The 71,771-nt window shown below is 48.0% G+C and overlaps 1 protein-coding gene, 1 non-coding gene and 3 pseudogenes across 2 annotated transcripts; 1 reads left to right on the top strand and 4 right to left on the bottom strand.

The window, feature by feature from the left end:
- The first annotated feature begins 45 nt into the window (after window positions 1-45).
- Window positions 46-268, top strand: LOC119319871. Its single transcript, XR_005154691.1, has one exon. It is a non-coding gene; the product is annotated as a small nucleolar RNA U3 (small nucleolar RNA).
- Window positions 269-1,696: 1,428 nt separating this feature from the next.
- On the bottom strand, window positions 1,697-3,215 carry LOC119314594 (putative serpin-Z12). Its single transcript, XM_037589323.1, has 2 exons — window positions 2,310-3,215; window positions 1,697-2,226 (listed from the first exon to the last, which is right to left on the bottom strand). The coding sequence occupies exons 1-2, from the start codon at window positions 3,159-3,161 to the stop codon at window positions 1,750-1,752; spliced, it is 1,329 nt and encodes a 442-aa protein (XP_037445220.1). The 5' UTR covers window positions 3,162-3,215; the 3' UTR covers window positions 1,697-1,749.
- Window positions 3,216-37,093: 33,878 nt separating this feature from the next.
- Window positions 37,094-44,214, bottom strand: LOC119314880 (annotated as a pseudogene).
- Window positions 44,215-57,772: 13,558 nt separating this feature from the next.
- LOC119315527 lies at window positions 57,773-58,618 on the bottom strand (annotated as a pseudogene).
- Window positions 58,619-69,316: 10,698 nt separating this feature from the next.
- LOC119318873 lies at window positions 69,317-70,842 on the bottom strand (annotated as a pseudogene).
- Window positions 70,843-71,771: the final 929 nt, after the last annotated feature.

Genomic DNA, 71,771 nt, shown 5'->3' with positions numbered 1-71,771 from the left:
ACGGCGCTGGAGCGGTTTATAAGGCGAGGCGCTGCTGGTTGAAGCATGACCTTACTTGAACAGGATCTGTTCTATAGGCTTGTACCGCTGCATCCTTTACCAATAAGGAGGCAAGCACTTCAGTCTGGTTGATGCATTCTGACCTCTGGGCCAGAGCGTGATTAACGGCCTGGGTGTTCATCTGATGGGTGCATCCGACGGCTGTAGAGGATCGTTCCTGAATTGGCATCTGCCTCTACAGGGTGGCCCAGTGGTTGTCTGACAGACTACAAAAACCTTTTTTTTTCCTTTTTCGCTGTACAGCTAGGATATGGTTGTATAACATCTGGCAATTACATTCAGTTGTTGTTCCACATGTACCTCCAGAATAGATTGAGTTAGCGTTCAAGTACCCAATGCAGCTTCAGGTTCAGGGTGAAATCCATGGATTAAATCATCTGAATTAGCTAACTTTCAGGAATCTATGAAGGCTGGGCTGCACTAATCCTTTGAAGATGCTCCAGTGTGTGATGATGTTCACAAAAGAAGATTAACGGCCTACTTAAGAGTTTGAATTATATTATCCAAAAGATCAAGTCCCAAACTAATGCCAGGGCATTGCAAACTGACAACTGAAACAGAGGTGACAGGTGGAACAAATGCCAGGCAGAGAACCTGATATACCTGTCCAGGTGAGTTCGCCATCAATATGTGCAGAGATAACTGAATTGGCAGTAGGCAGTAGCAAGTGGAACAAATCTCTCCAGCACTGTCTTTGTAGAATAAGTAGTACATGAGGATCCAACAGTACAAAGTACAACAGTCGATCAGTAATCAGCAAAACCCTCTTGGGGATGCAGAGGTGCTCTCACCCCCATGCTTGTTTCAGCGAATGTAGAGTCCAGCACTCATATTTGATGTTGGCTTGGCTGCAAAAGGATGTCGAGGCTTCAATTCATGATCTCTACAATCACCCAATTGGCTACAAAATTCTTCTTACAATTGTTCGCTCTTTTGAATTTGTTTAACCACACAATCTCTCTTCTTAACCACACATCTGAAACTATATACTCCGTATGATGTAGGACTCATCTTCATACAGAAACTATAGGACCTGAATAAATATTTCTCCACACAGAAACTATTTTACACCGCAGACGACATCTGTGTTGCATAAAGCTGGTAACCCAAATGCTCTTTGGAAGACTAAGTTCAGCTACCTTTCAACGCTTTCCTGCATCTGTAAACTAATCCTTTGAAGAAAATCATGTCACAGATTAATGCCAGAGCAAAATTATGAGTACTTGCAAACGGAGGTGATACTTCTACTGAACACGTGAGTAAGTTGAGAAAACAGTAGGTGGTATGCCTACTGAAGTAGTACATGTTCAGGAAGGAAAATGTGTATAGAGACAGAGTCCCAGCTATGTATTGCTACATCATATATAGCGAGTGTTGCACTCCCCAAAAAAGGCTTGTTGATTGCTTGCTTAAGATCAATGTCAGGGCATAATTAGGAGTTTTCTGAACTGCACATGATTTGCTTCTTTGGTTGGGTTTCTGAGTTCCTGGACATGAATCCGGTTCAGAAGGCTCAACCAAACAAACCATTTAACTACAACTCCTTCTGCTCGGTTCAAATTTGAACTAAAACCACGCCACTTTTTCCGAACAAAGGGAGTAAATATTAGTTAGCTGGTTCCACATGTTCAATTAACCATTCCACAACCAAAGGATTACACATGTATTACAGAATCATTATGTATTCAGTTAGCCTGCGAGAGGATTGACCACATGACCAAGGAACAATACGGCGCCGGTCTTCTCCTCAACCACGGCAAATAAGAAGGGCCGATCCGCCACAAAATCCACCAAATGCGGTGGTTCCCTTTCCTCAAGCGCACTACCTTCCATGAGTACTACGACCGTGGCAGCAGCGGCCACGGTGCCTTGCTCGTCCACCTCGATGGTGGCCTTATGGTACACCCGGGAGATGGAGAGGCCATCCTCGCCGCTCACCATGCCTGAGAAGTCGCCGCCTGAGAAAGCCCTGGTGACACCAAGCTTTTGCATGTCGGACGACGCCTCGAACTCGAACGTGAAATTGAACCTGGGCACCATGAACCGCCCGACCGGAACCTCCTCCACCGGCGTGTGCTTCCTGATGAACTCCGGCGTTGACACCGCCTTGTTGTAGAGATCGGCGAGACTGAGAGTGCCGCTGTCCGGGAGAAGGATAAGCATGTACTCCCTCCGTAAACTAATATAAGAGCGTTTAGATCACTACTTTAGTGATCTAAACGCTCTTATATTAGTTTACAGAGGGAGTAGAATGCATCAGCTTGACGCAAGACGTTGTTCTTGTAGGGCAGCTTTAGGGCCCTGAAGCCCGGGTAGAGTGCGATGTACTGTGACCGGCCTGTCGTCATGGACGGCACGCCCACGGTGGTGCCGCCTGGGACGTGGAACGGCGCGGTGAAGACGTCGAACGGGTGAGACCACGCTCCTTTGAAGTAGAGAGCATTGGCGAGCACGACCGCCGTGGACGAGTCGACGGAGCCGGGAGGGAGGATGTCGCGGATAAGCTGCTTGGTCGCGTCCGCCACGAAGCCGTTCACGCGCTGCCTCGCCTGCTCGGCGCCCGACACGAAGTCCACGGATTCCGCCGTGGCGGCGTACCGCGACGCGTCGGTGGCCGCGAACTCTGGCCTGAGCGCGTGCCTCCGGTCGACCCACACGCCGCAGGCGAAGGACGTCTGCGTTAGGCCGTTGAGCCTGCCGACGAGCTCGTTCGCCGGCGCGTGGTGCAGCTCGTCGAGCGACGATGACCCAAGGAACCGCAGGAGCTCCCTGCGCGTGTCGCCCCGCGCGCCGGCGGCCACCATGGCGAGCGCCGCGTGGATGGACAGCGGCGAGAAGACGAAGTTGCTTCCCGTGCCGGCCGCCGCCCGGACGCCGACCTCCCTGGCGAGAGGCAGGCACGACGCGTGGCTGCCTTCCGCATGGTCGGCTCCAGGACCAGGAGGCGCCGCGGTGAACAGGGCCGAGCAGAGGTGCCATGCGGCGAAGAGGGTCAAGCAGAGGAGGACGGCCTTCCCGAAGCGCGACATGGGAATGGCTGCACTTCGCCGTGGGTTCGCGCCATCGCGGCAAGGTTCAGACAGCATCCTACTGGCGTCCATCGATCGATCAGATGTTGAAGACGATGGCGGAGGAGGACAGGAGCCGGCGGCGGCGGCCAGTCCCTCCCTGCAATGGACGGCGGAGTCGGCGGCGGCGGTGCGAGCTGGCGTGTCCGTGCGGGTTAGGGTTAGCGGGACAATGGACTGATGGGCTACTGGACAACCGGGACTGGGAGTTGGGCTGTATTTTAAATTAAATGGCCCGCGGAAATGCATGCAACATTCCAAAAAGTTTCTCAAAAAAATATATCTAAAAAGTGTTTATAAGTAAACAGTGCCTATATTACCCACCTAAATTTCATGACTGAGTTTTGCTGTGCACCTACATAATTGACAATGGGGATGGAGCTAAATTTGTGCAACACCAATCTATGCACTATCTTAAGCTATGCATTAATAGATTTAACTTTTATTCAAGTTTACATGTACTCCGTTTTACTTGATTTATGAAATTCACAAATGGTCTTTGTTTATACCTAAATGTTTAGGGTTGGCTCTAAATGTAAATTGGAACAGACCACTTGAATCCGGTCACTCATTAATCGGTACCTTGCACTAGTACAAAAAAAAGAGCATTGAAGAGGCACCCGGAAGCAGTTGTGACCAAGCAGAATAATGCCCGATTATGTACTAGTTTTAAAATTTTAAGGTTTATGAATCCATTATTTACAAAGGAAACCAAAATACTACTTTACAGCATGTATAGAGAAATGCATAATTTAATTTGAATCATGATCATTGTTTGATTATCTTCATGAGGGTGCTTTTAAGCTTACAAGCCTCCAAGCTCCACCACACCGTTGTACATCGGCGGCAGCCAAAGCACACGGCCACCATTGTCGTGCCGGTCCAGATCTAAACCATGCCGGCGGCAGGGACCATGTCCACGCGGCTGGACGTTGTGGCCGAACTCTGCCTAGCTCAGGGAAGAGCTACGGGAAGGACGCCCAATGTAACGTCCCGAGACCAATGTGCCAGGTGTCGTTCAGTTTTCGCTGTTGTTGCGTTGTCATTGCTTGCGTGTCATGCATTGCATATCATGTCCTCATGCGCATTTCTTTTGCATACGTGTTCGTCTCATGCATCCGAGCATTTTCCCCGTTGTCCGTTTTGCAATCCGGCGTTCCGTTCTCCTCCGGTGGTCATTTCTACCTTTCTTTTGTGTGTGGGGATTAAACATTTCCGGATTGGACCGAGACTTACCAAGCCGCCTTGGTTTACTACCGGTAGACCGCCTGTCAAGTTTCGTACCATTTGGACTTCGTTTGATACTCCAACGGTTAACCGAGGGACCGAAAAGGTCTCGTGTGTGTTGCAGCCCAACACCCCTCCAATTTGGCCCAAAACCCATCTAACTTGCTCCATCATCTAGAGCGTTCGATCACGATCGCGTGGCCGAAAACCGCACCTCATTTAGACTCTCCTAGCTCCCTCTACCTATAAATATGTGTCTCCCTCCGAAATCCTCGCGCAGATCTAACTCTAACTTCCTTCTCCGCGCGCCGCCGGACATTTCTTCCCCGCGCCGGACAATGTACACCGCCACCGCCACCTCACTCCGACGAATCGGAGCTCGCCACATCACCCTGCCGCCGCCGCTATCCAATCCGGAGCCGCCACCTCGCCCTCTCTCTCTCCTCCCGCGCGGCCGGGCCCGAGGAGCCCGTGGCCGGCCCGCCCGAGCCGCCCCGGGCCAGACCCGCACCGCCGCCGCCATGGATCTCGCGCCCCGCGCGCCCGCCTTCCTCCTCCAGCCCGACGCCATTGCCGCCAACCCCGGCTGCCCGGAGCTCGCCGCACCGCCGCGCGCCGAAGCCGGCCACCGCTCGCCGCCCGACCTCGCGCCTCCCACCGAACTCGGCTCCCGCGCGAGCGCCATCGAAGCCGTCGTCCGAGCTCGCCCGAGGTCGCCCTGCTGCTCCGGTCTTCTCTGCCGCCGACGAACGCCTGCACCGGCCACCGCGGACCTCGCCGCACCCTGCCGGAGTCCTCCATCGCCGCCATCGCCATGGATCGGGAGGAGCCCGATCCAGCGGTTTCCTCTCGGCGCCGTTGACCTCCTCCTGGGCCGCCGTCCTCTCGCTGAGGCCCATCTCCGCCGGCCTGCCTTCTCCTCTCTGCTAACGGGCCGAGCCCACTTGGGTGAGCAGCCCCCGAGCGCCCCCTCCTCTTGTTTTTTTTACTCTTGTTGGGCTGCCCAGGTTCGGCTCGTCATGTTTTTTTTCAGCGCCTGAGTTTTTCCCTTTTATCCTGAGACAGCAGTTTTGCAGATTGGACCCCCTAGTTCATGCATTTAATAACTCACTAACCGTGCATCGGATTAAAATGTTTTATATATGAAACTTGCTCAGAATTTTGTGTAGATTAATAATATCCAACTTTCATCTATGTTTGAAATGTTAAAAATGTTGTGTTGCATTAATTTTCTCCTATGCCATGTTAAAATGATTTAATTCATAACTAAATAACCGTAACTCCGAATTTAATAATCTTTATATGTAAATGGGGTAGAATTTTGCCTAGTTTATCATGGTGACTTTGTCTTGCATGCTTAACAACTCTAAAATAATGTTTAGGGCAGAACAGTACCAAAGCTTAAATTATGCATATGAGGATTTTCCGGAATTGTTGTTCGTTGCTTCCGGCCTCATTTAAACTTGCCTAGATAGGTAGTTTTGTTGTGCTTCACCTCTTGCCATGCTAACAACATTTAATATTGTTGGGTACCTAAACGAGATCGAACTAAATAACTTGTTGTGGTGTTTTGGCAATATGCAACTCCGTTGCATATTGTGCTCCACTTAATTTGTAGGATTGCTTGTGCACTTTGCCATGACATGTATCATTAAACCGGACATGCCTCATACTCGATTGTGCATCCTGCCATGATCGTGTGATAGTTGTTTACTATGTTGTTTGCTTCTTTCCGGTGTTGCTTCTTCGGGTTGGTTCCGTTAACATCGAGTTTGTGAGGATCCGTTCGACTACGTCCGTTTGTCTTCTTCATGGACTCGTTCTTCTTCCTTGCGGGATTTCAGGCAAGATGATCATACCCTCGAAATCACTACTATCTTTGCTATGCTAGTTTGCTCGCTCTTGCTATGCCAATGCTACGATGCCTACCTTTTGCTTGTCAGCCTCCCAATTGCCATGTTGAACCTCTAAACCACCACCATTGTCCTAGCAAACCGTTGATTGACTATGTTACCGCTTTGCTCAGCCCCTCTTATAGCGTTGCTAGTTGCAGGTGAAGATTGGAGGCCGTTCCATGTTGGAACATCTTTTATTTACTTGTTGGGATATCATTATATTGCTATGTTACCTTAATGCATCTATATACTTGGTAAAGGGTGGAAGGCTCGGCCTCTCGCCTAGTGTTTTGTTCCACTCTTGCCGCCCTAGTTTTCGTCATATCGGTGTTATGTTCCCAGATTGTTGCGTTCCTTACGCGGTTGGGTTATAATGGGAACCCCTTGATATTTCGCCTTGATTAAAGCTTTTCCAGCAATGCCCAACATTGGTCTTACCATTCGCCACCTAGCCTTTTCTTCCCCTTGGGTTCTGCAGACTCAAGGGTCATCTTATTTTAACCCCCCCGGGCCAGTGCTCCTCTGAGTGTTGGTCCAACCGAGCGATGTCCGGGGCTACCAGGGGCAACTCTGGGCTGGCCTACCCGTCGTCTTGCTCATCTGAGTGTGCCCTGAGAAAGAGATATGTGCAGCTCCTATCGGGATTTGTCGGCACATTCAGGCGGTGTTGCTGGTCTTGTTTTAACCTGTCGAAGTGTCTTGAGTTACCGAGATACCGAGTCTGATCGGAACGTCTTGGGAGGAGGTCTATTCCTTCGTTGACCGTGAGAGCTTGTCATGGGCTAAGTTGGGACTCCCCTGCAGGGATTGAACTTTCGAAAGCCGTGCCCGCGGTTATGGGCAGATGGGAATTTGTTAATGTCCGGTTGTAGATAACTTGAACTGAACTTAATTGAAGTGAATCAACTGTGTGTGTTACCGTGATGGCCCCTTCTCGGCGGAGTCCGGGAAGTGGACACGGTGTTGGAGTTATGCTTGTGCAGGCTGTTCCTCTAGATTATCGCTCGTGCTTTGCCTCCTCTTCTCGCTCTCTTTTGCGTATAAGTTAGCCACCACATATGATAGTCGCTTGCTGCAGCTCCACATATATTTGCCTTACCCTTCCTACAAGCTCAAATAGTTTTGATCGCGAGGGTGCGAGATTGCTAAGTCCCTGTGGCTCACAGATACTTCCAAAACCAGCTTGCAGGTGCCGATGATTCCGTGCAGATGATGCAACCAAGCTCAGGAGGAGCTCGATGAAGATCTTGTTCCTTGTATTGTTTCGTTCTAGTTGATCAGTAGTGGAGCCCAGTTGGGGTCGATCGGGGACCTTTGTCGCATTTGGGGTTCTTCTTTTATTTTGGTTCCGTAGTCGGACCTTGATTGTATCTGTATGATGTAATGCTTTATTCATGTAATTGTGTGAAGTGGCGATTGTAAGCCAAATATGTATCTCTTTCCTTATTATATTACATGGGTTGTGTGAAGATTACCTCGCTTGTGACATATGCCTTCAATGCGATTATGCCTCTAAGTCGCGCCTCGACACATGGGAGATATAGTCGCATCGAGGATGTTACAAGTTGATATCAGAGCCTTCCCCGACCTTAGGAGCCCCATTGCTTGATCGTTTTTAGCGGCCGAGTTGTGTCTAGAAAAATGTTTTGAGTCATTTAGGAATTATATATCGGAGAGCTTAGGAATTCTTTTTACTTCCCAGTCTCCTCATCGCTCTGGTAAGGCATCCTGACGTAGAGTTTTGACTCTTCTCTTCTCAAATTTCACTAAAAAAAATTTAGGATCACGCGGGTATCTTGGAATCGTTCCGATGATTTTATGATGAGAACATTGTCTTGGTGCCTCCTGTCAGGGGTTTAGTGGAAGTGTCCCGGGGAGTTGAGCTCTGAGGTGTTGTCGTCATAATTTTATCGTTGCAATTATGGAATACTTGAGTTTAGTATGCCGACATCGAAAATCTCTTTTATGCAGTTCGTTGGTGAGATAACCTCGACGCCACCCAGTACTGGGGCGGGAGTTCGGGAGTATCGCCATAACTTGTATAACGGATGCTTTTCGAAGGTTGAGGTAGATGATTTCCGAAGGTTCTTGGTTATGTGTTGAAGGATGGATACAACTGGATGTAGGATTTGTTAGTTTGGGTGAGATATTATGCTTCCCCTGTATCCCCAACACCTGATTGCATAACCGGAAAATTTCGGGAGTTTCATAGGTGGGAATTCAAGTAGCTCTTAGGATATCTTTCCGACAAATGTATGATATGAAATTGGGGTTCGACGTCTAGTGGTTCACGGTCGATTTTACAGTGGTCTCGTTGTGTCTTAAAGAGTCATTGGCTATGCCGACTCGGGGACGCTTCGTATGTCATGTGCACTGCCTTGTACATGATGGTGCTGTACGATCCAGCGCGTGTAGGCCCCACCACGAAAACTTCGGACGAATTCTCTATCATATGTTTGTTCCAGCTTATTTTGCAAGCCAATCCTTGTTTTATTTTGATTTGTGGTATTCGAGTTGCTTCGAAGTCAAATGTTGATTCCATACCTTCCCCAAATGGTGTTCTCATATTCCTATGTGAATACAAATCCTTCTTGATCATCAAGATTGTCATGTCAATCATTTTCAACCGGCGTGTTTTTCTTCAAGTGGATCCGATCATTTCAATTTCCGCAAGATCAAGTATCAGTTCTTCTCAACGGTGTTCATTTCTTCCGTCTCCAAGTTGTCTTTGTTTTTCCCACCCACCCACCCTTTTTCGTGAAGGACTCAGATTTCTTAATCGAGTATCCATCTTATTGATGTGAAGCCTCTCTATTCTTTCCTTTCAATGTTCTTATCCGGTGATTCTCATGAAGATACTAACGGAGCCTCAAGGTCATCATCCTTAATTCTTTTCTTCTTCGGTGGTTTCAAGTCAAGCTTTGTTGATCATACCCTTTCCTCATTTCAAGGCTTTCTCATGCCGGTGCAATTCTTAATCGTTCACCTCTCGCTATCCTATTGTCCCAGAGTGCTCAAGATATCTCAGAAGGCTTGTCTTTTCATTCAAGATCAGCTCAACCTATTTCGAGGTTGTTATCCCATTCAAGCCATTTAATTCAACCGGTGCAATCTCTCTCTTTAAATCCTTTCAACGGTGTGTCTTTTGAGTGGGCCCTAACCCACAGGTCTTTTCCCAGGATCTTACCTGACTCTTCTTATTTTCCCGGAGCCATCCAAATTTCTTTTTGAAGTTTGACGTAAGAATGAATTATCATCAGTCAAATGCTTTTCTCCTAGATCTTTCACAATTCTTTTCATCGTTGGCTCAACCTCTTCGTTTGATTCTTCCGGAGTGTCTAAATAATTATTGGTGGTGTTTCTCGTTGGCATTCTCATCATTTGAAGACTGAAGAAGATTTTTACCTCCATATCTTGCTCCATTCTCTTCAAGATTCATGGCTCTAGTTTGTTGCCATCCTCTCATAATTATTTTCGATTGTGAGATTTCTTTTCACCCATCCGGAGTAATTCAGGAGTCTTTTCAGTTTGATTATCCGGAGCCCACCATCTAAGATTTATTCATTCCATCTTTCAACTCTAATACTCTAAATCTTACCCGTGCTTCGTTCAAGTGATCTTTAATCGGCTCGTGATCTCTTTGTTCTCATGTATCTAAATTCTCTCAAGCTTCTTCGTTCATTTAATAAATTCTTCCCGGTGTTTCTTTATCTTTACTTCGTTCATTTCCAATTCTTACAGTGATTCGTTCAAGATTTCTCTTCCTAATCAATTTATTCGTTATTTCAATTCTACCGGTGGTTCGTTCAATATTTTCCAAAGTTGGCGCTATATCTATCTTAATGCTCTCTACGAGAATAAGTAGTATGCCAAATCCATTGATTGTCATCAATTTAATTGGTGAAGGATAAGCATAATGTAATTCTTATTCTTGTTTCATTCAAGTGATTAATTCTTTATTCCGGAGGCTCATCAAAAATTCTTGGTTTCACTTGTTTCATCTTTTCTTTTCCGGAGTTCCAAGTTCTCTCAATTATATCATCACGGAGATCCATCTAAAGCATTGCAAGGTTTCACCTTGTGCTTTCAACTTCTCTTTCTTCTCGTTATCCTTTCGTTACCGGAGTTCTTCTTGGAGATTCTACATGTTGGTTCATCAAGAATTTATATTCCTTCTCGAAATGTTCATCGAGATTCTTTTCTAAGGAGTTCAAGCACTCTTCATCTTGCTATCCAGAGTGCATTTCTGTCTACCTTATCATTCGAGGTGGTATTATGTCATTCTTGATAATTTAAGTTCGGGTTTTCATGATTCACATGCTGTCTAGAATGAGACATTTTTAAATCCATCAATCTCGTCATTGGAGCTATCTTGGGTTATATTTCACCTAAAGCTGTCCCTAAGGATTGTTGCTATTATGGTGCTCATAAATGATCCAAGCTCTTCATTTGTCCTTTCCGGTGCGACATACCTTTCTCGTAAATTTGTTCATACCAATCCAATTCTTTTCCGTAAGTGGCAGGTTGTCACCTCATAATTCGAGATGTATTCCATAAGACCATATCAAACTTATCCTTTTCGTTGTTGCTTTCCCAACAACTCCGTTCGACCTTTCTCCTAAAGATGCCTTTTCAAACTCTTTTGTGGCAGAAATTGGCATTTTCTTCTCAATTCTCTTATTTCAATTATCTATCTTCTATTCTTTTGTTCTGGAGGCTTTCTGATGTTGCTCTCTTCAACCCATCTTCTTGCTTTGTCAGGATCGTGTTTTTTTTCATGTCTATCCATTAAACCGGAGTGCCGTGCCCTTTTGCTCAAGTTCTTTTCATTTTATCAAGTTTTTGCCTTCCGTTTCAACCGGAGTGCTGCCCGAATTTGGTCTTCCTTGATCCCCTTCTTTAACTGGAGTGTTTTTTTTCTATGTATATCTTCCCTTCAACCTCAAGTTTTCGCAATGCTCTTTGTTCCCCTTTTCTAATGGAGTGCTTTCGACTTTGTTCTCCTTCGTTGTATTCTTTTCTCGAATTTGTTCAACCTTTTCAAGGTTCGTGGTTTCACTCATTGGTCAAAGAAGCAACTTAGTTTTACCGCTTCTCTTTCCCTTTCGTTGTCCCTCCGGTGCCATTCTAGATCTCGGGACGAGATCCTCTCGTAGTGGTGGAGTGTTGTAACGCCCCGAGACCGATATGCCAGGTGTCGTTCAGTTTTCGCTGTTGTTGCGTTGTCATTGTTTGCGTGTCATGCATTGCATATCATGTCCTCATGCGCATTTCTTTTGCATACGTGTTCGTCTCATGCATCCGAGCATTTTCCCCGTTGTCCGTTTTGCAATCCGGCGTTCCGTTCTCCTCCGGTGGTCATTTCTACCTTTCTTTTGTGTGTGGGGATTAAACATTTCCGGATTGGACCGAGACTTGCCAAGCGGCCTTGGTTTACTACCGGTAGACCGCCTGTCAAGTTTCGTACCATTTGGACTTCGTTTGATACTCCAACGGTTAACCGAGGGACCGAAAAGGTCTCGTGTGTGTTGCAGCCCAACACCCCTCCAATTTGGCCCAACACCCATCTAACTCTGCTCCATCATCTAGAGCGTTCGATCACGATCACGTGGCCGAAAACCGCACCTCATTTGGACTCTCCTAGCTCCCTCTACCTATAAATATGTGTCTCCCTCCGAAATCCTCGCGCAGATCTAACCCTAACTTCCTTCTCCGCGCGCCGCCGGACATTTCTTCCCCGCGCCGGACAATGTCCACCGCCACCGCCACGTCACTCCGACGAATCGGAGCTCGCCACATCACCCTGCCGCCGCCGCTATCCAATCCGGAGCCGCCACCTCGCCCTCTCTCTCTCCTCCCGCGCGGCCGGGCCCGAGGAGCCCGTGGCCGGCCCGCCCGAGCCGCCCCGGGCCAGATCCGCACCGCCGCCGCCATGGATCTCGCGCCCCGCGCGCCCGCCTTCCTCTTCCAGCCCAACGCCATTGCCGCCAACCCCGGCTGCCCGGAGCTCGCCGCACTGCCGCGCGCCGAAGCCGGCCACCGCTCGCCACCCGACCTCGCGCCTCCCACCGAACTCGGCTCCCGCGCGAGCGCCATCGAAGCCGTCGTCCGAGCTCGCCCGAGGTCGCCCCGCTGCTCCGGTCTTCTCTGCCGCCGACGAACGCCTGCACCGGCCACCGCGGACCTCGCCGCACCCTGCCGGAGTCCTCCATCGCCGCCATCGCCATGGATCGGGAGGAGCTCGATCCAGCGGTTTCCTCTCGGCGCCGTTGACCTCCTCCTGGGCCGCCGTCCTCTCGCTGAGGCCCATCTCCGCCGGCCTGCCTTCTCCTCTCTGCTAACGGGCCGAGCCCACTTGGGTGAGCAGCCCCCGAGCGCCCCCTCCTCTTGTTTTTTTACTCTTGTTGGGCTGCCCAGGTTCGGCTCGTCATGTTTTTTTTCAGCGCCTGAGTTTTTCCCTTTTATCCTGAGACAGCAGTTTTGCAGATTGGACCCCCTAGTTCATGCATTTAATAACTCACTAACCGTGCATCGGATTAAAATGTTTTATATATGAAACTTGCTCAGAATTTTGTGTAGATTAATAATATCCAACTTTCATCTATGTTTGAAATGTTAAAAATGTTGTGTTGCATTAATTTGCTCTTATGCCATGTTAAAATGATTTAATTCATAACTAAATAACCGCAACTCCGAATTTAATAATCTTTATATGTAAATGGGGTAGAATTTTGCCTAGTTTATCATGGTGACTTTGTCTTGCATGCTTAACAACTCTAAAATAATGTTTAGGGCAGAACAGTACCAAACCTTAAATTATGCATATGAGGATTTTCCGGAATTGTTATTCGTTGCTTCCGGGCTCATTTAAACTTGCCTAGATAGGTAGTTTTGTTGTGCTTCACCTCTTGCCACGCTAACAACATTTAATATTGTTGGGTACCTAAATGAGATCGAACTAAATAACTTGTTGTGGTGTTTTGGCAATATGCAACTCCGTTGCATATTGTGCTCCACTTAATTTGTAGGATTGCTTGTGCACTTTGCCATGACATGTATCATTAAACCGGACATGCCTCATACTCGATTGTGCATCCTGCCATGATCATGTGATAGTTGTTTAATATGTTGTTTGCTTCTTTCCGGTGTTGCTTCTTCGGGTTGGTTCCGTTAACGTCGAGTTTGTGAGGATCCGTTCGACTACGTCCGTTTGTCTTCTTCATGGACTCGTTCTTCTTCCTTGCGGGATTTCAGGCAAGATGATCATACCCTCGAAATCACTTCTATCTTTGCTATGCTAGTTTGCTCGCTCTTGCTATGCCAATGCTACGATGCCTACCTTTTGCTTGTCAGCCTCCCAATTGCCATGTTGAACCTCTAAACCACCACCATTGTCCTAGCAAACCGTTGATTGGCTATGTTACCGCTTTGCTCAGCCCCTCTTATAGCGTTGCTAGTTGCAGGTGAAGATTGGAGGCCGTTCCATGATGGAACATCTTTTATTTACTTGTTGGGATATCATTATATTGCTATGTTACCTTAATGCATCTATATACTTGGTAAAGGGTGGAAGGCTCGGCCTCTGCCTAGTGTTTTGTTCCACTCTTGCCGCCCTAGTTTCCGTCATATCGGTGTTATGTTCCCAGATTGTTGCGTTCCTTATGCGGTTGGGTTATAATGGGAACCCCTTGATATTTCGCCTTGATTAAAGCTTTTCCAGCAATGGCCAACATTGGTCTTACCATTCGCCACCTAGCCTTTTCTTCCCCTTGGGTTCTGCAGACTCAAGGGTCATCTTATTTTAACCCCCCCGGGCCAGTGCTCCTCTGAGTGTTGGTCCAACCGAGCGATGTCCGGGGCTACCAGGGGCAACTCTGGGCTGGCCTACCCGTCGTCCTGCTCATCTGAGTGTGCCCTGAGAAAGAGATATGTGCAGCTCCTATCGGGATTTATCGGCACATTCGGGCGGTGTTGCTGGTCTTGTTTTAACCTGTCGAAGTGTCTTGAGTTACCGAGATACCGAGTCTGATCGGAACGTCTTGGGAGGAGGTCTATTCCTTCGTTGACCGTGAGAGCTTGTCATGGGCTAAGTTGGGACTCCCCTGCAGGGATTGAACTTTCGAAAGCCGTGCCCGCGGTTATGGGCAGATGGGAATTTGTTAATGTCCGGTTGTAGATAACTTGAACTGAACTTAATTGAAGTGAATCAACTGTGTGTGTTACCGTGATGGCCCCTTCTCGGCGGAGTCCGGGAAGTGGACACGGTGTTGGAGTTATGCTTGCGCAGGCTGTTCCTCTAGATTATCGCTCGTGCTTTGCCTCCTCTTCTCGCTCTCTTTTGCGTATAAGTTAGCCACCACATATGCTAGTCGCTTGCTGCAGCTCCACATATATTTGCCTTACCCTTCCTACAAGCTCAAATAGTTTTGATCGCGAGGGTGCGAGATTGCTAAGTCCCTGTGGCTCACAGATACTTCCAAAACCAGCTTGCAGGTGCCGATGATTCCGTGCAGATGATGCAACCAAGCTCAGGAGGAGCTCGATGAAGATCTTGTTCCTTGTATTGTTTCGTTCTAGTTGATCAGTAGTGGAGCCCAGTTGGGGTCGATCGGGGACCTTTGTCGCATTTGGGGTTCTTCTTTTATTTTGGTTCCGTAGTCGGACCTTGATTGTATCTGTATGATGTAATGCTTTATTCATGTAATTGTGTGAAGTGGCGATTGTAAGCCAACTATGTATCTCTTTCCTTATTATATTACATGGGTTGTGTGAAGATTACCTCACTTGCGACATATGCCTTCAATGCGATTATGCCTCTAAGTCGTGCCTCGACACATGGGAGATATAGTCGCATCGAGGGTGTTACAAGTTGATATCAGAGCCTTCCCCGACCTTAGGAGCCCCATTGCTTGATCGTTTTTAGCGGCCGAGTTGTGTCTAGAAAAATGTTTTGAGTCATTTAGGAATTATATATCGGAGAGCTTAGGAATTCTTTTTTACTTCCCAGTCTCCTCATCGCTCTGGTAAGGCATCCTGACGTAGAGTTTTGACTCTTCTCTTCTCAAATTTCACTAAAAAAAATTTAGGATCACACGGGTATCTTGGAATCGTTCCGATGATTTTATGATGAGAACATTGTCTTGGTGCCTCCTGTCAGGGGTTTAGTGGAAGTGTCCCGGGGAGTTGAGCTCCGAGGTGTTGTCGTCATAATTTTATCGTTGCAATTCTGGAATACTTGAGTTTAGTATGCCGACATCTAAAATCTCTTTTATGCAGTTCGTTGGTGAGATAACCTCGACGCCACCCAGTACTGGGGCGGGAGTTCGGGAGTATCGCCATAACTTGTATAACGGATGCTTTTCGAAGGTTGAGGTAGATGATTTCCGAAGGTTCTTGGTTATGTGTTGAAGGATGGATACAGCTGGATGTAGGATTTGTTAGTTTGGGTGAGATATTATGCTTCCCCTGTATCCCCAACACCTGATTGCATAACCGGAAAATTTCGGGAGTTTCATAGGTGGGAATTCAAGTAGCTCTTAGGATATCTTTCCGACAAATGTATGATATGAAATTAGGGTTCGACGTCTAGTGGTTCACGGTCGATTTTACAGTGGTCTCGTTGTGTCTTAAAGAGTCCTTGGCTATGCCGACTCGGGGACGCTTCGTATGTCATGTGCACTGCCTTGTACATGATGGTGCTGTACGATCGAGCCCGTGTAGGCCCCACCACGAAAACTTCAGACGAATTCTCTATCATATGTTTGTTCCAGCTTATTTTGCAAGCCAATCCTTGTTTTGTTTTGATTTGTGGTATTCGAGTTGCTTCGAAGTCAAATGTTGATTCCATACCTTCCCCAAATGGTGTTCTCATATTCCTATGTGAATACAAATCCTTCTTGATCATCAAGATTGTCATGTCAATCATTTTCAACCGGCGTGTTTTTCTTCAAGTGGATCCGATCATTTCAATTTCCGCAAGATCAAGTATCAGTTCTTCTCAACGGTGTTCATTTCTTCCGTCTCCAAGTTGTCTTTGTTTTTCCCACCCACCCACCCTTTTTCGTGAAGGACTCAGATTTCTTAATCGAGTATCCATCTTATTGATGTGAAGCCTCTCTATTCTTTCCTTTCAATGTTCTTATCCGGTGATTCTCATGAAGATACTAACGGAGCCTCAAGGTCATCATCCTTAATTCTTTTCTTCTTCGGTGGTTTCAAGTCAAGCTTTGTTGATCATACCCTTTCCTCATTTCAAGGCTTTCTCATGCCGGTGCAATTCTTAATCGTTCACCTCTCGCTATCCTATTGTCCCGGAGTGCTCAAGATATCTCAGAAGGCTTGTCTTTTCATTCAAGATCAGCTCAACCTATTTCGAGGTTGTTATCCCATTCAAGCCATTTAATTCAACCGGTGCAATCTCTCTCTTTAAATCCTTTCAACGGTGTGTCTTTTGAGTGGGCCCTAACCCACATGTCTTTTCCCAGGATCTTACCTGACTCTTCTTATTTTCCCGGAGCCATCCAAATTTCTTTTTGAAGTTTGACGTAAGAATGAATTATCATCAGTCAAATGCTTTTCTCCTAGATCTTTTACAATTCTTTTCATCGTTGGCTCAACCTCTTCGTTTGATTCTTCCGGAGTGTCTAAATAATTCTTGGTGGTGTTTCTCGTTGGCATTCTCATCATTTGAAGACTGAAGAAGATTTTTACCTCCATATCTTGCTCCATTCTCTTCAAGATTCGTGGCTCTAGTTTGTTGCCATCCTCTCATAATTATTTTCGATTGTGAGATTTCTTTTCACCCATCCGGAGTAATTCAGGAGTCTTTTCAGTTTGATTATCTGGAGCCCACCATCTAAGATTTATTCATTCCAGCTTTCAACTCTAATACTCTAAATCTTACCCGTGCTTCGTTCAAGTGATCTTTAATCGGCTCGTGATCTCTTTGTTCTCATGTATCTAAATTCTCTCAAGCTTCTTCGTTCATTTAATAAATTCTTCCCGGTGTTTCTTTATCTTTACTTCGTTCATTTCCAATTCTTACAGTGATTCGTTCAAGATTTCTCTTCCTAATCAATTTATTCGTTATTTCAATTCTACCGGTGGTTCGTTCAATATTTTCCAAAGTTGGCGCTATATCTATCTTAATGCTCTCTACGAGAATAAGTAGTATGCCAAATCCATTGATTGTCATCAATTTAATTGGTGAAGGATAAGCATAATGTAATTCTTATTCTTGTTTCATTCAAGTGATTAATTCTTTATTCCGGAGGCTCATAAAAAATTCTTGGTTTCACTTGTTTCATCTTTTCTTTTCCGGAGTTCCAAGTTCTCTCAATTATATCATCACGGAGATCCATCTAAAGCATTGCAAGGTTTCACCTTGTGCTTTCAACTTCTCTTTCTTCTCATTATCCTTTCGTTACCGGAGTTCTTCTTGGAGATTCTACATGTTGGTTCATCAAGGATTTATATTCCTTCTCGAAATGTTCATCGAGATTCTTTTCTAAGGAGTTCAAGCACTCTTCATCTTGCTATCCAGAGTGCATTTCTGTCTACCTTATCATTCGAGGTGGTATTATGTCATTCTTGATAATTTAAGTTCGGGTTTTCATGATTCACATGCTGTCTAGAATGAGACATTTTTAAATCCATCAATCTCGTCATTGGAGCTATCTTGGGTTATATTTCACCTAAAGCTGTCCCTAAGGATTGTTGCTATTATGGTGCTCATAAATGATCCAAGCTCTTCATTTGTCCTTTCCGGTGCGACATACCTTTCTCGTAAATTTGTTCATATCAATCCAATTCTTTTCCGTAAGTGGCAGGTTGTCACCTCATAATTTGAGATGTATTCCATAAGACCATATCAAACTTATCCTTTTCGTTGTTGCTTTCCCAACAACTCCGTTCGACCTTTCTCCTAAAGATGCCTTTTCAAACTCTTTTGTGGCAGAAATTGGCATTTTCTTCTCAATTCTCTTATTTCAATTATCTATCTTCTATTCTTTTGTTCTGGAGGCTTTCTGATGTTGCTCTCTTCAACCCATCTTCTTGCTTTGTCAGGATCGTGTTTTTTTTCATGTCTATCCATTAAACCGGAGTGCCGTGCCCTTTTGCTCAAGTTCTTTTCATTTTATCAAGTTTTTGCCTTCCGTTTCAACCGGAGCGCTGCCCGAATTTGGTCTTCCGTGATCCCCTTCTTTAACTGGAGTGTTTTTTTATGTATATCTTCCCTTCAACCTCAAGTTTTCGCAATGCTCTTTGTTCCCCTTTTCTAATGGAGTGCTTTCGACTTTGTTCTCCTTCGTTGTATTCTTTTCTCGAATTTGTTCAACCTTTTCAAGGTTCGTGGTTTAACTCATTGGTCAAAGAAGCAACTTAGTTTTACCGCTTCTCTTTCCCTTTCGTTGTCCCTCCGGTGCCATTCTAGATCTCGGGACGAGATCCTCTCGTAGTGGTGGAGTGTTGTAACGCCCCGAGACCGATGTGCCAGGTGTCGTTCAGTTTTCACTGTTGTTGCGTTGTCATTGCTTGCGTGTCATGCATTGCATATCATGTCCTCATGCGCATTTCTTTTGCATACGTGTTCGTCTCATGCATCCGAGCATTTTCCCCGTTGTCCGTTTTGCAATCCGGCGTTGCGTTCTCCTCCGGTGGTCATTTCTACCTTTCTTTTGTGTGTGGGGATTAAACATTTCCGGATTGGACCGAGACTTGCCAAGCGGCCTTGGTTTACTACCGGTAGACCGCCTGTCAAGTTTCGTACCATTTGGACTTCGTTTGATACTCCAACGGTTAACCGAGGGACCGAAAAGGTCTCGTGTGTGTTGCAGCCCAACACCCCTCCAATTTGGCCCAACACCCATCTAACTCTGCTCCATCATCTAGAGCGTTCGATCATGATCACGTGGCCGAAAACCGCACCTCATTTGGACTCTCCTAGCTCCCTCTACCTATAAATATGTGTCTCCCTCCGAAATCCTCGCGCAGATCTAACCCTAACTTCCTTCTCCGCGCGCCGCCGGACATTTCTTCCCCGCGCCGGACAATGTCCACCGCCACCGCCACGTCACTCCGACGAATCGGAGCTCGCCACATCACCCTGCCGCCGCCGCTATCCAATCCGGAGCCGCCACCTCGCCCTCTCTCTCTCCTCCCGCGCGGCCGGGCCCGAGGAGCCCGTGGCCGGCCCGCCTGAGCCGCCCTGGGCCAGATCCGCACCGCCGCCGCCATGGATCTCGCGCCCCGCGCGCCCGCCTTCCTCCTCCAGCCCGACGCCATTGCCTTCAACCCCGGCTGCCCGGAGCTCGCCGCACTGCCGCGCGCCGAAGCCGGCCACCGCTCGCCACCCGACCTCGCGCCTCCCACCGAACTCGGCTCCCGCGCGAGCGCCATCGAAGCCGTCGTCCGAGCTCGCCCGAGGTCGCCCCGCTGCTCCGGTCTTTTCTGCCGCCGACGAACGCCTGCACCGGCCACCGCGGACCTCGCCGCACCCTGCCGGAGTCCTCCATCGCCGCCATCGCCATGGATCGGGAGGAGCTCGATCCAGCGGTTTCCTCTCGACGCCGTTGACCTCCTCCTGGGCCGCCGTCCTCTCGCTGAGGCCCATCTCCGCCGGCCTGCCTTCTCCTCTCTGCTAACGGGCCGAGCCCACTTGGGTGAGCAGCCCCCGAGCGCCCCCTCCTCTTGTTTTTTTTACTCTTGTTGGGCTGCCCAGGTTCGGCTCGTCATGTTTTTTTTCAGCGCCAGAGTTTTTCCCTTTTATCCTGAGACAGCAGTTTTGCAGATTGGACCCCCTAGTTCATGCATTTAATAACTCACTAACCGTGCATCGAATTAAAATGTTTTATATATGAAACTTGCTCAGAATTTTGTGTAGATTAATAATATCCAAATTTCATCTATGTTTGAAATGTTAAAAATGTTGTGTTGCATTAATTTGCTCCTATGCCATGTTAAAATGATTTAATTCATAACTAAATAACCGCAACTCCGAATTTAATAATCTTTATATGTAAATGGGGTAGAATTTTGCCTAGTTTATCATGGTGACTTTGTCTTGCATGCTTAACAACTCTAAAATAATGTTTAGGGCAGAACAGTCCAAACCTTAAATTATGCATATGAGGATTTTCCGGAATTGTTATTCGTTGCTTCCGGGCTCATTTAAACTTGCCTAGATAGGTAGTTTTGTTGTGCTTCACCTCTTGCCACGCTAACAACATTTAATATTGTTGGGTACCTAAATGAGATCGAACTAAATAACTTGTTGTGGTGTTTTGGCAATATGCAACTCCATTGCATATTGTGCTCCACTTAATTTGTAGGATTGCTTGTGCACTTTGCCATGACATGTATCATTAAACCGGACATGCCTCATACTCGATTGTGCATCCTGCCATGATCGTGTGATAGTTGTTTAATATGTTGTTTGCTTCTTTCCGGTGTTGCTTCTTCGGGTTGGTTCCGTTAACGTCGAGTTTGTGAGGATCCGTTCGACTACGTCCGTTTGTCTTCTTCATGGACTCGTTCTTCTTCCTTGCGGGATTTCAGGCAAGATGATCATACCCTCGAAATCACTTCTATCTTTGCTATGCTAGTTTGCTCGCTCTTGCTATGCCAATGCTACGATGCCTACCTTTTGCTTGTCAGCCTCCCAATTGCCATGTTGAACCTCTAAACCACCACCATTGTCCTAGCAAACCGTTGATTGGCTATGTTACCGCTTTGCTCAGCCCCTCTTATAGCGTTGCTAGTTGCAGGTGAAGATTGGAGGCCGTTCTATGTTGGAACATCTTTTATTTACTTGTTGGGATATCATTATATTGCTATGTTACCTTAATGCATCTATATACTTGGTAAAGGGTGGAAGGCTCGGCCTCTGCCTAGTGTTTTGTTCCACTCTTGCCGCCCTAGTTTCCGTCATATCGGTGTTATTTTCCCAGATTGTTGCGTTCCTTATGCGGTTGGGTTATAATGGGAACCCCTTGATATTTCGCCTTGATTAAAGCTTTTCCAGCAATGGCCAACATTGGTCTTACCATTCGCCACCTAGCCTTTTCTTCCCCTTGGATTCTGCAGACTCAAGGGTCATCTTATTTTAACCCCCCCGGGCCAGTGCTCCTCTGAGTGTTGGTCCAACCGAGCGATGTCCGGGGCTACCAGGGGCAACTCTGGGCTGGCCTACCCATCGTCTTGCTCATCTGAGTGTGCCCTGAGAAAGAGATATGTGCAGCTCCTATCGGGATTTATCGGCACATTCGGGCGGTGTTGCTGGTCTTGTTTTAACCTGTCGAAGTGTCTTGAGTTACCGAGATACCGAGTCTGATCGGAACGTCTTGGGAGGAGGTCTATTCCTTTGTTGACCGTGAGAGCTTGTCATGGGCTAAGTTGGGACTCCCCTGCAGGGATTGAACTTTCGAAAGCCATGCCCGCGGTTATGGGCAGATGGGAATTTGTTAATGTCCGGTTGTAGATAACTTGAACTGAACTTAATTAAAATGAATCAACTGTGTGTGTTACCGTGATGGCCCCTTCTCGGCGGAGTCCGGGAAGTGGACACGGTGTTGGAGTTATGCTTGCACAGGCTGTTCCTCTAGATTATCGCTCGTGCTTTGCCTCCTCTTCTCGCTCTCTTTTGCGTATAAGTTAGCCACCACATATGCTAGTCGCTTGCTGCAGCTCCACATATATTTGCCTTACCCTTCCTACAAGCTCAAATAGTTTTGATCGCGAGGGTGCGATATTGCTAAGTCCCTGTGGCTCACAGATACTTCCAAAACCAGCTTGCAGGTGCCGATGATTCCGTGCAGATGATGCAACCAAGCTCAGGAGGAGCTCGATGAAGATCTTGTTCCTTGTATTGTTTCGTTCTAGTTGATCAGTAGTGGAGCCCAGTTGGGGTCGATCGGGGACCTTTGTCGCATTTGGGGTTCTTCTTTTATTTTGGTTCCGTAGTCGGACCTTGATTGTATCTGTATGATGTAATGCTTTATTCATGTAATTATGTGAAGTGGCGATTGTAAGCCAACTATGTATCTCTTTCCTTATTATATTACATGGGTTATGTGAAGATTACCTCACTTGCGACATATGCCTTCAATGCGATTATGCCTCTAAGTCGTGCCTCGACACATGGGAGATATAGTCGCATCGAGGGTGTTACAAGTTGATATCAGAGCCTTCCCCGACCTTAGGAGCCCCATTGCTTGATCGTTTTTAGCGGCCGAGTTGTGTCTAGAAAAATGTTTTGAGTCATTTAGGAATTATATATTGGAGAGCTTAGGAATTCTTTTTACTTCCCAGTCTCCTCATCGCTCTGGTAAGGCATCCTGACGTAGAGTTTTGACTCTTCTCTTCTCAAATTTCACTAAAAAAAATTTAGGATCACGCGGGTATCTTGGAATCGTTCCGATGATTTTATGATGAGAACATTGTCTTGGTGCCTCCTGTCAGGGGTTTAGTGGAAGTGTCCCGGGGAGTTGAGCTCCGAGGTGTTGTCGTCATAATTTTATCGTTGCAATTCTGGAATACTTGAGATTAGTATGCCGACATCGAAAATCTCTTTTATGCAGTTCGTTGGTGAGATAACCTCGACGCCACCCAGTACTGGGGCGGGAGTTCGGGAGTATCGCCATAACTTGTATAACGGATGCTTTTCGAAGGTTGAGGTAGATGATTTCCGAAGGTTCTTGGTTATGTGTTGAAGGATGGATACAGCTGGATGTAGGATTTGTTAGTTTGGGTGAGATATTATGCTTCCCCTGTATCCCCAACACCTGATTGCATAACTGGAAAATTTCGGGAGTTTCATAGGTGGGAATTCAAGTAGCTCTTAGGATATCTTTCCGACAAATGTATGATATGAAATTGGGGTTCGACGTCTAGTGGTCCGCCTATTCACGGTCGATTTTACAGTGGTCTCGTTGTGTCTTAAAGAGTCCTTGGCTATGCCGACTCGGGGACGCTTCGTATGTCATGTGCACTGCCTTGTACATGATGGTGCTGTACGATCGAGCCCGTGTAGGCCCCACCACGAAAACTTCGGACGAATTCTCTATCATATGTTTGTTCCAGCTTATTTTGCAAGCCAATCCTTGTTTTGTTTTGATTTGTGGTATTCGAGTTGCTTCGAAGTCAAATGTTGATTCCATACCTTCCCCAAATGGTGTTCTCATATTCCTATGTGAATACAAATCCTTCTTGATCATCAAGATTGTCATGTCAATCATTTTCAACCGGCGTGTTTTTCTTCAAGTGGATCCGATCATTTCAATTTCCGCAAGATCAAGTATCAGTTCTTCTCAACGGTGTTCATTTCTTCCGTCTCCAAGTTGTCTTTGTTTTTCCCACCCACCCACCCTTTTTCGTGAAGGACTCAGATTTCTTAATCGAGTATCCATCTTATTGATGTGAAGCCTCTCTATTCTTTCCTTTCAATGTTCTTATCCGGTGATTCTCATGAAGATACTAACGGAGCCTCAAGGTCATCATCCTTAATTCTTTTCTTCTTCGGTGGTTTCAAGTCAAGCTTTGTTGATCATACCCTTTCCTCATTTCAAGGCTTTCTCATGCCGGTGCAATTCTTAATCGTTCACCTCTCGCTATCCTATTGTCCCGGAGTGCTCAAGATATCTCAGAAGGCTTGTCTTTTCATTCAAGATCCGCTCAACCTATTTCGAGGTTGTTATCCCATTCAAGCCATTTAATTCAACCGGTGCAATCTCTCTCTTTAAATCCTTTCAACGGTGTGTCTTTTGAGTGGGCCCTAACCCACAGGTCTTTTCCCAGGATCTTACCTGACTCTTCTTATTTTCCCGGAGCCATCCAAATTTCTTTTTGAAGTTTGACGTAAGAATGAATTATCATCAGTCAAATGCTTTTCTCCTAGATCTTTTACAATTCTTTTCATCGTTGGCTCAACCTCTTCGTTTGATTCTTCCGGAGTGTCTAAATAATTCTTGGTGGTGTTTCTCGTTGCCATTCTCATCATTTGAAGACTGAAGAAGATTTTTACCTCCATATCTTGCTCCATTCTCTTCAAGATTCGTGGCTCTAGTTTGTTGCCATCCTCTCATAATTATTTTCGATTGTGAGATTTCTTTTCACCCATCCGGAGTAATTCAGGAGTCTTTTCAGTTTGATTATCTGGAGCCAACCATCTAAGATTTATTCATTCCAGCTTTCAACTCTAATACTCTAAATCTTACCCGTGCTTCGTTCAAGTGATCTTTAATCGGCTCGTGATCTCTTTGTTCTCATGTATCTAAATTCTCTCAAGCTTCTTCGTTCATTTAATAAATTCTTCCCGGTGTTTCTTTATCTTTACTTCGTTCATTTCCAATTCTTACAGTGATTCGTTCAAGATTTCTCTTCCTAATCAATTTATTCGTTATTTCAATTCTACCGGTGGTTCGTTCAATATTTTCCAAAGTTGGTGCTATATCTATCTTAATGCTCTCTACGAGAATAAGTAGTATGCCAAATCCATTGATTGTCATCAATTTAATTGGTGAAGGATAAGCATAATGTAATTCTTATTCTTGTTTCTTTCAAGTGATTAATTCTTTATTCCGGAGGCTCATCAAAAATTCCTGGTTTCACTTGTTTCATCTTTTCTTTTCCGGAGTTCCAAGTTCTCTCAATTATATCATCACGGAGATCCATCTAAAGCATTGCAAGGTTTCACCTTGTGCTTTCAACTTCTCTTTCTTCTCGTTATCCTTTCGTTACCGGAGTTCTTCTTGGAGATTCTACATGTTGGTTCATCAAGGATTTATATTCCTTCTCGAAATGTTCATCAAGATTCTTTTCTAAGGAGTTCAAGCACTCTTCATCTCGCTATCCAGAGTGCATTTCTGTCTACCTTATCATTCGAGGTGGTATTATGTCATTCTTGATAATTTAAGTTCGGGTTTTCATGATTCACATGCTGTCTAGAATGAGACATTTTTAAATCCATCAATCTCGTCATTGGAGCTATCTTGGGTTATATTTCACCTAAAGCTGTCCCTAAGGATTGTTGCTATTATGGTGATCATAAATGATCCAAGCTCTTCATTTGTCCGTTCCGGTGCGACATACCTTTCTCGTAAATTTGTTCATATCAATCCAATTCTTTTCCGTAAGTGGCAGGTTGTCACCTCATAATTCGAGATGTATTCCATAAGACCATATCAAACTTATCCTTTTCGTTGTTGCTTTCCCAACAACTCCGTTCGACCTTTCTCCTAAAGATGCCTTTTCAAACTCTTTTGTGGCAGAAATTGGCATTTTCTTCTCAATTCTCTTATTTCAATTATCTATCTTCTATTCTTTTGTTCTGGAGGCTTTCTGATGTTGCTCTCTTCAACCCATCTTCTTGCTTTGTCAGGATCGTGTTTTTTTCATGTCTATCCATTAAACCGGAGTGCCGTGCCCTTTTGCTCAAGTTCTTTTCATTTTATCAAGTTTTTGCCTTCCGTTTCAACCGGAGCGCTGCCCGAATTTGGTCTTCCTTGATCCCCTTCTTTAACTAGAGTGTTTTTTTTCTATGTATATCTTCCCTTCAACCTCAAGTTTTCGCAATGCTCTTTGTTCCCCTTTTCTAATGGAGTGCTTTCGACTTTGTTCTCCTTCGTTGTATTCTTTTCTCGAATTTGTTCAACCTTTTCAAGGTTCGTGGTTTCACTCATTGGTCAAAGAAGCAACTTAGTTTTACCGCTTCTCTTTCCCTTTCGTTGTCCCTCCGGTGCCATTCTAGATCTCGGGACGAGATCCTCTCGTAGTGGTGGAGTGTTGTAACGCCCCGAGACCGATGTGCCAGGTGTCGTTCAGTTTTCGCTGTTGTTGCGTTGTCATTGCTTGCATGTCATGCATTGCATATCATGTCCTCATGCGCATTTCTTTTGCATACGTGTTCGTCTCATGCATCCGAGCATTTTCCCCGTTGTCCGTTTTGCAATCCGGCGTTCCATTCTCCTCCGGTGGTCATTTCTACCTTTCTTTTGTGTGTGGGGATTAAACATTTCCGGATTGGACCGAGACTTGCCAAGCGGCCTTGGTTTACTACCGGTAGACCGCCTGTCAAGTTTCGTACCATTTGGACTTCGTTTGATACTCCAACGGTTAACCGAGGGACCGAAAAGGTCTCGTGTGTGTTGCAGCCCAACACCCCTCCAATTTGGCCCAAAACCCATCTAACTCTGCTCCATCATCTAGAGCGTTCGATCACGATCACGTGGCCGAAAACCGCACCTCATTTGGACTCTCCTAGCTCCCTCTACCTATAAATATGTGTCTCCCTCCGAAATCCTCGCGCAGATCTAACCCTAACTTCCTTCTCCGCGCGCCGCCGGACATTTCTTCCCCGCGCCGGACAATGTCCACCGCCACCGCCACCTCACTCCGATGAATCGGAGCTCGCCACATCACCCTGCCGCCGCCGCTATCCAATCCGGAGCCGCCACCTCGCCCTCTCTCTCTCCTCCCGCGCGGCCGGGCCCGAGGAGCCCGTGGCCGGCCCGCCCGAGCCGCCCCGGGCCAGATCCGCACCGCCGCCGCCATGGATCTCGCGCCCCGCGCGCCCGCCTTCCTCCTCCAGCCCGACGCCATTGCCGCCAACCCCGGCTGCCCGGAGCTCGCCGCACTGCCGCGCGCCGAAGCCGGCCACCGCTCGCCACCCGACCTCGCGCCTCCCACCGAACTCGGCTCCCGCGCGAGCGCCATCGAAGCCGTCGTCCGAGCTCGCCCGAGGTCGCCCCGCTGCTCCGGTCTTCTCTGCCGCCGACGAACGCCTGCACCGGCCACCGCGGACCTCGCCGCACCCTGCCGGAGTCCTCCATCGCCGCCATCGCCATGGATCAGGAGGAGCCCGATCCAGCGGTTTCCTCTCGGTGCCGTTGACCTCCTCCTGGGCCGCCGTCCTCTCGCTGAGGCCCATCTCCGCCGGCCTGCCTTCTCCTCTCTGCTAACGGGCCGAGCCCACTTGGGTGAGCAGCCCCCGAGCGCCCCCTACTCTTGTTATTTTTTACTCTTGTTGGGCTGCCCAGGTTCGGCTCGTCATGTTTTTTTTCAGCGCCTGAGTTTTTCCCTTTTATCCTGAGACAGCAGTTTTGCAGATTGGACCCCCTAGTTCATGCATTTAATAACTCACTAACCGTGCATCGGATTAAAATGTTTTATATATGAAACTTGCTCAGAATTTTGTGTAGATTAATAATATCCAACTTTCATCTATGTTTGAAATGTTAAAAATGTTGTGTTGCATTAATTTGCTCCTATGCCATGTTAAAATGATTTAATTCATAACTAAATAACCGCAACTCCGAATTTAATAATCTTTATATGTAAATGGGGTAGAATTTTGCCTAGTTTATCATGGTGACTTTGTATTGCATGCTTAACAACTCTAAAATAATGTTTAGGGCAGAACAGTACCAAACCTTAAATTATGCATATGAGGATTTTCCGGAATTGTTGTTCGTTGCTTCCGGGCTCATTTAAACTTGCCTAGATAGGTAGTTTTGTTGTGCTTCACCTCTTGCCATGTTAACAACATTTAATATTGTTGGGTACCTAAACGAGATCAAACTAAATAACTTGTTGTGGTGTTTTGGCAATATGCAACTCCGTTGCATATTGTGCTCCACTTAATTTGTAGGATTGCTTGTGCACTTTGCCATGACATGTATCATTAAACCGGACATGCCTCATACTCGATTGTGCATCCTGCCATGATCGTGTGATAGTTTTTTACTATGTTGTTTGCTTCTTTTCGGTGTTGCTTCTTCGGGTTGGTTCCGTTAACGTCGAGTTTGTGAGGATCTGTTCGACTACGTCCGTTTGTCTTCTTCATGGACTCGTTCTTCTTCCTTGCGGGATTTCAGGCAAGATGATCATACCCTCGAAATCACTTCTATCTTTGCTATGCTAGTTTGCTCGCTCTTGCTATGCCAATGCTACGATGCCTACCTTTTGCTTGTCAGCCTCCCAATTGCCATGTTGAACCTCTAAACCACCACCATTGTCCTAGCAAACCGTTGATTGGCTATGTTACCGCTTTGCTCAGCCCCTCTTATAGCGTTGCTAGTTGCAGGTGAAGATTGGAGGCCGTTCCATGTTGGAACATCTTTTATTTACTAGTTGGGATATCATTATATTGCTATGTTACCTTAATGCATCTATATACTTGGTAAAGGGTGGAAGGCTTGGCCTCTCGCCTAGTGTTTTGTTCCACTCTTGCCGCCCTAGTTTCCGTCATATCGGTGTTATGTTCCCAGATTGTTGCGTTCCTTACGCGGTTGGGTTATAATGGGAACCCCTTGATATTTCGCCTTGATTAAAGCTTTTCCAGCAATGCCCAACATTGGTCTTACCATTCGCCACCTAGCCTTTTCTTCCCCTTGGGTTCTGCAGACTCAAGGGTCATCTTATTTTAACCCCCCCGGGCCAGTGCTCCTCTGAGTGTTGGTCCAACCGAGTGATGTCCGGGGCTACCAGGGGCAACTCTGGGCTGGCCTACCCGTCGTCTTGCTCATCTGAGTGTGCCTTGAGAAAGAGATATGTGCAGCTCCTATCGGGATTTATCGGCACATTCGGGCGGTGTTGCTGGTCTTGTTTTAACCTGTCGAAGTGTCTTGAGTTACCGAGATACCGAGTCTGATCGGAACGTCTTGGGAGGAGGTCTATTCCTTCGTTGACCGTGAGAGCTTGTCATGGGCTAAGTTGGGACTCCCGTGCAGGGATTGAACTTTCGAAAGCCGTGCCCGCGGTTATGGGCAGATGGGAATTTGTTAATGTCCGGTTGTAGATAACTTGAACTGAACTTAATTAAAATGAATCAACTGTGTGTGTTACCGTGATGGCCCCTTCTCGGCGGAGTCCGGGAAGTGGACACGGTGTTGGAGTTATGCTTGCACAGGCTGTTCCTCTAGATTATCGCTCGTGCTTTGCCTCCTCTTCTCGCTCTCTTTTGCGTATAAGTTAGCCACCACATATGCTAGTCGCTTGCTGCAGCTCCACATATATTTGCCTTACCCTTCCTACAAGCTCAAATAGTTTTGATCGCGAGGGTGCGATATTGCTAAGTCCCTGTGGCTCACAGATACTTCCAAAACCAGCTTGCAGGTGCCGATGATTCCGTGCAGATGATGCAACCAAGCTCAGGAGGAGCTCGATGAAGATCTTGTTCCTTGTATTGTTTCGTTCTAGTTGATCAGTAGTGGAGCCCAGTTGGGGTCGATCGGGGACCTTTGTCGCATTTGGGGTTCTTCTTTTATTTTGGTTCCGTAGTCGGACCTTGATTGTATCTGTATGATGTAATGCTTTATTCATGTAATTGTGTGAAGTGGCGATTGTAAGCCAACTATGTATCTCTTTCCTTATTATATTACATGGGTTGTGTGAACATTACCTCACTTGCGACATATGCCTTCAATGCGATTATGCCTCTAAGTCGTGCCTCGACACATGGGAGATATAGTCGCATCGAGGGTGTTACAAGTTGATATCAGAGCCTTCCCCGACCTTAGTAGCCCCATTGCTTGATCGTTTTTAGCGGCCGAGTTGTGTCTAGAAAAATGTTTTGAGTCATTTAGGAATTATATATCGGAGAGCTTAGGAATTCTTTTTACTTCCCAGTCTCCTCATCGCTCTGGTAAGGCATCCTGACGTAGAGTTTTGACTCTTCTCTTCTCAAATTTCACTAAAAAAAATTTAGGATCACGCGGGTATCTTGGAATCGTTCCGATGATTTTATGATGAGAACATTGTCTTGGTGCCTCCTGTCAGGGGTTTAGTGGAAGTGTCCCGGGGAGTTGAGCTCCGAGGTGTTGTCGTCATAATTTTATCGTTGCAATTCTGGAATACTTGAGTTTAGTATGCCGACATCGAAAATCTCTTTTATGCAGTTCGTTGGTGAGATAACCTCGACGCCACCCAGTACTGGGGCGGGAGTTCGGGAGTATCGCCATAACTTGTATAACGGATGCTTTTCGAAGGTTGAGGTAGATGATTTCCGAAGGTTCTTGGTTATGTGTTGAAGGATGGATACAGCTGGATGTAGGATTTGTTAGTTTGGGTGAGATATTATGCTTCCCCTGTATCCCCAACACCTGATTGCAGAACCGGAAAATTTTGGGAGTTTCATAGGTGGGAATTCAAGTAGCTCTTAGGATATCTTTCCGACAAATGTATGATATGAAATTGGGGTTCGACGTCTAGTGGTCCGCCTATTCATGGTCGATTTTATAGTGGTCTCATTGTGTCTTAAAGAGTCATTGGCTATGCCGACTCGGGGACGCTTCGTATGTCATGTGCACTGCCTTGTACATGATGGTGCTGTACGATCGAGCCCGTGTAGGCCCCACCACGAAAACTTCGGACGAATTCTCTATCATATGTTTGTTCCAGCTTATTTTGCAAGCCAATCCTTGTTTTGTTTTGATTTGCGGTATTCGAGTTGCGTCGAAGTCAAATGTTGATTCCATACCTTCCCCAAATGGTGTTCTCATATTCCTATGTGAATACAAATCCTTCTTGATCATCAAGATTGTCATGTCAATCATTTTCAACCGGCGTGTTTTTCTTCAAGTGGATCCGATCATTTCAATTTCCGCAAGATCAAGTATCAGTTCTTCTCAACGGTGTTCATTTCTTCCGTCTCCAAGTTGTCTTTGTTTTTCCCACCCACCCACCCTTTTTCGTGAAGGACTCAGATTTCTTAATCGAGTATCCATCTTATTGATGTGAAGCCTCTCTATTCTTTCCTTTCAATGTTCTTATCCAGTGATTCTCATGAAGATACTAACGGAGCCTCAAGGTCATCATCCTTAATTCTTTTCTTCTTCGGTGTTTCAAGTCAAGCTTTGTTGATCATACCCTTTCCTCATTTCAAGGCTTTCTCATGCCGGTGCAATTCTTAATCGTTCACCTCTCGCTATCCTATTGTCCCGGAGTGCTCAAGATATCTCAGAAGGCTTGTCTTTTCATTCAAGATCAGCTCAACCTATTTCGAGGTTGTTATCCCATTCAAGCCATTTAATTCAACCGGTGCAATCTCTCTCTTTAAATCCTTTCAACGGTGTGTCTTTTGAGTGGGCCCTAACCCACAGGTCTTTTCCCAGGATCTTACCTGACTCTTCTTATTTTCCCGGAGCCATCCAAATTTCCTTTTGAAGTTTGACGTAAGAATGAATTATCATCAGTCAACTGCTTTTCTCCTAGATCTTTCACAATTCTTTTCATCGTTGGCTCAACCTCTTCGTTTGATTCTTCCGGAGTGTCTAAATAATTCTTGGTGGTGTTTCTCGTTGGCATTCTCATCATTTGAAGACTGAAGAATATTTTTACCTCCATATCTTGCTCCATTCTCTTCAAGATTCGTGGCTCTAGTTTGTTGCCATCCTCTCATAATTATTTTCGATTGTGAGATTTCTTTTCACCCATCCGGAGTAATTCAGGAGTCTTTTCAGTTTGATTATCTGGAGCCCACCATCTAAGATTTATTCATTCCAGCTTTCAACTCTAATACTCTAAATCTTACCCGTGCTTCGTTCAAGTGATCTTTAATCGGCTCGTGATCTCTTTGTTCTCATGTATCTAAATTCTCTCAAGCTTCTTCGTTCATTTAATAAATTCTTCCCGGTGTTTCTTTATCTTTACTTCGTTCATTTCCAATTCTTACAGTGATTCGTTCAAGATTTCTCTTCCTAATCAATTTATTCGTTATTTCAATTCTACCGGTGGTTCGTTCAATATTTTCCAAAGTTGGCGCTATATCTATCTTAATGCTCTCTACGAGAATAAGTAGTATGCCAAATCCATTGATTGTCATCAATTTAATTGGTGAAGGATAAGCATAATGTAATTCTTATTCTTGTTTCATTCAAGTGATTAATTCTTTATTCCGGAGGCTCATCAAAAATTCTTGGTTTCACTTGTTTCATCTTTTCTTTTCCGAAGTTCCAAGTTCTCTCAATTATATCATCACGGAGATCCATCTAAAGCATTGCAAGGTTTCACCTTGTGCTTTCAACTTCTCTTTCTTCTCGTTATCCTTTCGTTACCGGAGTTCTTCTTGGAGATTCTACATGTTGGTTCATCAAGGATTTATATTCCTTCTCGAAATGTTCATCGAGATTCTTTTCTAAGGAGTTCAAGCACTCTTCATCTCGCTATCCAGAGTGCATTTCTGTCTAACTTATCATTCGAGGTGGTATTATGTCATTCTTGATAATTTAAGTTCGGGTTTTCATGATTCACATGCTGTCTAGAATGAGACATTTTTAAATCCATCAATCTCGTCATTGGAGCTATCTTGGGTTATATTTCACCTAAAGCTGTCCCTAAGGATTGTTGCTATTATGGTGCTCATAAATGATCCAAGCTCTTCATTTGTCCTTTCCGGTGCGACATACCTTTCTCGTAAATTTGTTCATATCAATCCAATTCTTTTCCGTAAGTGGCAGGTTGTCACCTCATAATTCGAGATGTATTCCATAAGACCATATCAAACTTATCCTTTTCGTTGTTGCTTTCCCAACAACTCCGTTCGACCTTTCTCCTAAAGATGCCTTTTCAAACTCTTTTATGGCAGAAATTGGCATTTTCTTCTCAATTCTCTTATTTCAATTATCTATCTTCTATTCTTTTGTTCTGGAGGCTTTCTGATGTTGCTCTCTTCAACCCATCTTCTTGCTTTGTCAGGATCGTGTTTTTTTTCATGTCTATCCATTAAACCGGAGTGCCGTGCCCTTTTGCTCAAGTTCTTTTCATTTTATCAAGTTTTTGCCTTCCGTTTCAACCGGAGCGCTGCCCGAATTTGGTCTTCCTTGATCCCCTTCTTTAACTGGAGTGTTTTTTTCTATGTATATCTTCCCTTCAACCTCAAGTTTTCGCAATGCTCTTTGTTCCCCTTTTCTAATGGAGTGCTTTCGACTTTGTTCTCCTTCGTTGTATTCTTTTCTCGAATTTGTTCAACCTTTTCAAGGTTTGTGGTTTAACTCATTGGTCAAAGAAGCAAATTAGTTTTACCGCTTCTCTTTCCCTTTCGTTGTCCCTCCGGTGCCATTCTAGATCTCGGGACGAGATCCTCTCGTAGTGGTGGAGTGTTGTAACGCCCCGAGACCGATGTGCCAGGTGTCGTTCAGTTTTCGCTGTTGTTGCGTTGTCATTGCTTGCGTGTCATGCATTGCATATCATGTCCTCATGCGCATTTCTTTTGCATACGTGTTCGTCTCATGCATCCGAGCATTTTCCCCGTTGTCCGTTTTGCAATCCGGTGTTCCGTTCTCCTCCGGTGGTCATTTCTACCTTTCTTTTGTGTGTGGGGATTAAACATTTCCGGATTGGACCGAGACTTGCCAAGCGGCCTTGGTTTACTACCGGTAGACCGCCTGTCAAGTTTCGTACCATTTGGACTTCGTTTGATACTCCAACGGTTAACCGAGGGACCGAAAAGGTCTCGTGTGTGTTGCAGCCCAACACCCCTCCAATTTGGCCCAACACCCATCTAACTCTGCTCCATCATCTAGAGCGTTCGATCACGATCACGTGGCCGAAAACCGCACCTCATTTGGACTCTCCTAGCTCCCTCTACCTATAAATATGTTTCTCCCTCCGAAATCCTCGCGCAGATCTAACCCTAACTTCCTTCTCCGCGCGCCACCGGACATTTCTTCCCCGCGCCGGACAATGTCCACCGCCACCGCCACGTCACTCCGACGAATCGGAGCTCGCCACATCACCCTGCGGCCGCCGCTATCCAATCCGGAGCCGCCACCTCGCCCTCTCTCTCTCCTCCCGCGCGGCCGGGCCCGAGGAGCCCGTGGCCGGCCCGCCCGAGCCGCCCCGGGCCAGATCCGCACCGCCGCCGCCATGGATCTCGCGCCCCGCGCGCCCGCCTTCCTCCTCCAGCCCGACGCCATTGCCGCCAACCCCGGCTGCCCGGAGCTCGCCGCACTACCGCGCGCCGAAGCCGGCCACCGCTCGCCACCCGACCTCGCGCCTCCCACCGAACTCGGCTCCCGCGCGAGCGCCATCGAAGCCGTCGTCCGAGCTCGCCCGAGGTCGCCCCGCTGCTCCGGTCTTCTCTGCCGCCGACGAACGCCTGCACCGGCCCCCGCGGACCTCGCTGCACCCTGCCGGAGTCCTCCATCGCCGCCATCGCCATGGATCGGGAGGAGCCCGATCCAGCGGTTTCGTCTCGGCGCCGTTGACCTCCTCCTGGGCCGCCGTCCTCTCGCTGAGGCCCATCTCCGCCGGCCTGCCTTCTCCTCTCTGCTAACGGGCCGAGCCCACTTGGGTGAGCAGCCCCCGAGCGCCCCCTCCTCTTGTTTTTTTACCTTAATGTAGGCGAAACCTTGCAATGTTACCTTAATGCATCTATATACTTGGTAAAGGGTGGAAGGCTCGGCCTCTCGCCTAGTGTTTTGTTCTACTCTTGCCGCCCTAGTTTCCGTCATATCGGTGTTATGTTCCCGGATTGTTGCGTTCCTTACGCGGTTGGGTTATAATGGAAACCCCTTGATATTTCGCCTTGATTAAAGCTTTTCCAGCAATGCCCAACATTGGTCTTACCATTCGCCACCTAGCCTTTTCTTCCTCTTGGGTTCTGCAGACTCAAGGGTCATCTTATTTTAACCCCCTCGGGCCAGTGCTCCTCTGAGTGTTGGTCCAACCGAGCGATGTCCGGGGCTACCAGGGGCAACTCTGGGCTGGCCTACCCGTCGTCTTGCTCATCTGAGTGTGCCCTGAGAAAGAGATATGTGCAGCTCCTATCGGGATTTGTCGGCACATTCGGGCGGTGTTGCTGGTCTTGTTTTAACCTGTCGAAGTGTCTTGAGTTACCGAGATACCGAGTCTGATCGGAACGTCTTGGGAGGAGGTCTATTCCTTCGTTGACCGTGAGAGCTTGTCATGGGCTAAGTTGGGACTCCCCTGCAGGGATTGAACTTTCGAAAGCCGTGCCCGTGGTTATGGGCAGATGGGAATTTGTTAATGTCCGGTTGTAGATAACTTGAACTGAACTTAATTAAAATGAATCAACTGTGTGTGTTACCGTGATGGCCCCTTCTCGGCTGAGTCCGGGAAGTGGACACGGTGTTGGAGTTATGCTTGCGCAGGCTGTTCCTCTAGATTATCGCTCGTGCTTTGCCTCCTCTTCTCGCTCTCTTTTGCGTATAAGTTAGCCACCACATATGCTAGTCGCTTGCTGCAGCTCCACATATATTTGCCTTACCCTTCCTACAAGCTCAAATAGTTTTGATCGCGAGGGTGCGAGATTGCTGAGTCCCTGTGGCTCACAGATACTTCCAAAACCAGCTTGCAGGTGCCGATGATTCCGTGCAGATGATGCAACCAAGCTCAGGAGGAGCTCGATGAAGATCTTGTTCCTTGTATTGTTTCGTTCTAGTTATCAGTAGTGGAGCTCAGTTGGGGTCGATCGGGGACCTTTGTCGCATTTGGGGTTCTTCTTTTATTTTGGTTCTGTAGTCGGACCTTGATTGTATTTATATGATGTAATGCTTTATTCATGTAATTGTGTGAAGTGGCGATTGTAAGCCAACTATGTATCTCTTTCCTTATTATATTACATGGGTTGTGTGAAGATTAGCTCACTTGCGACATATGCCTTCAATGCGATTATGCCTCTAAGTCGTGCCTCGACACGTGGGAGATATAGTCGCATCGAAGGTGTTACACCCAACCAGGACGGTGGTGACACTGCAAGACATGCATGAGCGACGAGATCCAATTGAGAGAGGATTTTTGAGGAATAGGCATGCGGGTGGAGAGCTCCCGCCACCGCCGACCACCGCGAGGGGCTTTCCCCCGGCGGCCCCGGCCAACGGCGTCGAGTGGGAGAGGAGGCAGAGGAAGGGTAGAACGGCGGCGGCGGTTGTGGCGCCCAAGTTGCCCGCAGGATAACGTGGGGGCCTTTCGCGAGTTTGTTTGGGATGATGCTCCACACTCGGGCTCTATGCATTTAATGTCCAACACACATACTTTGCTACAACAGGGTGATGAAGTGAGCACCTAGTCGTTTCAAAAAAAAAAGTGAGCACCTAGTATGGAGGAACGATGCAGTAGGAAGCATGTAAATCAATTGACACAATGATTTGTTAGCCGACTGACCCAAATAGAAAAACCAATCAACCTGTTGCTTTGGTCCTCTACTTGTGTTGATTCTTTACGCTATTGCATCTTTTGGAAATCTGGACTAGCTCATTCCCAATCTCCCGTTTCATAACCAGGATGGGCCTGAATGGATGATGAGGACGGGTAAGTTTGATCTTGTGGAGGGCGAGAAGGCAAATGGATTGAGATTGTAGCGCTGCTGCCTGCTGGATGTGGTCGGAATTGGGTTGTTGTTGTTTTGTATTCAGCACTAATGTTTGTTGATGAATTCGGCCAGTCTCGTGAAGATGTTTCTTCCTTGTCGAAGAATAGAAGAGATGGAGGTGGAGATGGGGTGACGTAGCTGTTCGGTCGTTCATCGGCTTGGCTAGATAGATTCTTGTTTTTCGGAATTATGGTGAACAAGAACAACCAGCTTGATTGCCGTCGGTGTTTGATTTTTGTTGTTGCTTGATTTGGAATCTTTATCCAGTGAATTTGTGAATTCATTCCCAACATTTCTTCCCACTTGTTATGCTGCCAAGAAACACCGAAGGAAAAAAGAAAAGAAAAAAAAACAAAGAAAACAAGAGCAGAGCGAGCTAATACCAGCTAAACACTCTCAAGATTCAAAATATAATGGGATTTGAGAGTTTGGCGTGCTGATTTCAGGGATTTAAAGTTTAGGTTTAATTTAAAGTATCCTCTATAAGTTGAAGATATGTTTTGGACTTTTTTTCTTAATAATATGTCATCCTTCTTGCAAAAACAAAAGTGCACATCTCAGTTACAAAGCTCCACGCACACGCCGTCTACGACGACCATCTCACCGGCTCGCGGGACGAGCGTGACGTCCAGCCGCCGGTCCTGCCCGCACCCGAGGTCCTCAACCAGCTCCCACAGCGCGAACCGGTACGTGAGCGTCAGCCTCCCCATGCCCCGGCCGCCGCCGTCGCCCGCCGCCGTGCGGCAGGTTCTCAAAGGTCCCCGCGAACTCAGTGTCCTGCGGCCCCACCCGCGCCTCCTGGCCTTTGGGCACGTTGACGAGCACGTCGAACTTGGCGTACTCGCAGGGGTCGATGGTGACGTCCACCACCAGCACCTCCGGCGCCGTCTTGCTGCTGCCGCCGCTGGCCCGGGCCTCCTCCGGCCGCTCCACCGTCACGTACTCCTTCCGGCCCTTCTTCAGAGCCACGGGGAAGGAGAGGGCGGCAGGGACGCGTGGGCCGGTGGGTCTGTCTATGCCGGTCGCCGGCTTGGGCCGCTTGTCCTGCCACTCCAGCGTCTCCCTCTCCTCGTACGTGTACCCGAGCCTGCGGGCGTCGAGGACGTCGCGGACGCTGATGCGCACGGGCCGGCGCTTCTCGTCGTAGAAGACGAAGCTGGTGTCGCGCCAGTCGTCGCCGGTGCCGGCGCCGGCACCGAGGAAGTCCTCGTTGCCGAGCGTGGTGGTCCAGAGGTGCCACATGCGGTCGACGTTGGCGTGGTGCGAGTAGAAGACGGGGTCGCGCCCCGCCGTGCCGAGCACCCCCATGTCCCCGCCCACCCAGATGTGCACGGCGGTGTGCGCGGCGTTCTCGAGCGAGCCGGGGGAGCCGGGCGTGCCGCCGGCATAGAACTTGTTCCCGTGGAACTGCAGGGCCGTGTCGACGGCCATCTGGCGGTAGATGACGGAGAGGTTGTTCTCCTTCACGCAGGCGTCGTCGGTGCAGAGAGTGTAAGACAATAGGCTTTGGGGGAAACCGGCACAACCCTCTAGGGGTGGCCTATCACATATATATATAATGAGGTGGTATACAACGTTACAATATACACATGTAAATACAGTCTAACACCCTCCCTCAATCTTAGCCACTTTCTAATGAATCTAGAAGGGTAAGATTGCGCCTGCAAGTCTCAAACTGTGGCAAAGGCAATGGCTTGGTGAAGATGTTAGCAAGTTGATCCTTGGAAGAAATAAACTTGATCTGTAGTTGCTTCTGAGAGACACGTTCACGCACAAAGTGATAGTCAACTTCAATGTGTTTCGTTCGGGCATGGAATACCGGATTTGCAGAAAGGTATGTAGCACCGATGTTATCACACCAAAGAACAGGAGGCTGTGATTGGGGTATACTTAACTCCTGAAGCAAGGACTGTACCCAGATAATCTCTGATGTGGCATTGGCCACAGCCTTATACTCAGCCTCAGTACTGCTACGCGAGACAGTAGCCTGTTTCCGAGCACTCCAGGCAATCAGGTTAGAGCCAAAGAAGACAGCATAACCCCCCGTGGATCGCCTGTCATCCGGATTGCCAGCCCAGTCTGCATCAGAATATGCTGAAAGACAACCAGAGTCAGACGGCCGAATATGCAAACCATGAGCCACCGTGAAACGAATATAGCGCAAAATCCGCTTAACAGCAGACCAATGAGTGTCACGGGGTGACTGCAGATACTGGCAGACTCGGTTAACAGCATAAGAAATGTCTGGTCGCGTGATCGTCAAGTACTGGAGCCCACCAACAATACTCCGATACTCGGTCGCATCAGAAGAAGAAAGAAGCACACCATCAACAGCATTGAGCTTATCAGTGGTAGACATGAGTGTAGTCGTCGGTTTGCACTTAAGCATCCCAGCTCGCTGCAACAAATCCAGAGAGTACTTCTTCTGCGTCATAACAAGGCCAGCAGCACGAGAAGTAACCTCCACATCAAGAAAGTAATGAAGCTTCCCAAGGTCCTTGACCGCAAAATCAGCACCAAGTGAGCGAACAAGCGCAGTAGCAGCCGACTGAGAGGAGCTGACCAAAATGATATCATCTACATAGACCAACAAGTACATAGTAACCTCAGGCCTTTGAAGAAGAAACAATGAGGAGTCAGCAGTTGATGATGCAAAACCATGAGCACGAAGAGCCATTGCAAGACGAGCATGCCAAGCACGAGGAGCCTGCTTCAGACCATAAATTGCCTTGGACAGACGACAGAGATGATCAGGGCGATCCGGATCAGAGAAACCCGGAGGCTGGCGCATGTAAACCTCCTCCGCCAAGACACCATGAAGAAAAGCATTTTGAACATCAAGCTGACGAAGAAACCAACCTCGAGTAACAGCCAGAGAGAGAAGAAGTCTGATGGTAGTAGGCTTGACCACTGGACTGAAGGTGTCTTCATAGTCAAGTCCAAAACGCTGTCGAAAACCACGAGCAACCAGACGAGCCTTATAGCGCTCAATGGACCCATCAGAATGCTTCTTCACTTTGAAAACCCATTTGGAATCAATGACATTAAGCCGTGATTGTGGAGGAACAAGAGTCCATGTCTGATTGCGAAGAAGCGCTTGATACTCCTGCTCCATGGCCTCTCTCCAATGAGGAATGCGCATAGCAGCTTGATACGTGCGTGGCTCAGAGGATGGATCTGCGAGAGCAGCAGACATGCACGCCGCTAACCAAGCAACTGTGCCATCGTGACGTTGCTTAGGCTGAAAAATGCCACTCCGACTGCGCGTATGTGGACGTAGAGCAGCAGCAGGAGCCGGCGGAGGCGAAGGTGACGGAGACGTGACGGTCGCCGAAGATGCAGGAATCACCTCAGGCGAGCTCGGGACAGACGACTCCGGGCTGCATGGCAAAGACTGGCCCGACGACAGGGGCTCAGAGGCCATGGGCGAGCCGAGGGTGGGCGAGGCCAGCTCCGGTGACACCGGCCCAGACGGCCTTGGCGAGGCGAGAGCAGGCGAGGCCGGCCCTGGTGAGAAGGGCCCAGACACCCTGGGCGAGGCAGGGGCGGGCGAGGCCAGGCCTGGTGATGACTGCCCCGACGCCCTGGGCGAGACGGGGACCGAGGAGGCCGGCCCAGTCGGCGGAGTTGCAGGGCGCGACGATGGCGAAGGCAGCCCAGAAGCCAGAGGCGACCGGGCCAGGACGTCGATCGGCCGTGCATGAGCACGGAAACCGAGGCCATGCAGAGGCGCCATGCGCTCCTCATGCACAACAGAAGGTGCCGAGGATGAAGGCGATGGCGACGAAGAGGAAGATGGCGCTTCCAGAATCTCCAAACGAGCCCCACGACCAGTGCCTGCACCATGGTTAGGCAACAATAGAGGAGAATATGCAACATCATCAAATTGGTCAGAAGCAACAGAGGATGAATGCATGACAGGTGGCTCGGTAGTGGACACAGGGAGTTTGGCAAAGGGAAAAACATGCTCATCAAACACAACATCCCGAGAGATGTAGACACGATTAGTGGGAACATGAAGACATTTGTATCCTTTATGAAGAGAGCTATAACCAAGAAAAACACACTTCTTGGAACGAAACTCGAGCTTACGCTTGTTATATGGACGGAGATGGGGCCAGCAAGCACACCCAAACACCTTGAGAAAGGTGTAGTCCGATTGTTCATTAAGGAGAACTTCAATGGGAGTCTTCATATTCAAAACACGAGTGGGAGTACGATTGATGAGAAAACATGCAATGGTGAAAGCATCACTCCAAAAACGAAACGGAACAGATGCATGGGCCAAAAGAGTCAGACCAGCTTCAACAATGTGACGATGCTTACGTTCTACTGAACCATTCTGCTGATGTGTATGTGGACATGCTAAACGGTGAGTGATCCCAAGCGACTGAAAGAAGGAGTTGAGGTTGCGATACTCGCCACCCCAGTCCGACTGAACATGAACAATTTTGTGCTTGAGAAGGCGTTCAACATGTTTTTGGAACTGAACAAAAATGTCAAACACATCAGATTTACGTTTGATAAGATAAAGCCAGGTAAAGCGGCTGTAAGCATCAACAAAACTGATATAATAATTATGACCACTAACAGAAGTCTGAGCAGGACCCCATACATGTGAAAACACAAGTTCTAAAGGATGTTTCACCTCACGACTGGACTCCGAAAAAGGAAGTTGATGACTCTTCCCCTGCTGACAAGCATCACACACTGCTACATCTTTATTACTGGACACACTAGGAAGCTCATGACGACGCAAAACATGCCGGACAATAGGTGTGGCCGGGTGACCAAGACGAGCATGCCACTGTGACGGAGATACCCGAACTCCACTGAAGACGCGAGCGACGCAGGATGCTCCAGACGATAGAGACCTTGGCAGAGCCGCCCACTAAGAAGAATGTCCCTCGTGCCCCGATCCTTAATAAAAAGATCAAAAGGATGAAATTCACAAAGCACATTATTATCACGAGTGAGTTTAGGAACTGAAAGAAGATTACGTGTCACAGATGGAACTCGAAGAACATTGCGAAGTTGAAGACTCCTATTGGCATGTGTAGTGAGAAGTGATGCTTGACCAATATGAGAGATGTGCATACCTGCTCCATTGGCGGTGTGGATCTTGTCGGAGCCATGGTAGGGTTCACGAGTGTGAAGCTTCCCCATCTCACTGGTCAGGTGCTCTGTCGCCCCAGAGTCCATGTACCAGTGGGGATCAATGGAGTAGGACTGAGTGTGTCCCTGTGGCTTCTGCGGCGGCGGACGATCAGCCATGGCGACCTGGCGAGCAAAGTTGCGTGTATCCTTCCCGTCATTGCCAAGACCAAGAAAACCCCGCTGGAAGCGCTTGTGACACTTCGAGGCCCAGTGCCCATCGCGACCACAAAGCTGGCACACACGGGGACCGCCAGCCCCTGGTAACGTCGCAGTAGGAGGAGGGGCCGAGGCGGGTGGTGGTGACTGCCCCGAAGGAGCCCTGGATGAAGCAGAGGAGCGACCACCGTTGGTGGCGGCGTTTGCCGAGAGGGCGCCGTTGCCCCTGGATCGGCGCGTCTCGACTCGTTGCTCAGTAAGCAGGAGGCGTGAAAAGACCTCGTGTGCTGGCATGGGCGTGGAGTTGCCCCTCTCATTGATGATCTCGACTAGGGCGTCATACTCCTCATCAAGACCATTGACAATAAACGAGTTGAACTCGGAGTCGGTGAGGGGCTGTCCAATGGAGGCCAGCGTGTCGGCGAGACTCTTGACTTTGTTGTAGAACTCAGTGGCGGTGGAGTCAAGCTTCTGACACTCCCCAAGTTGGCGACGGAGCCCAGATACACGAGCCTGCGACTGTGCCGCAAACGAGCGCTCAAGAATAGTCCATGCCTCGTGGGACGTCTTGGCGAAGACAACAAGCCCAGCAACGGCCGGAGAGAGCGACCCCTGGATGGAGGAGAGGTTCGCCTGATCCTGCCCTGTCCAGACACGGTGAGCCGGATTATATACCGGACCATGCACGCTGTCAACCAGCGCAGGAGGGCAAGGGAGAGAGCCGTCGACATAGCCAAGCAGGTAGTGACTCCCAAGAAGCGGAAGAACCTGCGCGCGCCAGAAGATGTAATTGTCCGACGACAACTTGATGATGATGAGATGGCCGAAGTGAAACGGCGGCGGCGGCTGCGATCCCATCGAGGAGACTGGCTGAGGTGAGAACACCGTGGAGACAGTCGGAGGGGCAGCCGGCGCGGTGACAGAGGGCGCGATGGCCGCGGTTGACGCCGCGAAGCCTGCCAGCGCGACGTCCTCCGCCACCAGCGGCGCAGTGGCCGAGGGCGCGACAGCCGCGGTTGACGGGGCGGCGGTGGTGTGAGCCACAAGCGCCTGCCCGGGCGAAGTAGCAGCCGGCGGGAGCGCGAAGAGGGAGCCGACGCTCCGTGTCCCGATCGGCGCCTGAAGGGAGGCGGCATCCAGCGGCCTCGAGAGAAGTGCCGCAAGGGAGGCCGGCAGAAAACCAGTGGCGGTGGAGCCGGACGCAGCGGCGGACGTTATAGCAGTCGGGCGGCGGCGGCGGCGGGCGCGGCGGCGGCGGCGGTGGCGGCGGTTTAGGGTTTTTAGGCGGAAGCGGACGTAACCTAGCGTGATACCATGTAAGACAATAGGCTTTGGGGGGAACCGGCACAACCCTCTAGGGGTGACCTATCACATATATATATAATGAGGTGGTATACAACGTTACAATATACACATGTAAATACAGTCTAACAGAGAGGAAGATCGTTCTCCGCGCCTGGGCCCTTGTTGAGGTCCATGACGGCGGTGACGTGCGCCGGGTCGCGGTTGGGGTCGTAGAGCGGCGAGGACGCATCGTTGAATATCGGCGGTAGCATCATCCCGTCCGGCGCGTCCCAGTTCCAGTACGTCAGCGCGAAGGCGCTGTCGCCGATGAGCTCGCCGATGATCCGCTCGAAGAAGTAGATGTACATCCGGTGCCACGGCGCGAAGATGGACGAGAAGTGCACGTCGAAGTCGATCTCCGGCGTGCCGCCGCCGCCCCCGGCTGTTCGCGTGGCCGCCACGGCCGCCGCGGTGACCTTGTAGTGGAAGTTGCAGTAGGCCTCGTGGATGGCGGCCTGGCTCTTGAAGCTGCGCGGGTCGCCGGTAGCGTCCAGGTCTCTCATCATTTGGACGCCGGCCTCGTACTTCCTCACGTACTCTGCGTCCGCGGCGACGAGGTGAGCCGGCCGGCGCACATGCAAGGGGCCGTTCGGTGGCGGCAGCGCGCTGAAGTCGACGACGTCCTCGGGGCGGTACACGCCGGGGCAGTTGAAGCCGTCGGCGGAGACGCACCTGATGACCTTGTCCGTCACGGGCACGGTGACGCACGTGGCCGGCACGGATTCGCCCGCGGCCAGCGCGAGCCCTCCGAGGTTGATGGCGCCGGCGGCTCCGACCCCGGTGAGGCCGAGCAGGACGTCCCGGCGGTCGAGGCGACGACGCACCGCCAGGTCGTCATCGCCTGCGCCCGTGGCTTTGCAACCGCACGACAAGCGACTGCGACGGACCTGTTTGCGCCGGGCCACTGGCTTGCTTAGAGGAAGGCATGCAGAGGCGGCGGCCGTGAAAGGCAAGACGATGAAGCTAGAGCTGGCCATGCCGCGCGCGGACACGAATGATAATACAACCATGGTGTGGAGCAACTTGTCATAAAAAGGGAGATGAAGATCGAAATGTCACGTGTGCAAAGTAGACATATGCCTACCAGTGTGCAACCAACAACGGCATGAGACAAGACGTACGTACGCCGGTACCGTCGACGTCGGGCAGATCGCTCGTGTCTTTTGAAGATCGGCGAATGGTTGCAATGCACGTGTGTGCGGATCATTTTGCTGCAAACTAGGACATGCTATTTCCTGCAAAACTAAGATTCTTTTGCAAGGAAAAGACGTCCACGTTCGACGACCAGCACGTACGTCTACCAGAAACCGCGTTCCACGGTCCATACGTAGGAGTACGTACGTACGTGTGTGGCCACTGGCCATCGGCGCGCACCTTCCTACGTGCACTCCTACAAATATCGACCGTGAGCTGCGTCGCAGTCGTTTCCAATAAAGCAACGGTTTGTCTAATTCATATTTAGATGTTTTCTAAGTATGTCACATCTAAATTCCCATAAATAAGACAGCAACAAGAAACAAAAAAATGCTGGGACAAAAAAATAGACCACAAACATAATACACATTAGGTTATGTCGCATTTAGATGTATCTTAGACAGACCTATGAAACAAAAACACGTTTCAGCTTTTCAATGAAACAAAGTTGCGGTCAAAACATATTGGTGGCCAATCCATGCATTCATGGATACGTTTGGTCTGGTCGTCTATTCCATTTTGTTTTGAGTTGGAATAGTATCACAAAATGCTGCTCGACACATGCATCCACACAGCTGTACCGGTGAATTTTTTCATGTGGTCCACTCACACACACACGCTACGCCACGCCGACCAGCAGCTCCCTCACGGGATTGAGGATTAGAGAGAGAGAGAGGGATTAACTCGAGACACACGTCAGAGAGCCACCCCACGTGCGCCTCGAAGCATCGCCCGGGCCTGGCTCTCGGAAAACTGCCGATTCAGCCGTTCCCAACGGGCCAGGCCTAGGGGTGCTTTAAGAACCGTGATATGCGGGCTCAACACTGTATGCGAGGGACTAAACAACCGAGGTCCGAAAAGATGTTGCACCGCGCGGACCTGGTTGGGCTTCATACGGGCAACCAAACACGTCCCTAATGCATGCATGCCTCCAATGTGCATAGTTTGGTTCAAACTAGGTGGTGGGGCGCACCCGTGGCGCGCCTCTTGAGGGGTAGCTGGGCGGTGCTTGTTGTAGTCGACCGTTTAACAATTTTTCCTATTCTAATTAGCATTTGGGATGATTGCTTTAATTAACAAACTTAGCAGAAGGAATACAGAGAAAGGCCATTGTGATCTGTCTGAGAATGGTGCACTTTACATAAGCAACAACATAGATTTAGCGTCTTGAAAAGTATATGATAAGAGGGCCAAAAGGAAACCATAGGTTATCACAGGGTAAAGCATAATTAAGAGTGCTTAGTGCTACATTATAATATATTATATTGACACAGGGCTGCAGTGTCTTTGATGGTGCATCTAGAGGCGGTGCACAGTGAGAATGAGGCGGCGCTTTGAAGTGATCCTGAAACGAAATGCACAGACGTCTCCTTCGCGAATGTTGGAGCGGCGACAAAACTCAGAACAGTTGATGGTTATAGTGGCCCTCTTGTCAGTTCCTAGCATGATGCAACATTCAGCGAGCGGATAAATGGTCGTCTGCAAGTCTGACCATGAGCGTATCATTGTTTGGATCAATGTAGTCCGGCATGTTCTCTTCAGTATAGTTAACCTAAAAATTCTGATACAAGAAAGCAAGTGATTTACATGAACAGAAATTGTTGTGTGATATGGAAGAGCGTATTCTATGGATATTAATGATATCAATGGTGATAGCAAATTACTATTATTGACTACATGTCTTGAGGACCCAAATTTATGAATGCTCAAGTAAAATGGCTGATGAAAGAGCAAAGAGAAGTGAATATTTCTAGTGTTAAATCGACAATTTGAGGATGTACAACCTAGTGTACGGACAGAGAACAAACGCATGAAAAAATGTTGTACTAACGGTAAGCTAGAAAAGATAAAGTAGAAGTTTCGAAACTGGCAGAAGAAAAATAACAACAGACCAGGTGTTGATATATGTGGTATACAGTGAGAAAAGGAACGTAATTGGTGTCTTGATCTGTGTTGTACACTGAGAAAGGGAACATATTGGTATTTGTAAGATGACTAAACTGCTGACTGTTAAGTAGTATGGACAGAACAAGAATTTTTTATATGCTAAGCATGGATAGAACAATAGTATAAATAAGAAAATGTGTAAGGCAACCTTTGTTTGTATCAACACAAACTTAAAGCTCTTAAGGTAATTAAAATGGATAAGAAAACAACATTGTCTAAACTGGCTGGTGAAGCACATGAAAAGAGTGAAGAATCTTGAAAAATTAACATGAATATATATATGAGCAAGGCCCCAGGAACATCACTTAACTAAAACATCTATGGTTCTAATGGAGGTATTGTCAAAAAGGTAGCAAGCAAGCTTCAGAGTGTGGCTACAAATCTCAAATTAAAACATGACAAATCAGGCCTGATAAATTAATACTCATGGAACTGAAATAGTACAAAGCTAGCCTGCCAAATAACAGATGGATCCAAGAAAGAAATAATGAAAAGAAACCCCGATGAACAATTTATAATCCAGTAATTTAAGTTATTCCTAATTCTTCTTAAATACAAATTAATGTTAAGTAATAACAGACAGAAATGATAATAGCAATTTCTACCAACACAAGATCTGAAGCTGAACAACCAATACAACTCTTTATTTCCTTAGCTGCTCCAGTAGCCGTATTTGCATCTGTAATCAAATACAGGAGGCACATAAACATGCTATTCCCCATTACTTATTGTGTGTACCAGTAACAACAGGAAGCTTCTGCCTCACATTAATCAAATTACATTTCGAAAACAAAGATGATATAGAGACACAAACTTAATAACCATCTAAGTGTGAGTTTGCAACACATAATTCTAATGCATTGGTATCATGAAAATCAACTCACACTTGACAGAACTGAATTTTTGAATTCAGTTACTACTCCTGCCGTCCCAAAACAAGTGACTCAACTTTGCACTAACTTTGTACTAAAGTTAGTGCAAAGTTGAGTCACTTATTTTGGGACGGAGGGAGTATTATACATATATCTAGTGACAGGTTAATGATTTATGTCTTTATAAAGATGGCATTAGACTTCCATAGCTTGCAAACTCCCATTTCCCTTAGCAGATTGATTTACATGGCTACACTCACCAATGAGATCTATGGCGGCATAGAAATTAAATGCATGCTCAATCAAGGGCCTTATTAAGCTGCACTGGTTGAGGCATTGCTAACTAATGACCAACTATACAAGAGAAACTTATACAATGTCATTAGTCTCCTCTCAAATTATCATTATGCAGCGCTTTACTCAGCCAGTGTGACTCATGAGATAGAACATAAATTAAGAGTGTTTCTACCACCACTATCACGACATACATCATTTGTTTTTTTAATTCATAGGATGTACGTAAGAGAGATTAATTCTATCGAAAACAACATGCACTCATGTTCTAGTCTGTTAGTATAGTTGTCCGTTGAAATTGTTAGTTGCAAGAAACAAAAAGCCGGATTAGCATATTCACCATAATTACCATACGTTTTGTTCGCATGGAATAATGCATAGGTTTTTAGGAATTCAAGTATCCAAATTACTATGAATGATGTCAGGTTTATTTATTCTCTGTACAACTTTGAAGCCCTGACTTACCTAACCAAATCAAAGTATATACATAGCAGGACCAGCATCAAGTGATACTGTCTAAAGTCCTATAGCACACAACAATGGGAAGACATCTAATGTATACAGTAGAATGCACATTGCTACTTCAGCAAAATAATTTCTGGAAGGTTTCTTCTTTTTGCCATCTTCAGACATTGGTCAAAGTGTGCAGTGCAGAGGATCTTTTTATTCTTCAGAGATCAGTTACTGAACCAAAAAATTCACAGAGAAGTGTAAGCATATACGGGCCTGCAGAAGTGAGATGATCAGCAGACACAACCCCTCCTCTCTCTTCATCCATTTGTCTCCCACAACGTCGTGCCTGAATAGGATGAGAGCGATACAGACCATACCTGGCGGAGCAAAACCACGCAGGGAAGCTGAAGATAGGATGGCGGAGGAACGGTGACGGCCTAGGCAGGGGTGGGAAAATCAAATAAATAATTTTAGAAGATACATGTCCCAAATCAAACCAGATAAATAAGGGACAAAGGAGCAACAAGGCTTGACTACAGATCCTCCAAGCTACTAATCTCTGGGTTCCATTGACTACAGGAGCTAAGAGAGAGGGAGAGAGAGAGAGAGAGATGCGAACCTGGGGCACGAAGTCCATGGTGCAGCATCGCCCCCATCTCTGCGCCTCCCCTTCTATGGCGAGCAAACGTGGAGGAGAAGCGATGGAAGCCACGACGATCCCCCGCCACGCGGTCCCCAGAGGCCCTGCCACCGCATCCGGCGCCGACGACGCCGCGACTGCTGCCCGAACACGGGCCTCCAAGTCGGCGGCATTGCGGCGCGGCATGCCGCCGATGGGAGGGCTGGCCCCGCAATGAGGAGGGACCACCGCTCGGGAGCACGGGTCTGCGCCAAGGTCCAGGCCTCCTCATCGCCGCTATGGTGAAACCAAAAAATCACATTGTAAATAGTTGTAAAACTTAACAATCCATTCTGAAAGTGACTTTTCAACCATGCCATTAAGTGTTCTCTCATTTAGTCAAAGATATTTCCGTACAATGAATTTACAAAACACAAAATACATGTATATAAAATGACTTTGACTTCAAAACAAGAGAACCAGATGCATGCTCCGGGCAACATCTAATCAAGTTGAAGCAAGTGTGTGCAAACGCAGCCATAAGCAGGTTTGTTTCTAATTAGCATGGAGAAGGGAACTTAATCTTCTTCTAAGACACTTGCTTCACCCACAATTTTCTTATCTGGGCACAATCCTATGCTTTAATATTTAGTATTCTCTATATGGTTGATATCTAGGACATTGTTTACTGAAACTTCGTTACTATGATATAAGTACAGCTAGATACAAAAAGATTTGATCAGTCTACCATTACAAAAATATAGCTAGAAATGATAATATCTTCTATCACTCCAACCCAGCAAATGAAGACAACAAAAAAATATGCAAAGAAACCATACATGATGGTGGAAGGAGATTGCTTCAATACCATACCTGAGAGGGAACAAGATCTAGTTGTTGTAGACAGGAGTGCCTATTCTACCATAGGGCGTGTGAGCGAAGAAGCGTCAGCAGTCCTCAACTCCTCATAGTCATGACAACACGTCATCAATGCAATAGCAGGCCCAACCGCCCGAGCTGGAGCAACCTCGCGCTAGCCTTGACAGGCCAGGCCCTCTCACCTGCATCTTGCATGAACATCAAGGGAAAAAATAAATATCCCACCAGACACTTTGGCGAGCAACTGGTGTGCATAAACATTGATTAAACAAAGCAAATCAAGACGGGAGAGCTAATTAAGGCGAAGAATATCAGGCATAAACATTGATAAGCCACAACTGCTACCCACATATAGGTTCCTTAACCATTACAATAAAGGGTTTGATGTTCATCATACTATGAAAGAAAGATGCTATGCAAATAATTACCAATTTAAATTGTCTACTTGTGGTATGGAGTCCCAAATAAAAACAAGAAATATACTCCTTACTATATATTGTAATGGCAAATAAATGACAAAAGAAAACTTACTAATCAATGGGTGCACCTATACCTAAAGGAAGCACATATCTTCTTCCTGAACCAAATTTGAAACAATATGCAATTTCTAAACATTGCACCATTGTTGTATAACTGCAATTTCAAATATTTCTTTTCAGCTGGAACACCATATTGCGATGCAACAATCATAATTGTTTATGTTAGTACTGCAACTGAATCACAATAACGCGAAGCAATACACATGTGATCTTCATTAGCAATCAACCTAGTAAACAGATACTTATTTCACTGTTCCTCGTTTATGTCAACCACTCATGCTTATTACTGTACTTTCTTCAACATGAAAGCACTCTCCTGATAGGAAGGCACCGATAATGTTGGACTATGAAATTGTGTATGACAAACAGAAACAAAAAGCGAACACCACATGGCAAGGCAAAAAATTGCAGGCACGCGAAGGTTACAGGCGATAGATCAAGGGCAGCCTCCACTGCAGTTATAAAATCATTTTCACAAAAATTATGCCAGGCAAGGAAAGGAATACAAACACTAACCACGTAAATGACTTGGGAAAGATATAAACCTTTTTATGGGAATACACATACTCTCATCTGGGTCCTGTAAGGAAGATCGATAAATATATGAGAGCGTGATGAGCGCGCAATAGCTACAGACCATAAGAATAAAGTATGCAAAATCAGAGAGGGAAACACCAGAAAGGTTACATCAGATCAGATCAGGTTAATTGATGTTTTGTCATTTCAGAGTTTAGATGCAACATGTTCAGATATTAATTAGTGCCACGTACAGCTATGTTCAAATTTACATGGAGTAACCAAGAAGCCATCGCTGCTCTTTGTGGATTCCTCTTCGAAGCATCATCTACAGGCCACCCCACTGTAGAACAAGAATCAAATGACCTGCAACATAGGGGTGTAGCGGGTCAGATCTCAGATGTATGGGTCACAACGACGGGACAGGGAGGTGGCCAGCGTACGTACTAACATGGGGACTACAAAATAAATTAGAAACAGGTGAGAAGCACGAGAAGGGAAGGGAAGAGGGAGGAGGATCCATGCCTTGGCAGGAGAGGACGGTGCCGTCGGCACGACGAACTGCTGGGTCTCCTAGTTCGTCTCTGACCCATGCGTCGAGGGAGAAGAACGATGTCACATCTCTACTCCTTCCCCCCACCGCCCTCCTCCTTGGCAGCAACCTGAGACCGGTCCAGAACCTCGGCGCACAGCGGCGGCTGATGGAGGATGAGGCGCCCGGCCGCCCGCCATGTGGCCTAAGGAGGCCGCCGCCGCGCCCGCACACCTAGGATGCGGGAGGGGATGGAGGAGGAGAGCTAGCCCCGCGACGAGGAGAGACCGCCGCTCGGGAGCACGGGTCTGCGCCAAGGTCAAGGCCTCCTCATCGCCGTCGTTTTTTCGAGTGGCCGCGGTCATCGGCCACGGCGAGCGGGACGGGCTGGGCGGCGGGGTGAGCGGCTGGGAAGGGGGCGAGCGGGACGGGCGAATCGGGCACGCCGCCGTCAGCGACACAGCCTCGCTCTCTCCGCCCGCGACAGTGTTATGCTGGTTCTGGCACGCCCGTCCGCTCCGCTCTGCTATGCCCGGCCTGCTGGTCGATCTGGTGCGAGGGGGAGGGGAGGTCGCCGATGATGAAGAGAAGCTAAGGGGAGGAGAAAAGGGGTGGTAGAGTCGGCCGTTGGGGATGGCGTGGGCGATGTTTTGGATATGATATATTGTTTTGGCTTAAACTGATGGCTGGATATTTCCATTTTGCAAAAATTGTGTACCTTTTATAGGTTTTTTTTATATTCACACCTAACTCTTTTTTTTTGAGCATTAAAACTTTATTCATCAAATAAGAGCAAGATCATTTACATAAGAATGCAGAATAAAGTCCGGGACAACGTCCCAAGTTTCAGACTTGCTAAGACTAAAGCTATGCTTTGCTAAGCCATCCGCTACCATATTCGCTTCTCTGCTACAATGAGTAAAACTGATGCTTTTAAATTCCATGGCCATAAGAGAGCATTCTACTACTATTGGAACATCAGTTTCCATGTATGTGTTTGGGTCAGATATAGCCTCCAAACAGTCGTACAGTCAGACTCCAAAATAAGCTTAGTGCATCCAAGATTCACTGCAAGGATCAGACCACACCTGATAGCTAACAATTCCGCAGAGCTTGCACTAGACACATGCGGTATTGCACAAGTAGTTGCAGCCAAGAAATTGCCTCGATCATCACGAGCAATAGCGCCGCAGGCTCCTGAAAAATTATCCGCATGGAATGACGCATCGACATTAACTTTTACCGCTCCCTCCAGTGGCTTCTTCCACTGATGACTGATCGTACGTACCGGCTGATTTGGTGTGTAGGCTCGTACGAAGTTGGTGGCTAAAACTCGGATAGATATTGATGTTTGTCCCGGTGTCTGGACTAACTCCCCATTAGTTACTTGGCGCCTCTGCCACCAGATAAACCACATCGCAACCAAGATGAGTTCAGCCATTGGCAACTCATGAATCATGGTACGCATGCGGACCAGAATTTCCAAAGTTATAGAACCAGATCAATCTTGCCGCACGGCTTTTATAATATCATTCTGCAATCCTAACTCAGACCAAACATCAGATGCCCGTGCGCATGTAAAAAGGCAATGTTGTATGTCCTCTAATCCGATCTTGCAAAGCGGACACTGCGGAACCAAGGGTATATGCCTACCTGCCAGAACACCGAGGCACGGCAAGACCCCCTTTAGGACTTTCCAACCAAAATGTTTTATTTTCCCCGGAAGCCGCAGTTGTCACAGATCTTTCCAAACCATATTAAGGTTAGCGGTACCTGGGTTATTCGAGTTTGAGTAATGACGTTCAAACTGATGATCAAACTCCACCTGATATGCCGAGCGGACAGAGAAGGTTCCGGACCTCGTAAAGTGCCAGGCTAAAAAATCTTCAACTGCCTCAACATGTAGGGGAATCTGTAATATTCTATCTACATCAACCGGTGAAAACACACTACGCAACAATGCCTCATCCCACTGTCCAGTACGGGGATCAGTAATCTCTGCCACCTTTGTTAACATAATTCCTCCTCTAGGGGTAATAACTTTTCTCGACTCACTAGATGGAATCCATGAATCTTCCCAAATATTGATGTGTGAGCCAGATCCAATTCGCCATATGCAGCCCCTTTTGAAAGTCTAAACCCTGGCTAAAATGCTTTGCCATGTAAATGAAGACCCTTTCTTCGGCCCCGCTTTTAGGATGTCCCCGTTAGGGTAGTATTTTGCACTCAAAACTCGTGCACACAAAGAGTCCGGATTTTGAAGAAGTCGACAACACTGCTTTGCTAACATAGCAAGATTAAAGCTGTGAAGATCTCTAAAGCCCAATCCACCTTTCTTCTTTGTGACACACATTTTCCACCACGCAAACCAATGCATTTTCCTCTTTTCCTGTCCATCTCCCCACCAGAAACCCGATATTTCATCGGTGATTGATTTACATATACCTTTAGGCAACTTAAAAACTGACATAGCGTAAGACGGAATTGCCTGTGCTACAGATTTCAAAAGAATTTCTTTACCTTGAATTGATAGAAACTTTTCTTTCCATCCCTTCAATCTCTGACAAATTCTATCAACTAGATGCTGGAAACAATCGCTTCGGTCCACACCAACCATAGTTGGCAGACCAAGGTACTTATCTGACAAAGCTTCAGTTAAAATATCCAGTATACCACAAACACTCTCCCTGGTATTAACTCTAGTATTCGGGCTGAAGAAAATACTTGATTTTGGGGTACTCACTCTCTGTCCTGAACTAGTACAATAAGTATCAAGAATCCTCTTCAAAGTGTGAGCATTCTGGTCAGTTGCTCTCATCAAAATCAAGGAGTCATCGGCAAACAAAAGATGAGAAATAGAGGGTGCGTTTCTGGATACTTTTATACCTTAAATCCCACCAATGTCTTCCTCATGAGCCAGCATACTTGAGAACCCTTCAGAACAAATCAAAAACAGGTAGGGGGATAAAGGATCTCCCTGTCTCAATCCTCTAGTTGGAGTAAATTCTTCCGTTTCTGTATCATTGAATCTGATTCTATAGCTCACAGAGGAAACACACTCCATAATTAATTCAACCCATTGTGCATGAAATCCCAGCTTTTCCATCATCCGCCTTAGAAAGCCCCACTCTACTCTGTCATAGGCTTTCATCATATCCAATTTTACAGCACAAACACCATTAGAGCCATGTGACTTTTTCTTAATTGTATGGAAACACTCATACGCTACCAGCACATTATCTGTAATTAGTCTGCCTGGCACAAAGGCACTCTGGGTAGGAGATATTACCTCTGGTAGGATTTTCTTAAGCCTGTTGGCCAACATTTTAGAAATTATCTTATAAACGACATTACACAAGCTAATAGGTCTGAATTGGGTTATTACCTCAGGGCTATCCACCTTAGGAATTAGCACAACATTTGTGGAATTCCATCCATCTGGTATCTTTTTATGACTGATCGCATCAAGCACTTCTTTAGTCAGCTCATCTCCCAAAATATGCCAAAAGCGCTTGAAAAAAATAGCATGAAGACCATCCGGGCCAGGGGCCTTCATATCACCTATCTGAAAGAGAGATTTCTTTACTTCTTCCGATGTATAGGGTGCAATCAATAGCCTGTTCATCTGTGCTGTAACCACTGGTTTGACAGTAGCCATAAGATCATCATCAATAAAACCTGCATCTGAAGTGTAAAGACTCTGGAAGTAATCAAAAATGAGGGGTCTGAGGTTATCATTGCCCTCCACCCATCCATTATTATTATCTTTCAACTTCTTAATTAAGTTGCGACGCCTACGAGCTGAAGCAAAATGATTAAAATACTTCGTATTACGGTCGCCCCGGCGCAACCAATTCACACGTCCTCGCTGGGCCCAGTAAATCTCCTCCTGCGCGAGAAGGTTCTCAATAATAACTGTGAGCTCCTGTTGTTTCGCCCTGATTTCAGACGTATATGGCGCGCGCATTAGTTCTTCTAACTCTTTCTGAGCCGACTTCAGACGATTACGCGGCCCCTTCAAAACCTTTCGATCCCACATATGAAGATCTCTGTGTACTGCCGCAAGTTTCTCGCTAGCTGTTGGGCATATACCCCGAACTACTGCTTTCTGCCAAGCTGCTTTCACAACCTCCTCTACATCCTCTTCTGCCAACCATCGCGCCTCAAACTTTCGGCCATCTCGAGTTCGCGGTGCAGCTACCCTGCCAAGTAATCTGTATCCAGACAAATTGGCCGGTGATCAGACTTGCCCATATCAAGGTTAGATAGCCCACACAATGGGTGTAGTTTCATCCATTCAGCGTTCGAAACAGCCCGGTCCAGCCGTTCCCTCAATCCTCCTCTAAAGAACGTGAATTTGTCACCATGGTAGCCAATATCCTTCTAGTGAGCAATCTGAGAGTGCATCCTGGAATGCCTGAAGCCGAACTTGTTGTCGTGGTGCTCCTCCTTCCTTTTCAGACGAGAATAAGATCTGAAATAGCCCAAAGTCTTTCTATGGTAAGATCAAGGACAATAAGTTCCTTACATATCTGAAAACAGAATATGGATACTGTTTTTTCGTAAACTAAACATAACAAGGAATATATGAATAAATGATCTTTAGTAATAGTCTAATAGACATGTCATATAGGAGCTTACGTCGTATCATACAACAAACAAAACTTCACCACTAAAAATACATACAAAAGCTGTGCAGAGTTTACACAAGTTAAACATCTCCAGCTAACTATATTAAAAATGTCTAGTTCAAACACTGTAACAGCTCCTCGCTGCTGTGCTGGCGGTGCTCACAACGATTTGCGCCTCTAAGCCAGAATTCACATTGTTAGGCGACAATTTAGGCTGGTTACGACGTCTCGGGCCACTTCCTAGGCGGGGCTTCCTAAATCTTGGGCAGTTTTCCCCTAGGTCCGCGTTCTGCATCCCTTACGTGAGCAAGAGAGGCCGCAACTCCTCTCATGGTCTTTTCTTTTTTCTTTATTCTTTATATATGCATTTCATCCGTCGTGCAACAAAGTTTAAAAATGCAATTTTAACACAGTTTATATTTAGCACAATGCATGCACATCTTTCAACAAAGGATATTACAACAGCACCATAAATGATTTAACTAATCATATTTAGAAACATTGTTATCTCATTAATTACTATGATTTAATTATTATTTTAATGTATTAATTATGATTGTGATTGTATACAAACATTTTGTTACATAAATATAAAATTTTAGTATAAATATTAAACTTATATTAAATGTCCTAAGGGTTTAAACTTTGACCCATTACCTATAGAACGGCCACCGCCGCCATGAGAATAATCCGAGTCGGCAACCTATTGCAGCATTCTGCAGTTCTACATGGAAAAACAACTTATCATTACCATTAGGGCACCGAGTGGTAGCAGTCAGTCCACATGAATATACTGATTGACTTTTATTGCAGTGTCATTGGTTGACGGTCCGACTACTTAGTTACGGGTTACTGTGAACGTTAAGTGTTGACATCTTTAACCTCTTATGCCGAGCTAATGTAGAGTTAAGTGCTAAATAATAGAGTATTCGAGTAGGGTTTTTGGGTTTCACGATTTATTTATTTATGCAAATAGTTTGATTTTTTTAAAATAAATATATATTAACATATTTATATCTAAAAAATGAGTTCTCTATTTTTTTAAACAATTGACATGTTTAAAAAATAATAAAAGAACAACCAGAATTTATAAATGGAGTAAATATAGTTGGCAACGTATATATTTGGTATTATATACATAAATAGTTTTCACATAATTATATGATTTTTTAATATATTTGATAGTGTAGATATAAATAATTTCTTTATAAACTAGGTCAAAATTTGCAAAGTATGACTTTTCAAAAATCTACATGCACTACAGAACAAAGGGAGGTTATATAGGAAAAGAAAAACTAATATCATTCATGCACATAAAACGTTTGTCATGTATTTAGAAAGTGTTCATCTCATGTTCAATAGCTTGCACCCAACTCATCAGAAGCAGAGCAGGAGCCGGTTGCCAAATTCATCTTTCGCTCATGGAGTCTGCCGCAACCGTGGGATCAGTGGGAGCATACTACCGCTTGTCACCACCTTTCGCTGCCAAACGTAGAGCAGAGTATGTCATTGTGGCCAGCATTTTAGTCCTTCAAAATGATCGATCTTGTTTGGTAAAAGATGCAGTATTGAACATCATATCTTGGTTAAGGTAATCCTTGAGATGGTTGCTAGTTTTGATAACAAATGATTTGGATCTCCATTTGGTATGGAAGCAATCAAATTTCAGGCCATAAAAGATAAATGGATAGGAGTATGCGGCGACGCCATACAACGCCTCCCTCCACCTCTAGGGCGTGTTTGGTTGCTTTCGCTATCGGGCCTGGCTCAGAGGGGGGAAACGAGCCAGGCTGAGCAGGGCCTGGGTAAGCAAAAACATGGTCAAAAACGTAGATGACCAGTTGATTGGTTCCCTGCATTGGGGTCTTGTCATCGAGATGCAATTTTCACCCAGCGTTTGGTTGCATACATGCATATGATTACCAGCGTCAACAACAAAATTTAACAGCCATCAAGTTGGGCTTGACATTTCGTCAAACACTTTGAGCGCGCCGGAGCTTCCACTGCCCATCGTGCCTACCACCAGATCCTGGCGATCGTGGATGCGCCCAACTCGCTGCCGTGGCCGTGGCCGCGCCCGGCTCGCCGCGGTCATGGACGAGCTTGAGCTGGCCGCACCCAGCTTCGGAGACGTCACACCGCCCCGCTGGCTCGCTGCTCCACCACCAACGTCGTCGTCTTTGTCGTCGTCGTGGCCTCGCACACCGACTTTAGCAATGTCTACTGGCTGTCCACCCACCTCGCCGTGCCGTTGCCCTCGAACTTGATCGATATGAAGGAATCTGCAGACCGATCGATCCGCCCGTGAGCCAAAGCGCAACCAATTATTGCATCCGTACATCGTACGAGTGGCAACTTACCATCAAGGCTGGCGACGGAGGCGGCGGCGTCGCCCTCGACCTTGGTGTCCTTGTCCTCGCAACCGCCACCGCCGTCATGGTCGTGGACGACCTCGTCGGGGTGGTGGTGGTGGTGGCGGGAGGAGTCGAGGCGCTGGAGGAAGGAGCAAGCACGACCTTGGGGAGCGAGCTGGAGATGCTGCCGGTCCGGCCGCGAAGCGCCCGGCAGTAGGGCCGTGCCGACAAGTAGCTGGCGCCGTCGGCTGGCGGGCGCGCGCGGTCGCCGCTGTTGCTGGACTTGGCAGTGAGGAGAAGGAGCAGGCGCCGTCGTCCGGCGGGCACGCACGGCCGCCGCTGTTACTGGACTTGGCGGCGAGGAGCAGCAGCAGGCGCCGTCGGCCGGCGGGCGCGCTTGGCCGCCGCCGTTGCTGGACTTGGCGGCAATGAGCAACAGTAGGCGCTCCAGGAGGCAATGCGTGCACACGCCGACCAGTAGCTCCCTCAGGGGATTGAGGATTAGAGAGAGAGAGGGATTAACTCGAGACACACGTCTCCAGAGAGCCACCCACATGCGCCTCGAAGTATGCTCGGGCCTGGCTCTCGGGAAACTGCCGATTGGCCGTTCCCAATGGGCCAGGCCCAGGGGTGCTTCAAGAACCGTGTTATGCGGGCTCAACCCTATATGCGAGGGGCCAAACAACCGAGGTCCGAAAAGATGTTGCACCGTGCGGGCCTGGTTGGGCTCCATGCGGGCAACCAAACACGCCCCTAATGCATGCATGCCTCCAATGTGCATGGTTTGGTTCAAATATGATATATTATTTTGGCTTAAACTGATGGCTGGATAGTTCCATTTTGCAAAAATTGTGTACCTTTTATAGTTATTTTATATTCATACCTAACTCTGTAGTAGTTTATCTGCAATAGCCCAAAGTCTTTCTACGGTAAGATCCAGGACAATAAGTTCCTTACATATCTGAAAAAAGAATATGGATACTGCTTTTTCTTAAACTAAACATAACAAGTAATATATGAATAAATGATCTTTAGTAATAGACATGTCATGTAGGAGCTTACGTCGTATCATACAACAAACAAAACTTCACTACTAAAAATACATACAAAAGCTGTGCAAAGTTTACACAAGTCAAACATCTCCAGCTAACTATATTAAAAATGAACAGAGGCACAATGAGCGTGGCGACTGGAAGGGCGACCACGGCGACTGGACGGGCGACTGTGCGCCAGTCCGCGGCGGCGCAGTCCGCAGCCGGAGATCGCCGGCGCGTCGGAGGGTGGTTTTGGGTTCTCGCTGAGTCCGACGAGGAAGATGCCGACGACGATGGGGATGCATCCGCGGTAGGGTCGCCGTCCTCACCGACACCTTCGGATCTCATTTGCGATCTTTTCCATGCAGGCTATAGCGAAGATGAAGTGGCCATGACGATCGATCAGATCCTGCCACCTGACGATCCGGCGCGTATCGGTCTCCACGCGGGCGAGAAAAATGAGATGGTCCGACGCGTTGTTCATCGGAAAATGGCGGCGCTCAAACTCTGGAAGGGTCCTCTACCTAAGGTGAGTCTTCCGAACCTTATGTTATTCGATATGATCAGGCTGGAGTCATGGATTACTGTGAAAAAGAAGAAGAAGGCGAGGCGGCTCGCCGCTCGACAGTCACCGGCGACGCCCGTGATGGCCGCGGCGGCGACAGAGAGTTCGAACGCCAGATCGCAGATGCGTTGTGATGGGCTGGTTCGGACTGAATTGGGTCCGCAAGGAGTTGGGCCAGAGTCAGATGGGTATGTGGCCCAGACTGGACCGGGCCATACTCCTGTCCACATCATGATCCCATGCACGTACTAGGGCGAGCGTTCTATCTCTCGTGCGCTGTCGCTGCCTGGTTCTAGGGTTCGCAAGCACGGGACGAGAGGCTTCCCAGTCTGTGGAGCTCGCCGGGCAAGGAGGATCCCGCCGCTCGTGGATATGGCCGGACGCGGGGCTGCGCCGTCGCCAGCCAAGTCATCCGGTCCAGTGGGACGGGGTGTGGTGGTCCAGCCGCCGGCGGCGGGTGCCGGTCGTGGATCCGTGGCGCCGCCTGGCCAGAGGCCGCCGGCAGGCAGGGGTGCGGTACAGGGTAACCCGGGCCGTGGCCTGGGCCACTCGGGCATACGGCCATCGGGGCAGATGCCCGTAGCTGCAGGCCGGGGCGGGATGAGGCTACCGGCGCCGGCTGCGGCGCCCGTCCCACCGCAGGCCGCGGGTCGTGGTGGACCTCGGTCGCTAGCGCCGGGCGGGACTGGTGTGGCCCCTGCTGGCCGTGGTGGTACTGCCCTCGGGGCTGGGCCGACGCCTTCGGGCGGGCAGCCGCGTGCCGCACCTCCGCCCCACTATGTCGCGAATCCGGCTCAGAACCGGACGGGTCCGGCACAGAAGATGCAAATTTCTAGTAATAGAGAGCCCAATGATCCGCCCCGAGACCAGTGGGGGGATGATGGGTTTGATGCGTATGGTGATGGACAGCATCGTGGTTCCTCTTCCACGAGAGGAGGTCGTGGCTATGCCTGGCAGAGTGGCGGGTCTGCTGAGAGGCCGTTTCTCGGCCCTCCAGGCGGATTTGTCGAGGGAGCATCAGGCCCAGACCACCGCCAGAGAGGAGGCTTTCGTGGCCGTCGTGGTGGTCGGGGTGGGGGCCATGGGAGGTTTCGCCGACCGCCTCCGCCTCCGGCAGTTGTTGAACATGCCGCGTCAGTAGTGGAGACCGACCTTACCTCCACTGATCTTCCTACCCAGGCGATGGAGGTGGTGACAGCCTTGGCCAGTGTTGAGGTTCCTGAGACTGAAACTGTGGCCGACAGGTCTGATGCAGAGCGGGCGTCCAAGTATGCGCGTAAGAAGGAAAAGATGCTCTGTTACCGTTGTGGTGAGAAGGGCCACTTCATTGCTGAGTGCGTGGCCGAGCTGTGTGAGTCGTGTGGCAAGCCAGCACATGCCTCGGGGGAGTGCCCGTTATTGCGTGACCAGGCTCCGTTGCTGACTATGTATGGTGTCTATTGTGCCGAACTTATGTTCTTTGAGTCACCGGCTGCGAGAGAGATTTCGGAGGAGACCCTGAGCTTAACCACCGGGATTGTGAAAGCTACCCAGGGCGAGGTGACTGAGGCTCAGATTGTGTGCAGGCTTCAGGAGCTGGTTCCAGGGGACTTTCGTTGGGAGCTGGTTCTTCTCGAGAATAATGTTTTTAAGGTTGATTTTCCCACGGCGGATGATTTGCAGAGATTGTTGAGCTTTGGCTTGTGTAGAGTTCCTGGCACAAAGTGCATTCTAGAGTTTCATGAGTGGAAGAAGGTGGAGCCTAAGGGAAAGCCGCTTACGCAGGTTTGGTTGTGGTTTTCAGGGGCTCCATCTAAGCCTTTGCAGGATGCTCGAGTTGTGGCCAGTATGGGTATTATGGTTGGGAAGACGGAGAAAGTGGACATGGCTTTTACCCGTGCTCATGGGGTGGCCCGGATTTTAGTGAGTGTCCTGAATATTGAGTTCGTGCCTGATGTTGTAAACTAGACTTATAGGGGAGAGGTGTTCCCGCTAGAGATCGAGTTTGAGGACACTGAACTGTTTGCTGGTGTGGTTAATGGGAATGATGTTGATATGCATGAGGGTGACGGCAGTGCAGGAGCCAATGGGGCACCACCTGAGGAGTCGACACGTGAGGGGTCTTTCAGATCTCGCCCAGATGCGGCTTCACCCGGGAACGGGACCGGGGTTGAGCAGGCAGCATCGCCACCGGTGCCTATGACCTCGTTGCGGTTTGGGTCCTTTGAGCCAGCATTAGCGCTTCGCAGACTCTGGAGTGACTGGGTAGAATCTGATGATATGTTTGAGCACACGCTTCCTCTGTTGGAGTTTGAGGGGGCTGGCGGATCTGTGATTGGACGCTTGGAGAGGGCCTCATTGGCGAGGACTGTGGATGGAGTTAGGGTGGGAGTGCCGGAGATTGCTTCTCTTTCCCTTCCTCCTCCTTTGGTCGAGGCTCCGGCGCAGATGGCTCCGTCGGAGTTGATGCTGGGGGGAGGGGGTTCGGGCCAGGAGGCCTTGACTTCTCCTCTCCATAGCCCGATGCCGGTGACATCGGTCACGCTGGGGTCGGTCAACGCTGGTGGAGTGAGGCCAAGGCAGGAGGCTTCGGCTCTTGCTACTCCGGTTGTGGAGGCGATAACCGCATCAGCAGCAGCGCTAGGGAGGGGGGCTGGGGCAGGGTGCCTTGGCTCCTCATTCATCTTCGACGGTCAGGAGGACCGTGACTCCGACGCCGACGTAGATCCACTCGGCGCCGGCGGGTGAGGTGGGAGGAGGCAGGGGGCAGGCGGCCCCCGCCATCCCCTCTCCTGTCGTACCCGTGGATCTGGACCCCAGCGTGGGGCATTTGACTGAAGGGCTTGGGAGCCCACAGCCGCTTCCTCCGGTAACCTCGGTTGACCCTTTGAGGGACTCAGCGTGAGGCGTTACTAGGGAGGAGGTCGTTGCTTTTGGCGGGATCCCAGACCCCATCTCCACGGGGATACGGATGAGTGCTCGTATCCACGAGCTCCCGGAGGTTGATGATATGCAGCAGCGGTGCGCTATGAGGGCGGCCAAGCTTGAGGAGGCTGCGATCTCTTCTGGTATGTCCGTCAACATATCTAATTCTTTATTGCATTTTTCTAATGAGGAGATTATAAATAATGCAAACCAATTAGGAGTTTCACCAGGTGCTACTGATAGTGAGGTTTCCAATTTGGTGAATGATCTGTTAGATTTGGAGGCGGAGCGTGCCTTAGAGACTATTCGTAATCTTGCAGCGGTTAAACCGATGAATGATGATGGGATTGATGCGTTAGGGGTTAGAGTGCTCGATACTTTGTGTGCGGATCTAGCACCCCCCAATCCTGAGTCTGAGGACGATGATGTGCCCCTAGAGACTGCCGAGGGCAGTTTCGTTCAACCCGGTTATGAGGACCGGGCGTCAGAGCCTAGTAAGCCAAAGCGCAAGTGGAAACGGAAGATCTATCCTGATTCTGCAGTTCGTAGGAGTGCTTGGATTCGAACTACTAAAAAATTCCACGACGAAATATGAAAGGAATGTTTTGGAATAGTAGAGGTCTAAAGGACTTGGCTAAAAGAAGGTTTCTTGCTGAGGCATCTTTAGAGCAGCGTTTAGATTTCATTGCTCTATCGGAGACTGGTAGAGAAAACTTTGCACCCCAGTTTCTGTCCTCTCTTGCGGGTGGTATTGATTTCGATTGGCATTGCCTCCCTCCGCGAGGAAGATCGGGTGGTATGTTGCTAGGTGTGAGATGCGATTCGCTTGAAGTCCGAAGTGTAGTAATGGGCGACTTCGCGGTTAAGTTTCGAGTCAGGTCTAAAGTAGATGGTTTCAACTGGGCTTTGGTGGCGGTTTATGGTGCCGCACAGCCCGAGCTTAAACCGGAGTTTCTGGCGGACCTTGTTCGAATTTGTGGGTCAGAACAGCTCCCAATTTTAGTTGGGGGTGATTTCAATATCATTAGGAGGAGAGAGGAGAAGAATAATGATAAATTTGATGGCAGATGGTCGTTTATGTTCAATACCATTATTGAAAGCCTGGATCTGAGGGGGATAGAGCTTTCTGTTAGAAATTTTACCTGGGCTAATGCTCTGCCAAACCCAACCTACGAAAAACTTGATCGAGTTCTCGCGAGCATGGAGTGGGAACAAAAGTTCCCTCTGGTTACGGTGCAAGCTCTCTCGCGGGGAATATCCAATCACACACCCTTGTTTTTGGACTCAGGGGAGCCGAACCATGTGGGTAACAAGAACACCTTCTCTTTCGAGATGTCATGGTTCGAACGTGAGGGGTTCTTGGACCTGATTGCCAGGGAATGGGCTAGAGGAGCAGGAGGTACGACTGCGGTCGAGCGTTGGCAGAATAAGATTAGGCATTTGAGAAGTTTCTTACGGGGTTGGGCTAAACACCTCAGTGGTGTGTATAAGATTGAAAAGTATAGACTCCTTTCTCTTATACAGGCCCTTGACATAAAGGCCGAATCCACGATTTTGATGCCAGCTGAGCTCCAGGTTAAAACTGAAGCGGAGAAGAGGTTGAAAGAACTGCTCCGCGAAGAAGAATTGAAGTGGGCATTGCGTGTTAAAGTCCGCAAAGTGGTCCAAGGGGACGCTAATACTCAATTCTTTCATTTGATTGCTAATGGTAAACACAGAAAGAAGCGAATATTCCAACTTGAACAAGATGATGGCACGATTTTAGGACAGGATAACCTAAAAACATATATTACCGAGTACTATAGGTAGTTATTTGGACCTCCGGAGGATAATTGGGTGTCCCTTGATGAGTCCAGGACTGAGGATGTGCCTCAACTATCGGCTGCCGACAATGATATTCTGGTTGCCCCGTTCTCAGAGAAGGAGGTGTTTGATGCTATTGCACAGATGAAAAATAATAAGGCGCCCGGACCGGATGGATTCCCGGTCGAGTTCTATAAAAAGTGCTGGCACATTATTAAGGGGGATTTATTACCTATGTTCCACGATCTGTTCTCTGGACAGCTTCACTTATTTCACTTGAATTTTGGAACTATCACACTGCTTCCTAAGAAAACGGATGCTGTGAGAATTGAGCAGTTCAGGTCGATCTGCCTCCTCAATGTTAGTTTCAAAATCTTCACCAAAGTCGGGACTAATAGGCTCACACAGATTGCGCATTCTGTGGTGCAACAATCCCAAACTGCTTTCATGCCGGACAGAAATATCCTTGAAAGGGTGGTAGTCCTGCATGAAACGCTCCATGAAATCCATTCCAAAAAATTAGATGGAGTAATTTTTAAGATGGACTTCGAGAAAGCCGACGATAAGGTCAAATGGCAATTCCTCCAACAGTCATTGCGTATGAAAGGATTTGATGAAGCCTGGAGCCGACAGGTTGAATCATTTACGCAAAAAGGTAGTGTGGGAATTAAAGTTAATGATGATATAGGTCATTACTTCCTGACACATAAAGGCCTAAGACAAGGAGATCTGATGTCCCCTATCCTGTTTAACATTGTGGTGGATATGTTAGCAATTTTGATAGGAAGGGCTAAGGAAAATGGTCAAGTAGGTGGATTGGTACCTCATCTTGTTGATGGAGGTGTATCCATCCTTTAGTACGCCGATGATAAAATTATCTTTATGGAGCATGACTTGGCCAAGGCGAGAAATACGAAGCTTGTGTTATGCCTATTTGAACAATTGACCGGGTTAAAGATTAACTTTCATAAGAGCGAGCTATTCTGTTTTGGTAGAGCCAAAGAAGAACAGGAGGCCTATAGGCAATTGTTTGGGTGCAAGTTGGGAGAGTTACCCTTCTCTTACCTAGGTATTCCAATACACCATCGCAGGCTGACAAACAGAGAATGGAAGTGCATAGAGGACCGATTTGAGAAGAAACTGAGTTGCTGGAAGGGTAAGCTCATGTCATACGGAGGCCGATTAATCTTGATAAATCCGGTGCTCATGAATATGCCTATGTTTCTTCTATCATTCTTTGAGGTCCCAGTTGGTGTTAGGAAAAGACTGGACTTCTATCGATCACGTTTCTTTTGGCAGGGTGATGAGCTTAAAAGAAAATACTGGCTTGCTAAATGGGATATTATCTGTAGACCGAAAGACCAAGGGGGTCTTGGTATTGAGAATCTAGAAGTTAAGAACAGATGCCTTCTTAGCAAGTGGTTGTGGAAGCTCTCATCGGAGAATGATGCTATGTGGGCTCAAATCCTTCGCAGCAAGTACCTCCAGACAAAAACTTTATCCCAGGTTACAGTCAGGCCGACTGATTCACCTTTCTGGAAAGGACTGATGAAAGTCAAACAAGCTTTGTTTAATAGGATGAAGTTTGTTGTTGGAAACGGCGCTAGTACATGTTTCTGGGAGGATACTTGGCTCGGCGATACACCCTTGGCCATCCAGTATCCGTCTTTGTACCGTATTGTCCGACGACGTGAGGTGTTCGTCGCCTCGGTATTTCAATCTATCCCCCTTAATATTCAGTTTCGACGGTCGCTAGCGGACAATCGTTGGGAAGAATGGCTCCGTCTAGTTAGGAGACTGATGGAGGTTCAGCTTTCTCAACAACCCGATGAATTACGCTGGAAACTGACTAAGTCTGGAGTATTCACAGTCAAATCAATGTATATTGATGTTATTAATTCGTACTCCATTCCTACATCCAAGCATGTTTGGGCTGTCAAACTTCCTTTCAAAATAAAAGTGTTTATGTGGTTTGTTCATAAACAAGTTATTTTAACCAAGGACAAGTTGATAAAGCGTAATTGGACAGGACCTACTAGGTGTAGTTTCTGTGATCGGGATGAGACAATCAGACACCTCTTTTTTGATTGCCCGTTGGCCAAAGTCCTTTGGCGGACGGTCCACATTGCTTTTAATATCAATCCACCGAATTCTGTTAACGCATTATTTGGGACATGGCTCAATGGGATTGATCCTAACTTAGCGAGACACATTCGGGTTGGAGTTTGCGCGTTGCTGTGGACTATCTGGACTTGCAGAAATGATTTGGTTTTTAACAGAATATCACGTATCCATTTTTTGCAGGTTATATTCCGAACCACGGCACTGATCCGTTCGTGGTCGCTACTCACTCCGATGGAGGCCAGGGAGCATTTGGTTACTGGATCTTTCCGCTGGGAGATGATAGCTCGGGATATCTTCAACCGATTTGGATGGCGGTCATGTAATAGGATAGGCAGTTAGTTTACCTATCTATCTATTTTTAGCCAGCCGGTTGTGGCGTCTTTTTGTGGCTAGGTTGTGTTTCTAGCCTTGTATGGCTCTGTGTGAGCTTTCTCTGCTTTATTTTTACTTTTCGAGACCTTGGGACCATGTTGGCACTGCTTTATTTGGTTAATAAGAAGGCCGTATGCATCACTCTGATGCAGAGGCCGGGGAGCCCCTTTTCGAAAAAAAACACTATATTAAAAATGTCTGGTTCAAACACTGTAACAACTCCTCGCTGCTGTGCTGGCGGTGCTCACAACGATCTGCACCTCTAGGCCAGAATTCACATTGTTATAGCGCGCCACTTTAGCATTTTTAGTGCGCCGGGACCAATGTCGCTTTTGCAGATGCTCAAAAACGCGCGTACAAAAAGCACACAGTGTAAATTGTGAAGCGCGCGAATCCGGAGCCCAAAATATGCTGCGCACGATAGCGTTTTTCAGCGCGCGCCCAAAAACTTTTAACGCTACAGCATCTGCTGGAGCTGTGCGGCGCCAAAAAAACAAAATTTTAGTGCGCGGAGCTCTTTTTGGGCGCCTGTTGGAGATGCTCTCAATCGACAATTTAGGCTGGTTGCCACGTCTCGGGCCACTTCCTAGACGGCGCTTCCTAAATCTTGGGCAGTTTTCCCCTAGGTCCGCGGTCTGCATCCCTTAGGCCCCTCCCAATGCTCCACCTTATACAGGTGCTAAGCCTTCCATGTAGGCAAAAAATCTGATATGGCAAGTTATTTAAGAGGAGAGATATGAGTGTGATGACCCCAGGAAGAACAAATGCTAAGCGCGTGAACCTAGACAAAACATTTTAAAAAAGGAAGCCCACCAATACATGAAGAGCTTTAGTTGCTAAATTATTAAATAAAGCAAGCTTAGCAACCATAAGCTAAGCACCTATGCATTGAGAAGTATAGTTGCTAAGCTATTTAATGTGCTTAGCACCTCATCTAAGCATCCATGCATTGGCAGCAGCCTTACGTGAGCAAGAGAGGCCGCAACTCCTCTCATGGTCTTTTCTTTTTTCTTTGTTCTTTGTGCATTTCGCCCGTCGTGCATGCATTAATTACCAGATGCACTTTCTAAGCGTGCAACAGTACTACTATTTTTTAGGAACGTACAGTAGCATGCATGGCCGCTACTAGTAGTAGCCTACTTGTGTCACTGGCATGTGGTTCCTTACAAACTTACAATACTTACAATCTTTACTTCTTCTGTTCGGTGGAAAGTGTACTCACATTGAGTACATATAGAAATTTTACAATAAATTATGGAGAGCGGTAAAAATGCATTGAAAATGTACAAGCCACCATCTCTTTTCTTTTTAATTATCCAATCTCTAAGGAGCTAAGTTCGTGTAGAAATTAAGGAAACCATATGTAATTGTTATTGGTCTTGATTACCGTGTGATGAGGAGAATCATTTTTTTCCTACTTTACGTGCATTGAGAGGATAGAAATACATTCTTTTGTGAATAAATTTTAAAGTCAAATGTACACTTTTCACCGAACAGAGGGAGTACTTGTCTCGTGTAAAACTGTCTGCAAAAACTAACCAGCCCTCGCGTCTGCCTCCTAGCCACCACGCGCCCCTCCTGTCCCCTCGACGTCACTGGTGGACTCCGCCGGGAGAAGTCCGCCCGGATCCGGTGGCGGCAGGGCCACTTCTTCCCGCCGGCGCCGGACGCTCACGAGTGTGAGCCTGTGGCAACGGGCGGCGGAACTTGTTATTTAAAAAAATATGAAACTTGTTATTTGTGGGAAGCCGAGATGTGCTCAAAAGAGAGATGGATCCGTGGGAAGCCGAGATGCACCAAACAAAAATCAACACGTGTGTGGGTTTGGTGCAGGCCAACCCGAAGGCAGCGAAGAAGATGATGATGTGTCGAAGGCAAAGGGTGGTTTCCGATGAAGACAGGACTGTGTTGGCTGGCTGATGATGCCACCTTTGGGTTTTTGCATTGCCGAAATGATTTGTATTTATGTTTTGGCGAAGAAGCTGTGTATTGTGGTTTGGCTTTGCTTTGCGTTCCATATACGACCAGTTTTTTTGGCAATTTTTCCACAATTATCACTCCAATTTTTTTTACGACTCATAGCGAATTAAACATTATTTAGCTAGCAAACCAACCTGTGGTTGAGATGGTTAAGTGGACAGTGGTATCCCCAACCCACCAGGGTTCAAATCTTGGTGCTCGCATTATTTCTGGATTTATTTCAGGATTTCCTGCGATGCACTTTCAGTGGGAGGAGACGTTCCCGTCGACGACGAGGCGCCTATGGTGACTTCGTAAATCTCAAGATGATATGCCGGCTCAGTCTCTCGGAGGTGCTCATAGGGGTAGGGTGTGCGTGTGTGCGTTCATAGGGATGAGTGTATGCGCGTGTTTATGAGCGCTTGTGTCTGTACTAATGCTCAAAAAAAACATTATTTAGCTAGGAATTGTAAAAAAAATGAAATGGCAATTCTGAGAGAAACTGGATCAATTCATTATTTAGTTAATTAACTTCTACTACTAGGTTAGCTGTCACCGGCGCCTCTCCAATCTTGGCCTCCTCTTCTGGTTCACTCTGCTCCTTCTTCACGACCTTGTGCTCCTCCTCGCCGACGACCGGCGGCGACCGGCTGCTTCTTAACCTCGTCCTCTTGTTGATCATTCGTCTTCTTGAGGACCTTGCGCTCGAGCTGCTGCCTGAAGGTGCGCGGCTTGAAGCGCGGCGTCTCGGCGCCATCCCCTTGGACGAGCTCCGGCAGCGGGCGCAGCAGCACGGAGTCGGGCGGCGGCTGGGCGAAGACGACCCAGGAGACTCGCACGGCCTGCCGGTTGACGAGCACGCGGTGGAGCACGCTGGTGTAGCGCCCGTTGCTGAGGATCTCCAGCGCGTCGCCGACGTGGACCACGAGCGTGCCCGGCTCGTCACGCGCGGTGACCCAGGTCTGGCCGTCGCCGGGACGGAGGACCTGCAGGCCCGGCACGCCGTTGGTGAGGATGAAGGAGAGCGCGGAGACGTCGGTGTGCGCCTCCACGCCCACGGCCAGCTCCGGCTGCGGGCACCGCGGGTAGTAGTTGATCTTGAGCTTCAGCAGCAGGTCGTCCTCCACCTGGGCCTCGCCGGAGGTGAGGCGGAGGCGGCGCTCGAGGGTGCCGGCCTGGACGCCGAGCCCGAGGGAGAGGATGGCGAGGAGCCGGGACGAGAGCGCGCTCACGTGCTCCCCGAAGCTCTTGGTGACGGGCACGTACTCGGGCGGGTGCGCCGGCCAGAGCGCGTGGTCGGCGCGGGCGTCGGGGTGGAGCATGTGCAACAGGTAGTCCTCCCACTCCCTCTTCCCGTCCTCGCCGGCGGATCCGGCGAGCCGGCTGCCGTACCCCTCCAACCTCCCCGCCGCCGGGTCGTTGGCGTAGGCCTCCTTGTCCTCGATCGGCATGCGGAAGAACCCCGTGCCGGCGCCGCGCAGTGCATCGATGAGGTCCTCCGGGATGCCGTGGCCGGCCAGGTGCATGACGCCCCAGTCCTCCGCGGCGGCGCGCACGGCGTCAACGACGGCAAGGCTCGCTGGGGAGGCCGGGTCCGCGGCGTCGAAGGCGGCCACGTCGACGATGGGGATTCGAGGGGAGCCCGCCGCGGACCAGCAGGCCGCCGCCTCGGCGTAGGCGTCGCCCAGGCCCTGGCGCTCCTCCTGCGGCCGCACGTACTCCGCCGGGATCGCCGTCGCGCCGCTCATGCTCAGCGCCTCCACCCGCGCCATCGCAGTTTGATTCTTCTTCCTCCTCCTCCTCCGGAGGTATGCTATCACTTGGTGATCGGATTAGTTGCGACGAGAATCGATGCAGTTCATGGATGGTTTACTTATAGTAGATGAGAGATGAGAAGAATCCATGGCTTGGTTTTGGTTAGGTGGTTAGCTCCAACTTTCCATCACGCGCCAAAAGCAGAGCAGATTTCGCTTCCAACCACACGCACGCACATGCTGCATGCTATCGTCCAACTCCATTTTTTGTTTTTTTGTGCTACCAAACTGTAATCTCCTTAGCAGAAACAGTGCGTGCTGTGATATCGATGCCGACACGAGATGCTGTCACGCTGCGCTGCACCTCATGTAGGCCCTAGCCTCATGTTTCAACCTGCACTTTTTTTTTTGCTTCCCTTCAAAAGAGATAACTGTTTTCTTCCTTCCCTAGACAAGTAGCAAAAAAGAAAAATAGTAGCAACCAAAGAACCCTAAGCTCAGACCATCTCCAACAGCCACGCTACGCGCCGCGCGCTAGAAACTAGTTTGCGGCGCGCCGTTCATCTGGTTTTGCGCGGCCGCCAGCGCTGGCTCCAGCAGCCGCGCTAAAATGCAACGTGCGCCGCTCCAGCAGCGCGCGTGACTCGCCGGGGCATTGCATATATGGCATTTTGGACACAAAATGAATTTGAAAACATTCAAAATGTAATGAACATGACATATAAATTTTCACACAAACAAATTGATAAATAAAAGTTCATGCCCACAAGTTTATCCAACCAAGTTCAAAATGCAAACCAAGTTCAAGACACAAACGAAAGACACATCAATCCTCCTCCTCGTCTTTGTCCTCATCTTCGGAAGACGATTCTGCCTCCTCCAAAGATGATTCTTCCTCCCTCTCCTCATCGCGCACCGCATCACGTGAAGCTCCGACGGTGTTGGCAAGATCTTCAACGGCACCTTCATGGGAATGTGTGTGAGGAGGCACATCGAAAGACATTCTGCCCATGGCCAAAGTGATCTCTCGGAGCGGTCAATTCCACTCACGTTGTGAACATTGTGTTCTTTCATCCGTCCCCAATAAGCATCTCTACTTTGATCACCTCCAACGGATGGATCCCTCGACACTTGCAACCAAGTATTGCATAGTAAGATGTCCTCGGCGTTGGTGTAATTGCCCGCTCTTCCTTT

Source organism: Triticum dicoccoides, chromosome 6A (genome assembly GCF_002162155.2).
Source record: "Triticum dicoccoides isolate Atlit2015 ecotype Zavitan chromosome 6A, WEW_v2.0, whole genome shotgun sequence".
Taxonomy (NCBI): domain Eukaryota; kingdom Viridiplantae; phylum Streptophyta; class Magnoliopsida; order Poales; family Poaceae; genus Triticum; species Triticum dicoccoides.
Note: the sequence above shows the minus strand (reverse complement) of the source record. Positions and strands in the feature narration are given on the sequence as shown.

Bases quoted from the DNA above. Each gene is read 5' to 3' on its own strand.
- LOC119314594 (XM_037589323.1), bottom strand. From the start codon at position 3,161: ATGGACGCCAGTAGGATGCTGTCTGAACCTTGCCGCGATGGCGCGAAC. The intron at 2,227-2,309 runs TACTCCCTCTGT...TTACGGAGGGAG, and splicing joins TGCGTCAAGCTGATGCATTC to TACATGCTTATCCTTCTCCC.